The sequence below is a fragment of the Propithecus coquereli genome, unplaced genomic scaffold (genome assembly GCF_000956105.1).
Source record: "Propithecus coquereli isolate 6110/MARCELLA unplaced genomic scaffold, Pcoq_1.0 Scaffold268, whole genome shotgun sequence".
Classification (NCBI taxonomy): Eukaryota; Metazoa; Chordata; class Mammalia; order Primates; family Indriidae; genus Propithecus; species Propithecus coquereli.
The window spans coordinates 492,315-545,416 of NW_012148263.1; the positions used below are offsets into that span (position 1 = coordinate 492,315).

Below are 53,102 nucleotides of genomic sequence, written 5' to 3' on the forward strand. Positions count from 1 at the left end.
CGCGCCCGCCCAAAACCTTAAAATCTTAACTATTCACATCTGCTGATTCAATTTGCCATTCTGGATCCTTCTAAATCTGAAGGATATGGATACATAAAAGAATGTTAAAGGTAACAATTAAAATTCTGTATACTTTCATATTGGCTACTTTATCAGATTTCTCTGGAAATGTTTTATTGTATGTTTTTTCATAGTTGTCTTTGTAGGTGCTGAGAAGATTAATTATACAAATATGTTTGGCCATTTGAATGTGTTTATCATTGTGCAATAAACTGTGTTAGTAGCTCTTTGACCTTTTTAAAAGGTTGTGTCCATAAGACGTGAACCAAATATTTGACTTTGTAGTGAAGAAGGAAGTAGTAAGAGTGTCGGGTTACTGTCAGTATGAAGGCATGTAAATGCAGTGTGGAGAATGGTGGTGATAATTAGATTTTCCACACAGCAGAACAACAGCCCCACCACCTAACAAAGCTCTGTTTATGTTACACATCAGCATCTGAGGGTAGAAGAGGAGGAGGGACTGGGACAAAGCAGCACTGATCCTACTCATCGTGGGGTGATGGATAGCAACCCATCCGCATAGCCGTCTGAAAGTTCAGTACATACTGTTTCATCAGAAAGGACATACTGTGACATTTAATTATGGGTTCCAACACAAAAGTTAAGCATTGAAGAGGTTTTTCTTTCCATTTGATTAAATGATGTTTCTTTTACTAGTGTATTAAGAAACAAACAGTAATTATCTCTAGCTATTTAAATTTCCATCTATGCAAATTGCATTCCTGTATTACAGCTGCCATCTAATTCAGTAAATCTTACCCTATCAGTCCCATTTCTTCCTTTTTATAGAGAATATTGTGTCCTCTTTACAATGAAGTAAAATTCATAAATGTATTTCCTACACACATAATTAAAGTATACATAATTATATAAAATAGAAATGAAAGGAATTTATAATTCAATTGTATTTCACTATGTAAATACTTGGGCAGAAGACATAATGAAGTAGGCTGATGCTGTGTGTGTGTGTGTGTGTGTGTGTGTGTGTGTGTGTGTGTGCGCGCGCGCGTGCGCGCAAGCAATCGTGACGTGGACAGCAACAATGTAGACTGATGTAGTGACTCAGAAACATGAGGGGCATTTCCATTGATAGGACTTTTTTCCCCCAAAATGATGGATTGTGCTGAACAAAACAATGTACAATTTTCACTTGTACATTAATTGCATACTCTGAAATGTCAATGAATTTATAAAACCATGCAAAAAAATACTTCCTGTTTATATGTAAAAAGAAGTTAGGTTCTAGACTCAGATCATTGTAAACAGATTTTTCTACTACATGAATGGACTAAAAGAGTCATGCAGGATGTTCATCTATCTTTCATCAGGTGGGACTGTCCCATACTTGTCAAGACATCAAACTTCCATTCCTTCCACTCATTAAAAGCAAGTGTTGCCATCAATCTTTGTGCCATTTCAAAAAAGCTCACATTTCCAAAACATCCCCTTTAGAGGTAGTACTGGCTTTGGAGCACTGGCTAAGTGCTTGTACGAGCACTTACTGTGTATACTTTGATGCCACAGTCTCCCAAAAACATACTAAAATGACCCAGACATAAAATAACTTATTTAAAAGGCATAAGAGTTCAGATTTTTGAATGGCTGCTATCTTAAAAAGAGTACATAGAGCCAAATCTTGCTGATCAGTGTGTATTTACTCTAGAGGTGTGAACAATTCTTGAATTAGTGTTTAATACCTAAAACACACATGGGATTGGTGAATATTCACCTGACCAAGGCTTTTAGATCTAAAGAATAAGCTCAAAACTGTTCTAACCAGAGCTAGTGTAGAAGCCTTTAGGATCAGAAAAAAATTTATAAGTGTTCCTTTAAAGTCGAATAGACAAGAAAAGTAAGTAGGCCAGGCATGGTGGCTCACACCTGTAACCCTAGCACTTCGGGAGGATCGCTTGAGTTCAAGACCAGCCTGAGCAAGAGTGAGACCCTGTCTCTACTTTAAAAATAGAAAAATTTTCTGGGTGTGGTGGTGCACGGGAGGCTGAGGCAGGAGGATTGCTTGAGCCCAGGAGTTTTAAGTTGCAGTGAGCTATGATGATGCCACTGCACTCTAGCCTGGGTGACAGAATGAGACCTTGTCTCAAAAAAAAAAAAAAAACACCTCTTGTAACTTACCTCAACACAGGTGAAATGTTCTATGCTGTTTGCATTTTATCCTAGTCTCTAAGGAAATGCCTGCCAACTATGTACATTTATCGGGACTTAAACTCTTTAGTGGTGATTCTTACATTATTCCTTCATGGTAGATTAACCTCTGCCATACTAACTCTAGCTCTGCTTTTTCTACTCTTACAGAAATTATATATTTTTAATATTATATATTTATGTAATAGTAAAAATGTATTATTTATTACATGCCTACTGTATATGAGGCTTTGCCATAATACTAGAAAGAATTTTAATGAAAGTAACTCTTTTATCTTCAGAGACTGCAGGATCTGTTAGATGTTAGCTTTACAACAGAATTGCAGTGTGAAGTACTGAACCTTCTGCGAAGACAGTGCTCTGGGAAATACCACATTCACCTGCAGCATATGTAGTATTTTGACTACAAGGACCATTTCGTGTATGGATTATGAAAACCTGTTTCTATTTTATTTAACAATATGTAGTAAGTGGTACGTATATGCACTCTATATAGGACGAGTGGGAGTTGCAGGTGGGGTCTGCCCACTGACAAAAAGATCTTATTGAGGAAGAAAAAAACAATCATTTTTTTCTTAAAGGATACAGATCTGTGCTGTCCAGTAGTGTAGCCACTAGTCACATGTGGCCGTTTAAAAATACATCTTAATTAAAATTTAAAATTCAGTTACTTAGATATATTAGCCATATTTCAAATGCTCAATAGTCACGTGGTAGTGGCTTCCATATTGTATATTACAGAACAGAAGATTTCCATTATTGATCCAAAATTATATGAAGCACCTCAATATTGCTATAAAAAGAATTGTTGACATAGTTTCCTATTCCTTAAGTTTTATAAGAATTTCTTAAATTTTCAAAATGACTTAATATTGGAAACTATAAATTTACGTAGCTGCTTTTGTGTCTTTGATAGATTTATAGCAGTGGTTCTCAACCAGGGGTGACTTTGTTTCACTGAGGACATTTGGCAGTATCTGGAAACATTTGTGGTTGTCACACGTAGGAGTGGAGGTGCTACTAAGATCTAGTGGGTAGAGGCCAAGGATGCAGCTAAACATCTACTATGCACAGCACAGCCCCCACAACAAAGAATATCAGGCCCCAAAATGTCAATAATAGTGAGGTTGAAAAACCCTGATTAATAGTAATTTGTATACATATTTTTAAGAAGTTAGAATTCCCTAGTAGAAACTTGCTAAAATATGGTCAATAATAATCAAACTTGTGTACCACTTACTATGCGTCAAGTTCTCTTCAAAGGGTTTTTGTATATCGACTCATTTAATCCTCACAAAAACCGTTTTCTATTACTAATATTACCAACTTTTTACAGCTAAGGAATGTAGGCACTGAGATGTTAAGTAACCTGCTGCTATGGACTGAATTGTGTTTTCCAAGATTCACATGTTGAAGCCCTGACCTCCAATGCGATTATATTTGGAGGTAGTTGGCGGCTTTATAAAGGAGGGTGAGAGAGATCTTCTCATGTTCGCACCCAAGAAAGCCACATGAGGGCACAGTGAGAAGGCAGCCACCTGCAGCCCCAGGAGAGAGTCTTCGCCAGCCACGACCCTTCCGACACCTTGGTCTTAGACTTGCCAGCCTCCGAACTGTAAGGAAATAAATTTCTGATGTTAAAGCCACCCAGTGTACGGCATTTTGTTCTCAGCCTGAGCTGACTGACACGCGCCTACGGTTACAAACCCAGTGGAAGGAAAGCAAGCTGTGAACGCAGGCAGTCTGGCCTTGGAGTCTGTGTCCCTCACCACTGGCTTACACTGTGCAAACAGAACACCTTCTCTGAACATGTGTTCCTCCAAAATTGCTTTTCCAAAATTTGTTCACATTTTTAGCTTTTTGTTCTGTAAAGCTACACACAAACTTCTTCATTTATAGAGGTATTTTAGAGCTGTATAGTCCATATTTTCCACCATTGACCAAACCATTTCATTGTGCTCTATACCATTGTGCCCTAGTATACTACTGTCATATCTCATCTAAATGCAAACATTCATACACGGAAAGGGAGTTTTTGTGTTTGTTTTAAAACAATAAGAGCATATGAAAAGATCATTGGTAAAAAATAGCATATTAAAATGTTTGGTACATTTTTCATAAATGCTAAAACAATACTGAAGGAGGTTATTACCCTGCACTTATTAATGGTTTTTAATTTGGTTCCTGAAGTAGATAACGTAGCGAAAATGTTAAGCCCTTCTGCTAATGCAAAAATATAATTATGTCTCAATATTTGGGGTTCCTTGAAAATCAATTATATCTTTGATAAAGCCAAGCTCAATAAAGAGATAATGGCGCATCATATAAACAGTTAATTTTGTGATTGGCATGGTATCTTCTTTTAAACACTAGTGAATCAGCTGGCGATACACTTGGCAGCAATATCAGAAAGCCTGAACTGACTACACTGGTTTAAACAGATAGGGATCTTCTTGTCTCACACAATAAGAATTGCAAGGGTGGAGGCCAGGGCTGGTACAGCGGTCAGCGGTGCCATCAGGAACCAGGCTGCTTGCTGTCTCCTCTCTCCTGTCTGCTCTTGACTTCATCAATGTGAAGGCTCATCCTCGTGTCCTCTCCCTCATGGTCCCAAGATGACCACTGTCCTTTCAGACAGGCCTCAGATTCGTGTTCTTGGGGAAAAATGAAAGGCAAAAGGATCTTTTTTTCTTTAGCAAGACTTCAACTCGTACCTGGGGAGGGCTGCCTTCCCCAGTGTCTTCAGTCTATAGCTCACTGGCCAGAATTATTTCGTCGTGTGGCCACTTCTAGATACAAAGGAAAAGCAGAGATGAAGGTTTTGGCTCTTCAGTTCTCACAGAAGAGGAAGAAAAGGGGAAGAGTCATTGGGAATGAATGTTGAACTAATCAACCTATATTATCTGCCACAATTAGTATGAGCAATTAACACTTGCTAATACTTGGGTAGTTGCTGCTATGAGTACTTTTTCTTTTCGTAGACTCTTAGAATCAAAAAGCACCTTAGAAATTGTTTTATTTCTGAAATGACATCTTTGTGTTTATGTTTTTTAATATGCCAACTGATAAAACAAATTTTTTAAAGGAATCTTTAACACACGTCCATTATGACACAAATGTAGATATTCCTTGAATAAAAGTAAATGTCTCAAAAACATAACTGCATTAGAAAAAATATGATGTATAGTCTGTAACACCACTTTTAGATAGTTTCCCAAACTAATTTTATGCAGAGGTTCTAGAGTAACTATTCTTTGTATTTTGAAACTTTGAACTAAAGTAGCTTGTGGAGCTTTTTACAAATAAAATAGTTATTTCTATAATTGTCCTGAGACTTGTAAACTGTTTGGAAAGATCTAAATCTAATGCTTTACCTGGCAATCTTATTTCTACCTCCGCTCCCTCAATGCCTGCACGACAGTTAGCTTCTCTATTAAAGAACATGATCAGTCAACAGAATACTGCCTGCTAGGGCCATAGCCTCAGCAAACTATATTAAAGAGCTGGATAGTGGGCAAAAGAAAAGAAAAGATACTTCACAGAAAAAGACATACAAATAGCACATGAAAAGGTGCCCAACATTACTCAGCAGAAAATCAAGTTAAAATCACAATGAAATACCATTACCTACTACCCTAGAATAGCTCAAGTTAAAAAGACTGTTAACACTAAGTCTTGGGGAGGCTGTAGAGGCCCGGGAACTCTTCCATTTATTGCCAGCGGACACGGAAAATGGAATAGCCACTTTGGAAAATAGTAAGGCAATATTTTAAAAAGTTAAATATACACCTACCCTATGAGCCAGCAATTTTATTCCTAAATATTTGCCCATGAGAAGTGAAAACATATGTCTACAAAAAGACTTACAAAATAATACTCAAAGCTACTTTTTTCATCATATTTATAATAATAGCTCCAAACTGGAAACAACCCAATGTCCATCAGCGAAGAATAGTGTTAATAGTATATTCTTAGAATAGAACACTACGAAGCAGTAAAAAAAAAAAGAAAAAACACTAATACAGATGACAACATGGATGAATCTCAAAACTTTATGTTGTGCAAAAGAATCTGGGCACAAAAGAGTACTGAACAGTATGATTTTGTTTTTGCATGAAGTTCAAGAACAGGCAAACCTAATGTATAGGAACTGAATTCAGAAGAAGGGTTGCCTCTCAGTAGTGGTATTGACTGGGAATGGGCACAAAAAAGCTTTCAGTGGTGACGGAAATGTTCTCTATTTTGACTTGAGTGGTGGTTATGTGAGTGTATACATTTGTCGTCACTCATTGAACTGTATATTTAAGACCTGTACATTTTACTCTATGTAAATTGACCTGAATGTTTTTAAAAAGAGAGAGATGGCTATTATTCTTTAAGACCATAACCAACACCCTTTTACATTTGCTACTAAATGGAAAACATAAGAAAGTGCATTAATGGTGTTCCATTTGTCTTATTGTTCAACTCTTCAAGAAAGCACTCAAATCAAAATAATTGTGTTTCTCATCTTGTTCTGGTCCCCTGCGGAGGTAATCTGAGAAAGCTCCTTGGAGTTAACTTAGAAGCGCTACACTTTCAAGAAGTTTATCAAAATGCAGAAGAAATAAGTAATGGAAGAAGTGATTTTTTAAAGGAAAAATGTTTTATTCATTCCGTTCCTCTTTTAGAACATTTTTCAGGGTTTTAAATGTACAAAATCTTGGAGCTGCCCCCAATTATAAGATGGAAATTTTAATGTAGCCTGAAATCCTCTCTGAACTCAGAACTCTCTTCTAACAACAAGCTTAGATCTTCTTAAGGATAAAAATATGTGCTTGGACCCTTCCCATACCTTATGCTTCAAATAGCCCTTGATGGCCCCAAGGCTGCAGTGCTGGGTTTCCGTGGGACTGGTGGCACTGAGGCTTTGTGAGTGCACGCAGACACACTAAAAGAGCTTAGGAGTGTTGGAGTCCTCCCAACTCCACCACTCCCTGCTGTTAGGTCCTTAAGGTGGATGCAAAGTAAAAGGAGCTACTCCCAAAGTCCTTGCAGCTGCCTCCACCTCAGCTCTCAAACCCAGCAACTAACTAAGCAAACACACAGATCCTCAGATCAGCTCCACCTTCATGGCCTTCAGGGACCAAGGGAGAAGGGGGCCCAAGTGCTCCGCATGAGACCACCCTCAACTCCGACTGTGAGGAGTAGCCAGGTGGGAGCCCAGAGTCCTGCATGTGCGTGGCAAGGCCGCGCCCCTCCCTGCTCCAGCACTCAGGGTCTGGCCACCATCATCTGCTTTGAGGCCGGCAATCTCATCCGGCCCCTCATCCCTAGTTAAATCAATCAACACAAGAAACTAGGTTTCCCAGGTCACCTCCCATCCTCTTAGCTCTACTTCCAAGTTATTCTTTACTTCCCCTTTATTCCTCCGTCTCCCACTCCTCCCCAACTTCTGAAATTCTCCCTCTGTGTGCTCTGATTTTGACACCAACAATATTTCCTCCATCCTCATCCTTCTCTGAAAGTTCCCTTCACTTTCTTCTCACTATGACCTGGTTCTCCCCCTCGAGGACATCGCTTCTTCTGTAACCCTCCTACTCCCCTCCTCCAACTGGACCTGGCAACATGCAGGATGTCTTTACTTCTCCTCGCTGCTGCTCCCCCTCCTCCCTAAAAACACCCAGCTTTGAATCTCACGTCATTAGGTGTTACCACTCACTATGTCTTCTTGTGACTCCACAAGTCACTCCCCTTCCTTCTTTGAAGATGTTTCCCGGCTCTGCATCACTATTTTGATAACTCCTGGTGATTTCAATACCCACATGGATCATGCTTCCAATCCCCAGGCCTCGCAATCCCCTGACCTCCCCTCTGGCAGAGGCCGTGTGCTCTCCACGTTCACTGCCACTCACTCCCGTGGCGACCCATTGGTCAATTCTCAGTCCTTATCCTACTTGACCTCTTGGCACCATTTGCCACAGTTGATCACTCTCCTCCTTGCACTCTTTCTTCACCTGGCTTCAAGAGTCCACCCTCCTGGCTGTCCCAGTACCCACTGCCTCACCTCCTTGAACTCCAGGGCTCAGTCCTCAGACTCCTCTGCCCTCACCCTACGACAATCACACCCAGTGCCGCAGCTCTAAGTGCCATATCCTGGGTTGCTCCCAGTGGACATCTTCAGTCCGGGCCGCTCCCGTGGGCGCCATAGATCCAGTGGCTGTGTCGCAGGCTGTCTGGTTTTAACAGGCACAGGACTGAGTTCCTGACCTTCCCCACGGCCTGCTCCTCCACAGGATTTCCAGATAGTTTACGGGAAAGTCATCCCTCCAGTTTCTAAGGCCCGAAACCTTGGAATCACCCTTGCTCCTTTTCTGTCTGTCACACGCACGTTCAACCCCTACGCCCCTCCACTGACTTCTTACCAGGGTTACGACAGCAGCCTCCAAACTGGTTTGTCTGTTCTAACTCCCCGTTTTGGCCACGATCCCGTTGAAGTGTCCACCCGATTGTAGCCGTCTTCCGCGGAAGCCCTCCAGTGGCATGCGTCGCACTCAGAATGGAAGCTAAAGTCCTCACAACGGCTAACGATGCCTTCCTTACTCGTCTGCCCCATTTCCTCCCGGGAGCCTCTGCTGCTGCCGGCTCCTCACTCTGGTCCGGCCGCCCTGGCCTTCTTGCCGTTTCTCAAGCTCCCCAGACACCCACGGTCCCGAGGGCTTTGACACGGCTGTCCCTTCTCCCTGGAGCGCCCTACCCTCAGGTGGCCATGGCTCACCGCTTTACCTTTGCGGGGTCTTCACTCTCTCGTCACTTCCTCAATGCAGCCTTGCCTGGCCATCCCATTTAAAATGCCAGCCTCTCCCTGTGGCCCCAGCGCCTCCCTTGCGTTGCCTGCCTGACTTTTCTCCACAGCACTCTCCGCCGTCTGCGGGGCGTCGAAGAACATGGCCACGCTGCTTCGTAGCTGTGCCTGTCAATCTGGGCTGGCTTGTGACGCGTGACCAATAGGACGTGGCGGAAGTAATGATGTATCAGCTCCGCAGCCTAGACCTCAAGAGCCTTTGCAACTTCTGCCTTCACCGTTTTTTTTTGGAAAACTATCCTGAGGCCATCATGCTTTGAGGAAGCCTGGGAGGAGAGTCTACAGAGGCCCAGCCACCCTGCTCTCCCAGCTGAGCTCAGCCGCCAACGCACTCACCAGCTGCAGCCGTGTGATTGGGCCCTGCATAGACAAGTAAAAGGCATGCCCAGGGAGTTTCGTGTGGATTTTAGTTGACACGACTCGGTACTCAATTCTGCTTTATCAATTCCCTTTTATACATCAGAGTCGTTACTTGCAATGTGATGTCAGGTATGAGGTGGTGTTTAAGTGTCACCAGCTGAATCTGGTGTTGCATTTTCTTTAGCATAGCACCTATCAAGAGTCCAGCCTGCTGTTACGGTCCCTGCTGTATACAGAAATAAGGCTTCCATCTCATTTGCTATTACCAAATGACTCCAATGTTACTGTTACTTATTACACTTGGGGTGTTGATCTTTAAAATATCTTTAACATAACTCCCCCCAGTCATGCCCACCAGTGGACATTTAACTGGCGTCTATGTGCTTAACTTGTTAATTTTTTCTTATAATTCCCTTATTTGCACAACTCTCAATTATTTTTATTCTCCACTGAATGTGAAAAAAAAACTTTTTAGAAGTAGATTCACTGAAATTTGTAGCAAACACTTAATACTTCTTCATTCAAGAATACAAAGTCTCTTACATTCTACTAAAAATAACTTTGACTGTTGTCCCCTTGTTTCATTCTCATTATAACCACAAAACATTTTTCCAGACAATTCCCACATTTTCCCCACATATCAAATATATGGTTTGTGGAATTTACTTCACGCTTTTTTTTTAAGGCAAGTTCTTGCTCTGTTACCCTGGCTAGAGTGCTATGGCGTCATTATAGCTCACTGCAACCTCAAACTCCTGGGCTCAAGGACTACAGGCGCACACCACCACCCCCAGCTAATTTTTATATTTTTAGTAGAGACGGGGTCTCGCTCTTACTCAGGCAACCCTCCTGCCTCAGCTTCCCAGAGTGCTAGGATTATAGGCGTGAGCCACCGTGCCTGGCCTATTTTGCTTTTTGTTTGCTAACATTGTATTGTTTCGTCTTCTTTCTTAGTCTCCTCTAATAAAATCTCTTACTTTCCAGGCAATTGTTTAATAGATTTTTAAAATCTCATTCTGCAAACATATACAGTTCATTTTCTTCATTATATCTAACATAATTCATTTTCAAGTTGAATCTTTATCAGGAAGTATTTTCTATTTTCTTCAAATATACCAATTATTTAATTTTCTCTCTCAGCTGCTGTGGTTCTTTGTTCAAGAATATCCTCTGTTATGAGTATGTTGTCATCATTAAAATAATTAGAGTCTTGCTTAGAGAGGAAGCTGTTTGTGTTATGTCAGATTATGGATCTTAAGTTTCAATATTTATGCATTTAATTTATGATAGAAACAAGAAACTTTAAACAGGTCTAAAGATTCTTTCCCCCTTATTAAAGCATGTACAATTTCTTCTGTCATAAGTAACCTCAAAAGCAAAATTTCTCACCATCTGTTCTTAGTATGATGTGTAAGGAAGGTCAGGCTTCCTGTTGATACGTGGATTTTTCCTTCGGATGCACAGTAATTGTTTCACTATCAATCAGAATAGAGCTGAACTAGATGTTTGGTTTTATACCATGATACCATGCAAGCCTTATAACTAAAAATCTACTATTTTAATAGGAAACAGAGCACAAGAATCATTTGTAAACACAATCCTAGCTTTCTTCTTTGTGTGTCAGACTGCATTTTTTTGACCCTCGAGCTTTTCTGTGCCACAGGAATAGTGCAGAGTGAAAAGAGCCCTGGAATGGAATGTAAGACCGTGAGTTTCTTGTCCAAGTCAAGCACTTTTTTCCCCTCCTAGCCTCAGTCTTCTCCATGTCCAGTAAGAGCTTAGACCAGGTCAACACTAAGATTATATGGGTTATATTTAACTCTGTGATTGTTGGATAATGTTTGGAGGTAATAGGAAAATGATTGGCTTTAAACTGACATTTCCTGAACTCCAGAAAAGGAATTACTCCCTCCTCTATGGTCCCCTTGGATGTGCTGCCTACCTCTAGAATGGCCTTTAACCACACTCTACCATGGCTATTATGTTAAATCAAGCTGCCAAACATAAAGCCCTTGCACCAAGACCCGCTCTCCTTCTCTCTTGTTCTGACGGAGAGCTACTCCTCTCCCTGCGGCCAATCCTTCACCTGTGCTTTGAACACCCCTCCTCTGCCTTCTCAGGAAACTTACTTGAACATGAAGAAAAAAACTTCATGTTTTTTCTTATATTTTAAGCTTGCCCTCTATCCTGGATCCTTTCTGTCAGCTTTTAACGTGCATAAGACACTACCATGAACTTTCTCTCCCTCCAGCTCCCCATCGTGTATCTCTCCTCCTCTTCGCAGCCAAAGTTCTGCTGCTGCAACCTCCATTTTTTCATCCTCCTCCGCTCCCCAACCCACTGCAGTCAGGCTTACAACTTCACTGTGCCACCGAGCATTCTGCTGCAGGACCCCATGATTTCCATCTCACCCGATCAATTGTCATTTCTTTGTCCTCATCTTCTCAGCCTCTCAGCAGCATTCGATGCCGTTGGCCACTCTCTCCTTGGCTTTTGTGGCGCCACACTTCCCAGGCTCCCCCTTCTCTCCCTGACCGGTAAGGGTTGAAGATCCTCAAGGCTCAGTCCTAGTCCCTCTACAGGTCTCACTTAGCACTCTGTCTCCTGACAGGTTCTTCGATGCCTACATCAATTATCACCTACACCCGAAGACCTGCAAATGTGCCTCTCCTCTAGACCTCTCCTCTGAGCTCCAGACCCTAGAATCCAACTGTCCACCTAACATTTCCCCTGGATGTGTCACAGGTACCCCAAACTCTACATGTCCCAAACTGAACTCAAACCACACCTCTTCCAGGTTTTCCAAATCTTGGTGAATGAATAACCATCATTCAGATCTCCCAAGCCAAAACCCTGGAGTCATCCCTTCATCTCCTTCTTCATCGCCCTCCATAATCACCAACTCCTGTCCATCTTGCCTTCTGAATAGCTTACAACTCCTTCTGCTTGTTCCCTGTCTACTGCCACCATCATTGCTCACTTGGGCTGCTGCTCCCTCTCTATTCATCACACAGCAGCTGGCGGGATCTTTGAAACACAAATATAACCATGTTACACGTCTAAACACTCTAGTGGTCTCCCACTGTTCTTAGGAGGGAGAGCAAATCTTTAACAGGATGGCTTGACTGACAATGGCGTGGGAGTTGTGCTGGTGACCATCCTGTTTGTTCTCAGATACTTTCTCTGCTCTGTCCTTCTCTGATCTGTGTCGCTAGGGGAAGAGGCTCACCCCAGGCAAGCTCTGCAAGCCTCATTTTCCAGGCCCCCTTGCCCTCTGGCTTGTGGCCAGATTCTGCCAGTGCGGAGGGATGCCATGGCATCTCTCCCCCTCTCTCAGCCTCATGTAGGATCCCTTCTCTGGCAGTGGTTTCATCTCCTCCAATATTTTAGCTCCCGCTGGACACACTGTCTTTCTGTGGCCCTAGCTCCTACCAGACAGCCCCTGTAATACTTTTCTGTGGCTGCTGTAATGAATCACCACAAGGTATTTTTTAAAACCAACACGGTATTTTTGGTTACTTCAAATTATTAAAATATAAAGTGTGGCCAGCTATTGTTAGGAAGGTGAAGACCTCATTGCTTTACCTTCTAGTAGAGGGCTTCTACTGAGAGAAAATAGTGAAAAACGTTTACTATGGAAGGATTCAAGTCAGAAGTTGAAAAATAATCTGGAGTATCTTAATGCTAACGCATTAGAGTTCTGCTTCAGAACTTACACCGCTCAAAATAATCTATTTGTTTCTGAGACCATATAATATCACATAATTTTACTTCATAATTCTTGATCCTCAAATGGATATGCTATAGGACCATGCAGAGAACTGGTACTGGTCTGTGGAAAAATTGTCTTCTAAGAAACTGATCCCTGGTGCCAAAAAGGTTGGGGACCGCTGATTTAAATGAGACAAAAGGTAATGAAAGACCTGCAGAGAGCATTGTTGTTTTTCTCCAGGTTACAAAATTGTTCATAAAAATTGCTAAAATATTTTTAGTTGCTTTCTACTGTCATAAAAGTTATGATTTTTCATTCAAAATGAAATATCTCCTCTTTTCATATGACAGAATTTAGTCTTCTTTTTATGGTAGAATATAGTAAGTCATTGAGTTGCAATAATTTGTTGTTAGAAATCTTGCACGTCATTTAATGAATCTAATCTTCATGTCTTCCAGATCCGTAGAGCACCACAGCTTTCCAAGGTCACGTGCAAACCCAGAGGAGCTGCTCTATACTAGGTGCGTATTGGACACAGGAGCCCATCTTCTACATCGCATAGGTCTCTCCCTCCTCCAGTCTGCACATTAGAAAAGCATAATTTTGGACCAAATTTTGATGATTGATGGTCATAATTTAGAAGGTAATACTTTTTGATTACTTCTTTGTGCCAGGCCCTAATTGGCATTAGAGCTTACCCAAGGATCAGCATTTATTATCTCTGTTTTATAGATGATGAGACTGAGGCTCAGAGAAGTTAAGTAACTTGCTGAAGGTCACACAGGTGGGCCCTCCTAAAGCTGGGATTCATATCTCCCAAGTAGTGCCGGACTTAGTTCTCATAACTGTGGGGCCACACCTCCAATTCAAGATTTCTGGTACTTTTCCCCACTTGGCACAGGGGATCCTGACTGTGCCCAGCACTTGGCTCCACTTCTAAGGCAAAGATTCAGTGCTGTTCTTTAACTGGACCTACAATTACTATTTCCTTGAGAAAAGCTCCAGATCCTATTGTTAGCAATCATATAAAGTATCACGTTTTAAATAGACCTCTCTATATTATCAGGTGAGTAAAACTTTAAAAATAACAGTACTCTGTTTAAAATTACCAGTAGGCACCATATTGTCACTTTATAGCTTCTAAATTTTTTGACAAATATTATTTAAATTCTGCTCTCATAATTCTGTCAGATAATTTTTAGTTAATAAGAGAGTGACATTTTTACCCAGATGGTCTATGGTATTACTTATTAGAAAACCAATGATAAGAAAAACTTCTTCTTTTTTGTGAATGACAAAGTTACATAAATAAAGGCTAGTTCTGTGTTGTCTAATTAGTAGCTACATGTGACTACTTAGCATGTGAAATGTGGCTAGCTGGACTTGAGATGTTTTGTAAGTGTAAAATACAAACCAGAAGACTTGAGAAACCAAAAACCATGTAAAATATCCCATTAGCAACTTTTGTATCAATTACATGTTGAAATAATATTTTAGATATATTGAGCTAACCAAAATATAATTATTAATTTCCCCTGTTTCTTTTGTCATTTTAATGTGACTATTAGAAAAATTTTAATTACATATGGGGCTTCATATATTTCTATTTGACAGTAGTGAGTTAAGTGACAACTCAGAGATGAAAGAAAGTGTTAGTGTGAGTGGAAGCAAACAGTTCATAGCATGCCATTTATCAGTGAAAGCATTTTTCTCCAGTGATAAGGTGATGACAATTCTACCATTTTCTCAAAGTTCTACCCTGTTCGATTCCCACTGCATTCATAAGAAGCACAGGAAAAGGCATTTCCTCATCTGAAGAAATTCTTGGACTGATTTTTAACAATTCAGAAATGTGGACCCGGGATATCAAGAACAAGAAAGTACCATTTCCTGTTTCAGAGTGACGGCATGACTCCGAGCAGTGGTCACCCGTGCAGATCGCCCATCTCTGCGATAGAGGTGATCGCTCACAGCGCAGCAGTGCAAAGCCAAAGGGCACCCACGAGTTCATTACATAATTCTCGGTAGCGTGAGGCCACGTGTGTCTCTGTTCTGGGGGAATGGTGGGAGCTCTGACAGGCAGACCAAAGCGGTCCTGGCGATGTTTTGACAAAGTGTGCACTAGAGCTTGTTTGTTTGGAAAAAGACTAACTAGCTCTTCCCTCCTCCTTTCCCTTTTCTCTCTCTCCCCCCACCCCTCTCTCTCTCTCTCTTTTTTTTCTTTTAAACACTCTGGCATAATGCTGAATGACTTTGTTTTTAAGCTGCCTTAGCCTTGTTTTGTGAAGAAAAAGCCTGAGTATTCTTTCCCTGTAGGACACAAGTTGTTATTTTTGGAGCAGAGGTTCTTAGCCTGATCTCTGTCTAAATCAATTTCTGTCTTGGTGAGGTCGTGATCTGTGACAGCTCTGGGTGTCCTCCATGGAGGGAAGCTTCTTTGTTTTGTGAGGAGAGTGAGCAAAGACGTCAAGGGGCCACGCCTGCAACTTCACTGCTCTTGGTCTCAACATGAAGGCTCCTTGGCATTCGGGGACCACTCATTAGATTGTGCCTTGGAACAGTCCCAACCACATGCTGTGGGGTGGCGTGCTTTCTGTCTTCGGGGTCATGGAAAATTCTTGTCTCATTCAGAGCCCAGACTCCAGGCTGACTCCCTTCATCTCTCTGTTTCAGGCATATGGCTTTTTCTGCTTATTTCACTTCACTTATTTCACTATGTTTTGGGTTGAGATGGCCCCCTTCTCCCTTTTAAATCTGAGGTTCTTCAGGTCACAGATGACTCAACTAAGAAAGGCATAGCTGGAGGATTTCTGCAGGCCGGTGAGCACATCTCCCATGGCAGACCAGTCTCGGGAAGCAGAGTTCAGAGCACTCCCTCTGCAACCTGCTCTTTGCATCAGGCTACCAGACCCAAGGAGGAAACCTCTCCAACTTCTCACAGCCCCTTTTCCTGTCCTTTATTCCTAGGCGTTTACATAGCTTGAGCCTGGTAGGAAACATGTAAAATTAGACACAGTTTAAAATACTGCTGTCAGCCACAGATAAAATGACAACTGATTATTACTCCCGTTGAACACTGGCCTAGCCGAATGAATACTCAGGGAACGGGCGTGTGTGGAGAAAGGCCCACGATGACCGGCTGGTGGGGGAGGTGGACCGGGCAGGGGTCCCATTCCCCGGTGCGGGTGGGAGCGCGACCTGGCGGGTGCGGGTTCCTGGCCGGCTATACATAGCCAGCCAAAGCTTCTTACAAGAGAAACCTCTTTCCGCACCCTCCACCGGTCCCAGCCGCAGACTAGAAGTCTGGCTGTAAATCCTGTTAGTTATTCAACCTCAGACAGAAATCCGCCCGCCGGCCACCAGACCTGACAGGCGCCCACAGCCCTCCATCCTTCCTTCGCTCTCCCTGGGAGCGCGCCCTGAGCTCAGCCATGGTGGACATGGGGGCCCTGGACAACCTGATCGCCAACACGGCCTACCTGCAGGCCCGGAAGGCCTCGGACAGCGACAGCAAGGAGCTGCAGCGGCGGCGCCGCAGCCTGGCCCTGCCCGGGCCGCAGTGCTGCGCCGAGCTCCGCCGCGGGCCGTCCCCGCACTTCCACAGCCTGTGCGAGCAGCAGCCCATCGGCCGCCGCCTCTTCCGTGACTTCCTCGCCACGGTGCCCACGTACCAAGAGGCTGTGGCCTTCCTGGAGGAGGCGCAGAGCTGGGAGCTCGCTGAGGAGGGGCCCGCCAAGGACAGCGCGCTGCAGGGGCTGGTGGCCACCTGTGCGCACGGCCCTGCCCCGGAGCACCCGCACCCCTTCCTCAGCCCGGCTCTGGCCACCAGGGGCCAAGCAGCCGCCACCAAGGAAGAGCGAGTGGCCGTGGTGGAGCTGGCCAAGGCTGAAGCCATGGCCTTCTTGCAGGAGCAGCCCTTCAGGGATTTCCTGGCCAGCCCCTTCTATGACAAGTTTCTGCAGTGGAAACTCTTTGAGATGCAACCAGTGTCAGACAATTACTTCACTGAGTTCCGAGTGCTGGGGAAAGGTGGTTTTGGGGAGGTAAGTGTCTGAATAACCAGGCTGGAAGGTGAAATATAGAGCATAAAACGGGGTTATATTGCCGTTTTTTTAATCTCAAGGGAGCTTATTTAGAACTAATTCCAGTGCCACGTGTGGAGCATTCCTAGTCCACTCTCCCCTCCTCCTTTCCTCCTGGTCACTGTGTCAAATAAAACAAGTGGCCTAAGAGAGACAAGCAAAATGTGGACTTGGCCAAGAATCTTTCACGGGGTTTACATCAGGGACATGCCGACGTGCCCTGGCCGCCTTGGAGAACGACAACAACATGGGATGGAAGATCTCCTTTTCCCCCGAGTTGGGGTAATGGAGGTAATTTGAGAAAAACAGATATCTAAGAAAACACTCATCTTGAAGTAAAGTTGAGAACCTGTTTTGTACCACTGCTTTGCACAGTTCTTTAAATAATAAAAAAAATTTTAGATAAAATTCACATAACATAAAACTAACCATTAACCACTTAAAAATATATAACTCGGTGGCGTTTTGCACATTTGCAATGTTGTGTAACCATCACCTCTGTCTAAATCCAAGACATTTCATCACCCCTGTGCCCTTAACAGTCCCTCCTTATCTCCCTCCTCCAGCTCTGGCAATCACGGGTCTGTTTTTTGTCTCTATGGATTTGCCTATTCTGAATGTTTCCTACAATATGACCTTTTGTGTCTAGCTTCTTCCACTCAGCATATTGCTATGGAGGTTCACTTATATTATAGCATGTATCAGTACTTCCTTCCTTTTTATGGCTGCATAATATTCTATTGTGTGGCTGTACTACATTTTGTTTATCTACTCATCTATTGATGGACACAGGTTGTTTCCACCTTTTGGCTATTATACATAGTACTGCTATGAACATTTATGTACAAGTATTTGTTTGAATAATTGTTTTCATTTCTCTTGGGTGCATGCCTAGGAGTAGAATTGCTGGGTCATATGGCAATTCTATGTTTAACTTTTTGAGAAGCCGCCAAACTCTTTTCCACATTTTACATTCCCACCAACAATGCAGGAGGGTTCCAATTTCTCCACATCCTTGCCAACCTTTGTTATTTTCCTGTATTTTTTAATTATGGCCAACCTAGGGGGCTGAAGTGGTATCTCATCGTAGTCCCTGCTCTTTCTTGAGACCCCTCCTTACTTACAGCTTCTCCTTTCTCAGAAGCCTGCCATTTTTTCACCTTGGCTGATTTCCACCCCCTCCTCCTTTATCCTCCCCTCTCCCACCCCTCTACAGGGCCATCTACTTCTCTCTCTTTCTCTTCTTCAAGGTATGCGCCGTCCAGGTGAAAAACACTGGTAAGATGTATGCCTGTAAGAAACTAGACAAGAAGCGACTGAAGAAAAAAAATGGCGAGAAGATGGCTCTCTTGGAAAAAGAAATCTTGGAGAAGGTGAGCAGCCCTTTCATCGTCTCTCTGGCCTACGCCTTTGAGAGCAAGTACCATCTCTGCCTGGTCATGAGCCTGATGAATGGCGGAGACCTCAAGTTCCACATCTACAGCGTGGGCACGCGGGGCCTGGCCATGAGCCGGGTGGTCTTCTACGCAGCCCAGATGGCCTGCGGAGTGCTGCACCTCCATGCCCTCGGCATTGTCTACCGGGACATGAAGCCTGAGAACGTGCTTCTGGACGACCTCGGCAACTGCAGGCTTTCCGACCTGGGGCTGGCTGTGCAGATCCAGGACGGCAAGCCCGTCACCCAGAGGGTGAGTGGCTCTCCACCTGCCCCAAGTGCAGGGCACAGAGTCAGAAAGGAGGGGAGAGGGCTGTTCTGTTCCTGGGGCAAACAGAGCCTTGGACTTAATTCTCCTGATTTTCCTTTTCCTAAAGCCCTTATGTTGTCATCTTGTCGTAAGTGGAATAGTGCAAGAGGATTAGCCTAAATGGCTGTTTGGGGACTACCTTGGTCTCTTCTCATGGCAGACAGGATAGGGGAGCCTTCTTTGTGAGATGGGGCTGGTCTGTGCCTTGATGGTGAGATGGAGAGAGCTGAATCCATAGTCAGGGTCTAAGCGTGTTCCACCAATAACCACCTCCATGGTGCTTTGTTCCTGAGCCAACAGAGCCTTGCTTTCCTCTTCTTGAAAATGAGGGAGCTGGACCCTAAAATCCTGTGATCCTAGGAGGTAGATTTTAATAGGATAAGAAAAAGAAGGATCCCCTAACACCTAGCACATTAAAAGTAAAATATCTCCTTTCCTGTTGAGTGTAGAATGAGGGATGTTTTACGTTGGATGAAGATGAAATTTTAAATGAAAATATATAGAAGAAAATAAAAGCAACTGGTGTTTATTTGGATCCATTTGGCTCAAAGTGACTTGTTGAAAATTCTTTGGTTAAAAGGGGGATGATAATTGAGCAATTATGTTAAATGAACAGTACAAAAATCTTTGGAATTCTAATATGTCTTTACCACTGAGTTTCTCTGCACAAAGATGGAAGATTCCCCAGGAAGATAAGGGCCCAGACCATCTTAAATGTTCTCTTAAAACTTTATTTTTGTACAGTTTTCAGCTTACAAGGGACAAAGAATGAGGCAAAGAAATGAGAAAAATAATGGCAAGTTTGGGAAACCACTGGTGATTTTATGAAGCTATAATGGAAGGGACATGGACAAGCTATGTAGGACTCAGCTCATGCACAGGTGGAGTTCTGGAATGCCTTCTAGTGGGGGACTGGGAGCTCTTGAAGGGAAATGGCATGATTAGATTTGCATCTTAAAAAGACCAGTCCAGCAACAATTTGGAAGGTAAATAGGAGGCTGGGAAGCTAGTTAGGAGGCAAGTGTAGTGGCCCAGGTAAGAGATGGTGGGAGTCTGTACAGGACAGTGGGATCGAAGAAGTGGGAGCAAACTGGAGCTCCTGGAAAGAAATCTGATGGGATTTGGGGGACAGCTAGGTATGGGGGTGAGGGAAGGTAAGGAAGGCGAGGGTCTCTAGCTCTAGGGACCAGAGGAGGAGCAGAGTGGTAGGAGAGCTGGCAGTCGTAACTGTGATCATATTGGCTATGAGGCTCCCATGGAAGAGGCAGGCAGAGATGTTCACTGGGCAGACAGAGGGATTGGAGTCATTATGGCCTGGGAAGCAGAAGACATGGCTGAGTCACTTGGGAAAGAGTGGGGGAAGAGGACCAGGGACAGAAACTGAAAAATACCAACACGTGGGGGATATAGAAGAAGAGGGGCCTTGAAGAGGTTTAAGAAGTAGGAGGAGAGGCAGGAATGGTATAGTCATGGGAACTGTATCAGTTGGGGATGGGTTTCAGTTGCACATCATAGAAAACCCAGATAACGATGTATTAAACAAGACAGGGATTTATTTTTCTTAGTAACAAGGTATAGAAATAAGCAGTTGTTGGCATTAGTTCAGCAACTGCCAGATGGTGGGATCCACATCTCTATAATTTTATCCTTTTCCTTATGTTGCAAGATGGCTGCTCTAGCCCCAGCCATCAGGACCATGTTCCAGGCAGGAAAAAGAAGGAAGGGTCAGGAGTAAATGGGCATGCATGCGGTACCTAAGTGTGCTCCCCTTTAAGGAGCTTTCCTTGATGCCCCAACCAACAGCTTCCACTTAGATCTCATCGGCTAGGACTGTTATCCGGCCTGACGTGGCCCATTTCTAGGGGCCGAGGAATGAACACAGAGACAAAGAGACACAGACACACACAAAGACGGTACAGGACTGCAGCCACTACAAAGAGACACAGACACACAAAGACGGTATAACACTGCAGCAAACTTTCTTGCTGTAGTTTCTTTATTTATAACACAGCCTGTTTGGCAACTGTCCCACCGCAATTTCTTCGTTCCCACACTGTCCCGACTCAACACGTCCCTGTTCCTTGTTGTTTCGTCTCCAGTGAGCAGATGTTTGCATCTAAACTCTCTAGCCCTTACTGTTTTCAGATAAGGGCGCCCTGGACTTGCATTCAAGCCCCCAGGCATATTCTGAGAAAAACAACAAGAAACCGTTCCCAGACAAAGTGTCCTCTACACGGCCACCACCTAGCTGCAGAGGAAGCTGATAAATGACATGCTTTAGGGGTGAAGAAGATGGGGGGGTTCTAATTAGTAAAGAGGAAGAAAGTCTGGATATTGAGCAGGTAACTAGCAGCCTCTGCCACAGGAGCCCAGGAGAAGAGGATTTTCTGGAGGAGAGAGTGGGCAGCAGCGTGAGTGCTGCGAAGAGGTTATGCAGCAGTGGGATGCGGCAATTAGGAAAGCACGGTGTCCTCAGTAAGAGCAACTCTCAAGGGCTGGTGAGGTCTAAACTCAGACTGCGGCGGTTGGCTTCATCTGGAAGTAGAGAGTGAGACTGGGGAAGGAGGGAAGGAGGGAAGCTGGTCCTTAGAGGAGACGCAGGGAGGAGAACGGAGTTTCTCTTCAATGTGGGGAGGAATGAGCAAGTTTAGATGCTGACGCAAGAGCCAGCATAGAAGGTGCTGATTCTACAGGAAGGAAAGAGGTGAACCCTGGAGGAGGATCTGAGGACGAACTTAAGCAACACTGGCTCCTAAGTGGGCGGGAAGGAGGGACAGCTGGTGGGGGGTGGGCAGAGCGTTTGCCTCCTTGGGACCTTTCTATGGAAACAGAATGTCGTGAATTCGTATCTGCCTATGTTCGAAAACACTGAAACGCATTACTCCATGGTTTTGCACTTGCAGAGCAGAAATATTCCTTCCGTGTCCCCCGTATACATGGATTATGTGAATTGTTGGTGTATCTCCACCTCTCTGGAGGCTTAGGGGATACAAACAGCTTTGTCACTGTCCAGTCTCCCTTCCCAGCCTTCCTCTGGCTCTGTTCCTGGGCCAAGAGAATCTTCTCCAACAGTTCCTCCAGAAGCTTCTGCATGCAGCTCTCCAGCTCTTTGGAACCTGCAGGAAAATTTCTGTGCCTCCCTGATATTGTCCACTGTAACAAATGCACTTAGTAGAGATGTTTACAGCTTAGAGACCTTTGGCTCTGTTACCTCTGTGTTCCTCTCTGCCCATGAGACCAACCTTCAGGGTTTGGACCACTTGCCCCATCCAAGGAGTTTCATGTCCCCATCCCGAGGCCTGCCTGAAGCCCAGGGGACCAGCAGGAAGGGGGAGGAGGAGGAGATAGAGAATGAGATTGGAAGCCATTAAGCAAGAGAAAAGAAAGGAAAGCTACCTTTTTCACTGCTTACCCCTCTACATAGCTAAGTAAACCCCCTTAGGTTCCTATTTCTTGCAGCTTCCACGCATATAATTGGGGCCCCAAGTGGAATTTAAGGTCATTGTATTCACATTTCACAGAAGAAATGAAAAATGACATGTTTACAGGCTTCTGTAACCACAAACATTCAGTTATGATGTCAAGATACTATATTAAAAGATTACTGTGAACATTAGAGAGAAGGTGCTATGGTTTGAATGTGAACCCCAAATTTCATGTGTTGGGAATGGGTTAGTAGATTATTGGGCTAATGGGTTATCACGGGAGCGGAACTGGTGGCTTTATTTATTTATTTTTTGTATTTATTTATTTTTTTGAGACAGAATCTCACTGTGTTGCCTGGGCTAGAGTGCTGTGGCATCATCCTAGCTCACAGCAACCTCGAACTCCTGGGCTCAAGCAATCCTTCTGCCTCAGCCTCCTGAGTAGCTGGGACTACAGGCATGTGCCACCATGCCCAGCTAATTTTTTCTATATATTTTTAGTTGTCTGATTAATTTCTTTCTATTTTTTCAGTAGAGACAGGGTCTCGCTCTTGCTCAGGCTGATTTTGAACTCCTGAGCTCAAACAATCCGCCCGCCTCGGCCTCCCAGAGTGCTAGGATTACAGGCATGAGCCACCGCGCCCGACCTATTTTTTTTTAATTATGTGTGTGTGTGTGTGTGTGAGTGTGTGTGTGTTCGTGCACGCTACTATAATACTTGAAGGAGAGGCATTAGATAGAGATAAATATTCCAATGCATAACATATTTTTGCCTGTATCTCAATAAAATAGAAGGGATCATGATCTAGTAGAAATGGGCTCCAGAATCAGACCTGAGCTCAAATCCCAGATAAACTACTTAAGAGCCCTGTCACCTCGGGCAATCTGTACAACTTCTTTGAACATCTATTTCTTCAATAGTAAAATGGAGATTTTTTTTTTAAATTTCAGAGTATTACAGAGGTACAAACACTTTGGTTACATATTGCCTTTGCACCACTGGAGTCAAAGCTACAAGCGTGCCCATCCCACACACAGTGCACACAGCACCTGTTAGGTATGAATTTATCCATCCCCTCCTCCCCCCTCCCACCTGCCGATACCCAGTGAATGTTACTTCCATTTGTGTATGTAAGTGTTGATCAATGAGCACCAATTTAATGGTGAGTACATGTGGTACTTGTTTTTCCATTCTTGTGATACTTCACTTAGAAGAATGGGCTCCAGCTCTATCCAGGAGAATACAAGAGGTATTAGTTCACCGTTTTTTATGGCTGAGTAGTACTCCATGGTATACGTATACTACATTTTATTAATCCACACATGGATTGATGGGCACTTGGGTTGTTTCCACACCTTTGCAATTGTGAATTGTGCTGCCATAAACATTCTAGTGCAGATGTCTTTTTTATAGAATGTGTTTTTTCCTTTGAGTAATCTAGTAATAGGATTGCTGGATCAAATGGTAGTTCTACTTTTAGTTCTTTGAGGTATCTCCATATTACTTTCCATAGAGGTTGTACTAGTTTGCAGTCCCACCAGCAGTGCCTGAGTGTTCCTATCTCTCCACATCCATGCCAACGTTTGTTGTTTTGCAGCTTTTTGATAAAAGCCATTCTCACTGGAGTTAAATGATACCTCATTGTGGTTCTGATTTGCATTTCCCTGATGATCAGAAATGTTGAGCATTTTTTCATATTTTGTTGTCCATTAGTCTATCTTCTTTCGAAGTTTCCTAAACAAAAAGAACAAATTGGGAAGCATCAATTTACCGGACTTCAAGTTATACTACAAGGCTATAGTAACCAAAACAGCATGGTACTGGCATAAGAACAGGGACATAGACCAATGGAACAGGACTGAGAACCCAGATATAAAACCATCCTCATATAGCCATCTGATCTTTGAGAAAGCAGACAAAAGCATACACTGGGGAAAAGAATCCCTATTCAATAAATGGTGCTGGGAAAATTAGATAGCCACATGTAGAAGACTGAAACAGGATCTGCACCTCTCACCACTCACAAAAATCAACTCACAATGGATAACAGACTTAAACCTAAGGCATGAAACCATAATATAATAATTCTAGAAGAAAATGAGGGAAAAACTCGTATAGACATTGGCCTAAGGAAAGAATTTATGAAGAAGACCCCAAAAGCAATCACAGCAACAACAAAAATAAATAAATGGAATCTGATCAAATTAAAAAGCTTCTGCACAGCCAAGGAAACTATCATTAGAGCAAAAAGACAGCCTACAGAATGAGAGAAAATATTCTCATGCTACACATCCGATAAAGGGCTGATAACTACAATCTATATAGAACTCAGGAAAATCAGCAAGAAAAAATCAAACAACCCCATCAAAAAGTGGGCAAAGGAACTGGTGGCTTTATAAGAAGAAGAGAGAGACCTGAGCTAGCATGGTAGCACACTCAGCCCCCTCACCATGTGATACCATGTGCGGCCTTGGGACTCTTCAGAGAGTCCTCACCAGCAAGAAGGTCCTCACAAGATGAAACCCCTCAGCCTGGGGTTTCTCAGCCTCCATAACTGTAAGACAAAAAATTCCTTTTCTTATAAAACTCCCAGTTTCAGGTATCCTGTTATAAACAACAGAAAATAGACTAGAAAAGAAGGTGAGAAGGAAAAAAATCACCCTGATTATGGAGGTTGATAATTGCATTGACTCTGTGCTGTTCTTCCAGAAAAGTTAAGGCATCGTGACTTTGGAAATCTGGCTAGTTTCTTCTCATTCAGCAACTCATTGTCTTGTATAAATTTGGATTGCTTTCTGCTACATATAATAGATACCAGATTCTGGTATGGATTTGGCAGTTGAACAATTTCTTTGTAAGAACAAGATCTCTGTAAAAAATCTCTTGGCCTTTTCCTCCTTGTCACAGGATGGCTGTTGCAACTCCAGACATTAAGCCTGCATTCCAGGACAGAGAAAGGCAGAGAAAGGAAAAATATCCACAGACTTCTGCTTACAGCCCATTAACCAGGACCATGTCACATGTTCACCTCTAGCAGCAAAGGAACAGAAAAATAGAGTATTTCATTTTCCAGGCTCTGTTTTAGGGGATGTTAAGGGAGAAGAGGAGTGAGATTAGGCGTTGGGTGAGCTGACAGCACCTGGCATACCAGCCCCCAGGAAAAAAAATATTGATGAGGATTGGGAAATCTGATTCAGTTTCCTTACTCACACAAGAGAATAATTGTTACAATGGTGTAGTAGGCAGAATTCTAAGATGACTCCCTCTCAGGACCCTTGCCTTTGTATAATCCCCCTCCTTGAGACTGCAGATATTATGAAATATCACTCCCATGATTATGTTACATTGTAGGGCAGAAGGGATTTTTGAAGATGTAAATAAGGTTACTAGTCAGTTGACTTTGAGTTAAACAAAAGAGAAATTATCTAGGTGGGCCTGACCTAATCACGCAAGCCCTTTCAACATGGCTGTAGAGGTCAGCAGAAATCAGAAACTTACCACACAAGAGTGCGCATTACTGGCTTTAAAGATGGAGGGGACCGTGGAGCAAGGAATGTAGGTGGTCTCTAGGAGCTGAGATCTACATCTGACTGACAGCCAGCGAAGAAGCAGGGACCTCCTGTGAATTCTGCCATCACCACAAGAGTTTGGAAGAGGATCTTGAGCTGCAGATCAGCTCAGCCTCTTGATTTTAGCCTTGTGAGACCCTGACCAAAGAGCCCTGCCTTGCTGTGCCCAAGCTTCTGACCTACAGAACCGTGAGCTAATAAGTGGGATAAGTGTGTATTGTCTTACACTACTAAGTTGGGGGGTAATTTGTTACACAGCAGTTGAAAAACTCATACAAATAATTAAAGGAAGGTAGCCAGAAGAAAGATTGTTTGTACGATAGCATCAAAATTAATGGAGAAGATATCAAGGTGCTAGACATTGTTAGAGGGATAATATGGTATTTTCCTTTCCCACCAGGATCAGAATAATAGGCCAGTGGCTGTAATTGAATTTATAATTCTGGATGTGATTCTTCCAAGTGGGTAGGTCTTTCCTAGGTATGAGCTGGGCCTCCCTGGAGGGATATAGGCCTTTGATGCTGTTCAGGGACTCTGGGTGAAGCACTTTGGATGTTGCCGTATAGGCAGTAGGGAGCCATTGAAGGTGTTTGAACAGGAAAGTGCCATGACCACAGTGGTGCTTTAGGAAGATGATTCTGACACTGTTTAAGATGGCTTGAAGGGGAAAGAGACTGGGGTTGGGGAGAAAGGGGGACCAGCAAAGAGCTACTGTAATGAAGCACATGAGATAATAGGGCCTGAGGTTGGGCCCTGGGCTCTGAACAGTCTGTGTCCAGAGCTCAGCCCCCTGGCCTTGTACCTGGGCACCATCAAGGCCCAGATCTTTACTTCCTTCTCTTAAAATGTGGCTATCCTCAGTGGAGGGTTAGGGGGCACAGAACCCCTGCTAGGACATGGTGACTTCTGCCCCATGGGGTCCCCTGCCTGCTGGTAGCTGGGCAGTGAATCAGAGAGGCACTTCAGGGGAAGAAAGGAGCAAGGTGGCTCTGCCTCGGTTTGAAAAAGACTGGAGCACACGGGCACGGAGGGCTTAAGGCCACCAGCCTGGGAGGCCAAGAACCTGAGTTCTTGTCCCAGCTTAATCACTGATTCCCTGGGTCTGCCAGGGGGCAGGCCTCAAGGTGTCTTTTAATCTCTACCATTTTATGAGTCTATGAGATAGTCTTTGAATTATTTAGAGGTAAAGATTTTTAAACTCAAAAGATTAACATAGGCAATAAGTTACTGTGATTTACTGGACTATCAGAGTTCTCACGGGACAAAGGTATTAGTTACTTAAGGACTGACCCAGGCCTCTGAGCAGTGTCCCCAGGGTCCCTAGCTCTGTTTCCCAGCTGCACTGCTCTCGGTGCTGCCCTCACCCTCAGCATGTGCTCCCCGCACGGGGGCCGCCAGTACTAGCCCCACACATCCTACCGACAGCGCGACCTCCGCGGAGAGAAAACCCGTCTTTGCAAACAGTTTCTTCACAATTCCCAGGAAAGGCTCTCAATGGATAGCTCAGGCCACACGCCCAGCCGCAGCCAATCCCCCTGGCTAGGACGAGATCACAGCCTGCCCCAGGAGCCAGAGGGAGGGTCTGTCCCACCTAAATCTCACAGATGAGAACAGAGCGATGTGCTCTCCAAAGGAAAAATCAAGATGCAAAAGACAGAGAAGGGATGCCGAATAGGCAAAAACCAGTGGGTGTCCCTAACAACTGCTGTTACCTCAATGGTTTGAAAAGTTTAGCAACTTTCTGATCCCTTCATCAAGGGATGATGGAATCTAGACCCTTCAAAAAAGATTCTGTGAGTTAGGTACTATTTTTAGCCCCATTTTACTAATAGGGAAATTGAGACCCAGGTTAAGTTGCCTACCCAAAGTTACACTCCTAGGATGTGATACGAACCCAGGTCCTTCAGATTCAAAAGCACTTACAGTTTCGACTCCACCTTGTTGAGCTCATGCACGAGGCAGCACACGGCCTATGGTTTTTAATGCTCTAAAAGGCTCTCCACTCAGTAACACTCAGAATGAGTGCATGTGATGACATTAGCATATCTGCGCAGTCTAGTCTGGTATGGACACCAACCACAAGCCTAGTTGAACCTCTGACAGAGGAAGACTTCAGAAAATGCTCACTCCACCTACACAGGGAATGACAGTGACTAATGTTTCAGAGCCAGCCTCCCACACATAGGCACAATATAATTAAATGTGGTCCCAGCCACTGTCTACATTACTTAAAATGTAATAAGTACTTCTGCTTGTGCTCAGCTGACATCTATAATACATGCACACAATGAAACTAATTTATATCATTTTTTAGGGACTCCAGGTAAATATAATAGAAATATTGGGCGGTGGGGTTCATGTCGGGACTTTTCAAATTCAACGTTCTATTTGGAGACCAATTACCTTCAGATTTTACACAACATGAGTCTTTAAAACTTGCTATTTTGTCAGGAACAGGAATGAAGTTAGAACAGTGACCCAAAGCTTGTTGCATGTTTAGTTACCTCACCCTGCCTTGAAGCCTCTGACTTGATGTTAATGATGGCTGGCAGCCCCGAGGTAGTGTCAGGATGGGGGCGGGTCACTGGAGAAACCAAGGCAGGATTAGAGAGTTGGGACTTTCAACTCACCCCCCAAGCTCAAGGAGGGGAGAAGGGCTGAAGGTTAAGTTGATCAACAGTAGCCAATGATTTAATCAATCATGCCTAATCAATCAGGCCTAATCAATCAGGCTTAATGAAGCCTCAATAAAAACCCGAAGGGCAGGGTTCAAACACCTTCCAGATAGCCAAGCACGTGGAGGCTTTCTGGAAGGTGAACAAGAACACATCCACATGCAGGGAGGGTGGTGCTTCCCACACCACGGGGAAGGAAGCTCCTGCTAAGACCCTTCTACCTGGCCCTAAATATCCCTTCGTCTGACTGTATCCTTTAAAATAAATAGGTAAACATATGTAAGCGTTTCCCTGGGTTCTGTGAGCTGCTCTAGCAAATAAACTGAACCAAGGAGGGGGTTGTGGGAACCCCGCCTCATGGCTGGCCAGTCAGAAGCTCCAGAGGCTTGGACTTGCGACTGGCGTCTGAAGTGGGGGGCAGTCTTGGGGACTGAGCCCTCAACCTGCGGTACCTGAGGTGTCTCCAGGTAGATAGTGTCATAACTGATTTGAATTAGAAGACGCCCAGCTGGTATCTGCTGCAGAACCTATTGCTTGCTTGCTGTGTGGAGAAAAAGCCCCACACATCTGGTGTTAGAAGCGTGTTGCAGGAGTGTCGCGGGAGAAACCGAGTTTGTTTTCTACTCAGGAGCGTTCTCGCAAGATCCTGCCATGGGGAAGGCAGGACTGGGCAGGGGAGAAGCTGACCCTCGAAAAGGTGGGACTAAGACCTCCGCCAGTCCTTCGGGGAGCTCTGGAGTTGGGATGGCCCTTCTGAGTTGTCCCACATGGAGGCGGGGGCCAGGCTTGCGTATCCCTACGGGAGCCAGTCCGCCGCTGCAGAGGGCAGTTCCCAGGCAGGGTGCCGCTGGGAGCCATCGTGGTCACGGCCCCAGCCCGGCCTGGTTACATAATTTGCAAGGCTCAGTGCGAAATGAAAATGTTAGCCCCCTATTCAAAGGAAAAAGCTTCCTCCTTCCATGCTCTATTTTTCACCCAGCCACGGTAGTTTTTATTTGTGAATGTCACACTCCCTCAGCCTCTGGGATACTCAGAGGAGCGAGTGGGGACCCTCCCAGGCACCCAGGGCACCACCCCATGACTGGACCTGAGGAAGCACTTGCTTACCCCACCCCTCCCTGCACCCAAGTCCAGGCTCCCACCAGCCCAGGTGGCAGCAGTCAATGGGCAGGGGTGGGGCTGGGGGTGGGGAAGCAGACAGCCAAGAGCCCACCCCTGGGAGGCAAGGGGGTGGCCAGAGGCGGGACTATGAGCTCAGGCTCTAAGGCTCCATGGGCTCATTGGCTTTCACTTAAAAAACACGAATTCAAAGATAAATTATTACAAATGTCAAGACAGTCACCGCGTAGCATTTAAACCCAGCATAGAGATGCTCCTGAGCACAGGGCCCTGTTTGAGGGCACTGCACTGGAAGCTGGTCTGGTCCCAGCAGCAGGGGAATGGGGGCCAAGAACCACAGTATCCACTGCAGCTGGGAAGAGCATTTCGGGCGATGGGAAAAGCCAGGGCAAGTGGCTTTAGGGGAAATGAAAAGAAGCCAGAAAGTGGAAAGCACATAGCAAGAGGGAACATGGTTCAAATGAAGACAGAGAGGTGGCCGGGGCCAGAGGTGGCAGTCCTGGCATTAAGGACTTTGGGTTATTGCCTAAGAGCCCTGAAAGCCTTTGAAAGGATTTAACCAAGGGGACAACATTTTTAGAATTTTGTTTTGAAAAGATTACCCCAGCTGAAGTGAGAACGGATTAGAGGGGATTCAGGTGGATTGTGGTCATTCGTAATCAAGGTGAGATGCGATGGGGCTTGGACCACAGAGTGGGTTTTGGAGACAGAGCAAGCACAGTGGGTGAATTTGGGAGAGATTTCAGAATGAATAGGCTTCAGTAATGGTTTGGATACAGGATTAAGGGAGAGGGGGATGTGAAGGATGATTTATTAGGTAAGATTGTGTCACAGGCACAGACTTAGGCCCTAAGTACACAACAGGGAGCCAGAAAGACAAATGCCTACCTTCATGAAGCCCCAGGAGAGGAAGAGATTGACAAGGAAATGGGCAGTGACGATACAGTGTGATCAGGGTTGATGGACACCCAGTCCAACATGGGGCCTGGGGTCACAGGGTCAGGAAGGGCTTCCAAGAGGAACTGACAACCAAGTCAAGACTTGAAAGGCAAGTAGAAGCTGGACAGGTGAAGAGGAAGGAGAGTGGGCTAGGCAGACGGGTCATATAGCTAGCTCAGTGGGCCTTAACTGAGGGCAACTTTGCCAAGTCTCCAGGGGATACTTGGCAATGTCTGGAGACATTTTTAGTTGTCATAAATAGGGAAGTGCTACTGGCATCTAGTGGGTAGAGGCCAGGGATGCTGCTAAACATGTTACAAAGCCCCCAGCAACAAAGTTACACAATGTCCATAGTGCCACAGTGGAAAAACTCTGGCATACATAAGGGCTTGGAGCTCTGTCACAGAACTGAGTGGCTCTACAGTGCCTAGAGGGTGGGGTCACAAGTTGGCAGGGGTGATAAAGGATGCAAATGGGAAGTCTAGCAGCTGCCAGGCCCTAGCGGGCTGGAGCAGTTAGACAAATGCATTTGAACCCATCGCCAAGGTTGCTGGGGAGCCAATGAAGGCTTCTAAACAGGGAAGTGACAAAATCGGCCTTGGAAGGACAATCAGAAAGAGGGTATTGGGGTAAGGGTAAAAATAGGGAGTGTGTCAGATGAGGTGGCACATACCTGTAATCCCAGCTACTGGGGAGCCTGAGGCAGGAGGATCACTTGAGCCCAGAAGTTCAAGGCCAGCCTGAGCAACATAGCAAGACCCCATCTCTAAAAAAGTTTTTTTTTTTTTTTTTTTTTTTAATAAAGGAGTGAAGCAGAGGGTCAGGGACCTGGGTGGATAGGCACATTGTCTAGTGGAGTTGTGGGAGTAGGAAGAGATTGAGCCAGGGGGCCTACAGGGTATAGCAGGAGTGGGCCGTCATGTGAAATGACACGGTCCAGGGACCAAAAGGTTGCTGCATCACCTGATTTGTTATAGACACATGTTGGAAGTTCATAGCATCCATTTAGATCACATGCAGCTAATGAAGTACAGTCTTCGGGTCAATGAGATAGAAGGATCTTGAGCTTTCAAATCCTGGTTCTGCCATTTACTGTGGCTGCTGTGTACAGATGCACAGGCCGACCCTCACGTGGGGCACCAGACTACAGGACACAGGGCTGACATTCCTGTGGGGGGCTGGCTGGCTCCACATACCAAGCCATTCTGAGTGTCTTCTTCTACCTAATTGGCACAGACATGCCACCTAGGCTGGCCTTAGATCTGCACATGACCCCAGACAAGTCAGGCCTCTTCTCTGAGCCTGGTTAATACCGCCTGCTTTAGGGTTGATGAGAGGATTAAGAAACAAGGTAGATAAATGCCTAGCAGAGAGTCAGCCACTTGTTAGGCACTCAGCAAATGATTGCACTAGAAGCCCAGCACCAGACCCTCAGTCACAATCCCCACTGTTGCTATTGTTTCTGCTTCACCTGACAGGTATCCTAGCCACTCAGGTGACCTCTGCTGCTGTGCTTTGTTCTCTGCAAGGCACAGGGAACCAGCAGGACCCCAGGGCAGTGGGCAAGGAAGCAGCCTGCCTGGGGGCTGAGCCGAGCAGGCAGGCACAGTTGTCTTGCTTCATCACAGCCATGTGGGGTTTCATCTGTGGTTTATTCTGCGCACCTTAGAGGCATGGTGGAAAGTATGCGTCAGCCTGCTGCTGGATAGATTCACAGAACATGAGATCACTGAAGAACACACTCAAGTGAAAGAACCATAGTCACTGATCTCTGACAATGTGCCGGGCTCTTTCAATTTTTCTTCAGTTTTTCTTCTCGTGTTGCTGTCCTGCCTGAGACAACCAGAACCCAGACATGGTGACAATAGTCACTAACACCCATTGTGCTAGCAAGCCTGCCATATACCAGGCCGCTTTAATCTTCATCACAGTCCTATGAGGTAAGAACTGCTGAGGCTCAGAGAGGTTGAGTAACCGGCTGGGGGTGACCAGCTAATGGTTAGCAGAGCTGGGATTGAAACCACAGCAAACTGACGTCATGCCGGAGCATTTCGCCCCAGACTGTATCCCAGCAAAAAGCATTCTAGGAGGAATCCTTCTTTTGGAGCCCCTGTGGGGGCTCTCTGAAACGGGTGTCCTTCCGGGGGTGTCAGGGAGAGTAGGACGCCACCTCTGCCGAGGCGCGCAGGAGGTGGCGGCAGATCGCGGCGGCGCGAGGCCGGCCAGCGGTGCGCACTCGCCCTCGCACTCGCACTCCTGAGGCTGGGCCCCCGCCGAGCACGCGGGCGGGCGGAGCCTCGGAGCTGAGTCCCCTGGGGTCCCAGGGCCGCATTCCGCCGAGGTCTGCAAAGGCCACTGCTTAAAGGCGCAGAGGAGCAGCTGGGAACGAGAACAAAGCGGCCAGGCCCCCCTCGGAGGAAGGAAGGAGCGAGCCCCAGGAAACAGCTGATAGCGCTAAGCTCAGCTTGTTTTTTTCCTCTGCTCAACAGTTCTCCTGCCACGGCAAACAAAAGATGTACATTCTGATTCCCTCTTCTGTTTGGATTGTGCTGTCGACTGGATCTGGTTTGCGATGCGCTGAGGGGAAGCGGCATCCGCGGGCGGTTTCTTGCTCCGCTTGCTAGTTTGCTGGGCCGCCGCCGGGACTCACAGAGCTTCCCTTTCTGTTTCCTTCTCCCCGCCGGCCTCTGGCCTGGCCACACCAGGGGCCCGACTGGGGCATTTCTTTTCGTGGTGGAATTTAAGTTTGCCAATTTAGTAGGAGCTGGAGGTTTACTCGTGACCTTGACAGCCCTGCACTACACAGGCGCGTGCACACACATATGCTTTTTCCTGAACATATAAAACGATTAAGATGGGAATGTGCCCTCTGGGCCCCACTAAAAGACCCCTCCCCGCTTTTTTCACTGCGCCCATCACAGTCTACTGTTGTCCGGAGCCACACTGGTACTGCTCAGAGGGCAGAATCATCCAGCCTGGGCCCTGGCGCTTAGCTCCCGCGGCCCAGGGCTGAGAGTGACAACTGCAGGGTCCAGCATCCAACAGCAAGAGCGCTGCAGGGCGTATCTGACAGGTGCTGACAGGCTTGGGATCTTAATTCCACCTTAGGGTGTCCACCTTCCCAAAGTCTGGACACCTGTAGGCAACAGGTGGCCCTGATGGGACTAAGCAATCCTCTTGAGATTACTGTACTAGATGAACTTGCTGGCCCGTGGGGGTGTTGGGGGAGGGGCACCGGCTCTGCCAGGCTTCCTAAACCCTGTGCTGGCTGATTCTTGATGTCCTGCAATGCTGGGTCCACTTTGTTTTGCCTGACCAGGTGTTGACTATGTGGCTCTGCCAAAGAGCACTATAAAACCAAAAGCAAAATAAAACAAACCCAAAAAAAAAAAAAAAGATAAACCACGTGAAAAGAAAACCTGCACTAAGAGATCTGTTACTGCTGACATTTGGGTGATCCCTACAGCCCTGGTAATGGCAGTTCTGATCACATGGGCTGAAAGAGACTCTTCAGATGCCATCGAGCCGGAGGCGCAGGGCCCTCTGTGACTGCAGGAGTTAAACTGAGCCGTGAGAGGTCAGCGTGGCTGGACCCTGCCCCATGCTGCTTGGCGCGGTCTCCTCCCACCCCACTCTGAGGAGGCAGTTCACATGCAGAAGACAAATGGCATAAAGGGCAGGCAATTAATTTTTTCAGCTGGAGGCTGCGATGGAATGTGGGTGCTTAGAATCTGGCGTGCGCCTCTAATTCCATTCTCCTCAGTGAAATACCTCCGCTGTTCAAGGAGGTGGTGCCCTTCAGAAGTCCATGGCAGACATTTTCTGTCTTTAGGACCACGAGGTGAATTTAGTCCCGAAAATTATTCGGAAGGAATCTAAGGCTATCCTGCACGCTGTCTCGCGTGTTTTCCACTACACCAAGGGGCTCTAGAGCTGTGACGATGGTGGGGCAATTCTTCACTTATTTTTGGAGGACAGGAGAAAGGTGGTCCCAGAGCATGGCTTAGGGTCTGGTCCCCACCCCGCAGAACCTCTGTTGTGCGGAGCCGCCCAGCTGGTCTGATGGACGGAGACACAGGCAAAGAATGGAGAATTCACTGGGATAAGGGGAAGGGAAGCATCTTAAGCAAGAATGGACCAAGAGCAAGGACTTAGTATTGGCACATGGGGAGAGGAAGTAAGAGGACTCTAAGAGGGAGAGAAGAAATCCTGAAGGGTACGTGGGGGGAGGGGTGGTAAGGAAAAGCCACTTCACCTCTTTCCACAGAGGCAATATAATGTAGTGGCTAAAAGTGCAGACCTGTGTGTGAATCTTAGGTGGGTGACCCTGGGCAAGATTTATCCTCTCTGTGGTTCAGTTTTCTAATCTGCAAAATGGGGATTAAAATAGTTGCTATCTCCTAGGTTATTATGAGATATTCACATACAGCACTTAAGAAAATATTTAGCATGTAATAAACACTCAATAATGTTCTCCATTATGATTTCCAATTTTGTTCCCAGCATATGTTTCACGATCCTTTGGTTTTTTTTTTTTTTCCTTTGGAAACAGAGTCTTGCTCTGTTGCCCGGGCTAGAGTGCCATGGTGTCAGCCTAGCTCACAGCGACCTCAAACTCCTGGACTCAAGTGATCCTCCTGCCTCAGCCTCCTGAGTAGCTGGGACTACTGGCATGTGCCACTGTGCCCAGCTGATTTTTTTCTATATATTTTTTTTAGTTGTCCAGCTAATTTCTTTATATTTTTAGCAGAGACGGAGTCTTGCTCTTGTTCAGGCTGGTCTCGAACTCCTGACCTCGAGCAATCCTCCCGCCTCGACCTCCCGGAGTGCTAGGATTACAGGTGTGAGCCAACTTGCCTGGCCCACAATCCTTTGTTCATCACAAGGTATGTTGTCCACTTTCACCCTACACCTTCTACTGAGCAACTTAGGTTTATCCAGTGTCCACATTAGTGATTTTAATCCTTAATGCCATTCACCTTTGAAATGTGCTTATTGGAAGAGTCCACACAAGAGCAAGTTCACAATAAATGTTGCTGCGTAGAACTTAACTAATTGCCACTGTCTTAACTTCATGCAGATGTTCTTTATGGCCTTTCTTCATGCCTCTCCCACCCCAGAAGAAGAGGTTGAATCAGAGGAGAAGCAGGACCCAAGAACTTGAGGCCCAACTGAGAGCTGTGGGGACTGAAATAGTATGTCCAGGGAGAACCTCAGCTCCTTCCCAGTCTCAATTCCCTGAATGAAGGCACATAGGCTGATACCTCTCAGGTGGGGTGTTGGAGGGTCCCTCACTGGGGGAACTGACCAGACTAACAGAAAAGGTGGACAGATAATCACAGGTGGGGTCCCCCAGTGAAACAACTTGGCAGGCTCACCCTAGGGTGAAGCCCATCAGTTGACAAGGCAGGTTCCCACCTGATTTCTAGTCAGATTATGCTGTTTCACTCTTAAATATGAACAAATAGCCAAAGATCATTTGTCATTTGAGAAAACCTTCAAAATGAAACAGTACCAAAATAAACAGAAGAAAGGGACTTGTAGAAAACAAGGATGATGCAGGGAGTAGAAGAAAACATTTTTCAAAACCTCTAATTATATCTTTTGAGATTTAAGAAAATATATGGCATCTATGAAACAAGAACAAATGCTATAAAACAAGGAACATTCAGAGAACAACAAGGACATTTAGAAATAAAAAATACGTAAATACATTTGCAGAACAACATGGCCAAATCTCAAAAATATGTTAAAATAAATCAGACACAAAATATTCCCTACCACACAATTCCATTTATGTGAAATGCAAGAACAGACAAAACTAATCTATGGTACCAGAAGTCAGAAAGTGACTGCCTGAGAAGTGGGGAGGAGAATTGATTGGAAAGAAACACAGGGGATTCTCTGGGTGGGTGGAAATGTTTCATATCTTGTTTGAGTGGTATTTATGTGGGTGAATTCAATGATCAAAATTTGTTGAACTGAATATCTAACACCTTAATACATCATAGTATATTAATTATATATTAATGAAACCATATTGGCAAAAATGAAAAGTTCAGTGGAAAGATTAAGCCTCTAGGTCTAGCCATCAATTTACGGAAAATGCAAAGAACAGAAGAACATGTCAAATGACACCACAGGGAGGCAATCAGCAAAATCTGACTGTGGGAAATACCACAGTTTGACCTTTTTTTTTTTTTTCAACAACAAGTTGCCAGGGTAGAGAAACAAACGGAAGGGAGGAACCTGTAAAAGAGATTTATGAAACATACCAATTAGTCACTTTGTATGAACCATATTTGACCCAAATTTTAAAAAAACTGATTTAAAAGTCTATAGGACAACTGGAGAAGTATAAACATCCAGATATTTGATGATATTAAAGAATTATTATTTTTTAAATGAAATAATGGTATTGTAGTGCTTTGCTCTGTTTCATTTTGTTTTTAAGAGGCCTTTTAGAGATTCATAGTGAAAAACAAGTGGTGGATGGGCAGGGGAATGGTAGGGACATGGATGAGACAAGATTGGCCCTGTATTGGTGAGGTTGAAGCCGGGTGCAGGGTACAACGGGTTTATTACTCTAGTCTCTCTTCTTTTGTATATGTTTGACATTTCCCATAATAAAATACTTTTTTAAAAAATAGACAAGTCAGAGAAAAAACAGAGGAAATCTTCCTCCATCCACCCATCCCAAAAAAGAAAAAAAAGACAGAGGTAGAAAAGAGGGGCCAAAGATAAGAAAAATAAAGGATAAGTTTGGGATTTCAAAAAAATGAGATGAGACAAAATGGAAGGGAGAAAATGATCAAAGAAATAATATGAGAAAATTTCCAGTACAGACAGCCATTGGTTTCTGGGTAGAGGGGCCAGCCAGTAGCCAGCACAGTGGGTGAAAAAAGCCCCACACAGAAGTACGCCATTGAGAATTTCATAGCGTTGGACTGGGCCACAGACCTCACACACCTTCCTATGCTCCTCTACTGCTTGCTTTCTCTCTGGGACAGCTCCCTGACGGCAGCACGTCTGGGCCGAGCTGCAGAATTGGATGAAAGATCATGCAGCGGAGTGTGGAACCTTATTCCCTGGGCAGCTGCTCGTGGTCTGGAGGACATACCTGGCAACATAGACAAATTAGCCCTTTGGGTCGTCTTCAACCAGTGGAAACGGCAGGTGGGAGGGACCGGGCAGCTGGATTCCCCTCCCCCACTCTCTCCTGCGGCTCCTCCTTGGGACCCTTCCAGAAAAGCCCCCGTGCCTGATGAGCCAGCAGCCAGTCTGGCATCACATCCCCCTTCCTGCACTCCTTTTTTCCCTCCACATTCTATTATAAGCAAAGTCGAAAGAATTTCACAGCGAGCACCTGTGAAATACCCACTACCTAGAGTTTATCATAGACATTTTAAACAGCTTTATTGAGGTATAATTTAAATACCATAAAATCCACCCGTTTACAGTGTACTGGGTTTTAGTATATTTACAGAGGTATGAAAACATTACCCCAATCAATTTTAGAACATTTTATTCTCCCCCCTGAAGAAACCCCGTACCCTTTAGCAGTCACTCCCATTCCCCTGCTCTCCCAGCCCTAAGCAACGACTAATCTATTTTCTGTCTTATGGAATTGCCTACTTTGGACATTTTGTATAAATGGAATCATATGATATATGGTCATTTGTGACTGGCTTTTTCTATTTAGCATAATGTTTTCAAGGTCCATATCGTAGAATGTATCAGTGCTTCATTCCTTTTAGTGGCAGAACAATATTCCCTTGTATACAATTAATATCTTACAGATTTGCTTTATCACATCTATCCACCTGCCCACCCTCTATCCATCCATTGAATCCATCTTGTATCTTTTATGTATTTCCAAATAAGCTCACTCCCTTCTTCCCAACCTTGAGCACCTTCGGCTCTCAAATAAAGAGCTCACCTCTCAAATGAAGCTCGTATCGCTGCCCTACACACAAAGGAGGCTGGAGATGGTGCCTTTAGTCAAGTGGCCTCTACAGTAGAAAAAGGCAGGGAAAGCGGAGAGAGGGAGTAGATTTTGCTGCCTTGGCATACAGAGTTTGTCAATCGCATTTACATCTCTCCCTCCACCCCCCTCCCACCATAGTATCCTGCAGATCCTATATTCCAGAAATGCGAAATTCCTTACAGTTCTATGAACACCCCACATTTTTCCTGTCTCCATCCCCTGCACATGCTCATTGCCTACATAGCCTTCTAGGTATGACAGATTCTTCCCTCGTGATTCAGCTCAGCCGTGCCTCTCCTGTGAATATGCCCAGCAAGCGCACACCCGGGTCTCCTTGCTTCACACTCCCATTATGACATTTACTCTACTTTATTGAATTAACCTTCTGACCTCTCTGTCTCTACCAGTCTCCAAATCCTCAAGGGCAGGAGCCAGGCCTTATATGTCTTGGTATTCCTGGAACTCGTTGCAGGGCATGACTCAGTAAATGTTTGCTGCATAATGAATGGAAAACATCTAGTCACCATCTTTACTTTACTGTTGTTTATTTAATGAAAGTTTTGTTGGGCATGCACCAAATGAGACTCTGTGATGAATGCCTGAATTTGGATACAAAGATGAGTAAGACTATACCCTGGGCCTCAGAGGCGCCTACAGGATCCTTTTGTCTGGACAAATGCAAAACTGGACAAGATGCCAGGATGACAGATGTAAACAAGGACTGTCCCGGGCACTCCGGAACATATGGTCACCCAAATTACATACCAGCTTCTCTGAAAGCAGCAGTGCCATGCTGACTCATGCCCAGCCCGTTAGACCCTAGTCACTTCCAGAATGTCCTTGTACAGGCCAATTTTCTTCCTTCATTAGTACTGGAATCATGTATTTTTTTTCATTGTTGTCATCCATGTAGAAATCATCTACAAAATTTCATATTCCTAAAGCATTACATATACAATGCACCTAAAGAACACCTCATGAACAGCTAAACACTTTCCAAACTTTTCTTTAAAGAGGAGGCCTTGCTATGTCACCCAGGCTAGAGTGCAGTGGCTGTTCTATTGCACCACAGCCTCGCACTCCTGGGCTCAAGCAATCCTCCCGCCTCAACCTCCTGAGTAGCTGGGACGACAGGCACACACCGCCTTGCCTGGCTTTTCCAAACTTTTTTGATGTGCTGAAATGCATAGCTGTGATCAGTGCGTGATGCACATTACATATATAGATTTCTTTGTATTAACAATAAACCCTAGTGTGTTGTCTTTATGGATGGGTCTTTGGGTGTTTCCAGCTTGTGACGATTATGAATAGTGGAACTATGAACATCTCAATATAGATTCCTTTTTCTTTCTTCTGAATTATTTCATTGCGGTACATACTCCAAAGTCAAACAATCTGGTTAAAGGACAGGAACCATTTGATACCTTTTATTTTCCATCATTCTCTGTCATATTGCTCTCCTAAAAGTCTGAATCCATTTACAGAGCACATTTATCTGTTTTCCAATCTGCCAATAATTTAAATTATCATTTTTATGTAATAATAGAAGCTATGGTCATTTTAGGGTGTTCTTTACTTGTATTTTTAACTGCTACAGAGGTTATTCTTTGTATTATACTTTAACCAAAAGGAACCATATAGTTTTTGTGAAAATATATTCTAATGTAAATATATACTTTATAATTACAAGGTATGTTGTAGGTGTTCATTAAATATTTGTTGAATAAATAAATGTATTAAAATCACAGGCAGTTATAAAAAGACAAATACTTCATGATTCCACTTATATGAGGTACCCAGAGTAGTCAAATATATAGAGACAGAAAGTAGGATGGTGGTTGTCAAGGGTTGGGGGGAGGGGAATTGAGAAGATGTTGTTTAATGAGTATAGCATTTCAGTTTTGCAAGATGAAGAGCTCTGGAGATTGGATGTACAACAGTGTGAATGTACTTAACACTATCGAACTTACACTAACAAATGGTTAAGATGGTAAATTTTGTGTGTGTTTTACCATTCGCACCACAAGTATACTACCATAAGTATACATATACATGCACATATATATTTAACCCAATGATCATTTGGCATATATAGTCAGTGGAAGTGTGCTTACAATATATAGTCATGCATGTTAAATGAAATTTCGTATGTGGAATTTTCTCACTTAAAATGACAATGTTAATTTTTCAATGCAGAGCCAGACAGGCAGAGATGTGTGATGTTAATATAATTACATAGCAAATAGAGTAAGAAATGTCATAGACTAGATAATACTATATGAACATTCAATATTAGTAATAAAGTGCTCAATCTTAAAAAATTCATATTATCTATGAATTTAAAAAAAGAAGCAGAGCTCAGGGGATGTTAGAGATATCCACTTGAACCTTTCATCTTAAGGACGAGGGGAGGAGACCAAGAGGCTAAGTGATTTTCCCACTTCAAGGGCAGCCACATCTGTTCCTTTTATAATGACCTCAGCCAACAGCTCTTTGTCTCATTGGCCAGAATGGATCACATGGCCTCCCCAGCTGCGCCAGAGGCTGCTGGGAAAGCAGGGAAAGAATAGGACAGATACATTGCCACCCCAAACAAATTCGGGTTCCCTGAACAAGGAAAAAAAAGGGAATGAGTATTGAGTAGGCAACCAGCGTGTCTGCTACACTCACCTTAGTGTTTTTGTTTTGTTTTGCCTTGTTTTTTTCTTTGGGATGTTATAGGCTGGAACCAATGGTTACATGGCTCCTGAAATCCTAATGGAAAAGGTGAGTTATTCCTATCCTGTGGACTGGTTCGCGATGGGATGCAGTATTTATGAAATGATTGCTGGACGAACACCATTCAAAGATTACAAGGAAAAAGTCAATAAAGAGGATCTAAAGCAAAGAACTCTGAAAGAGGAGGTCAGATTCCAACATGATAACTTCACAGAGGAAGCTAAGGATATTTGCAGACTCTTCCTGGCTAAGAAACCAGAGCAACGCTTAGGAAGCAGGTAAACTACCATATAACAGAGACGGTTGCTAATGTCAGCATTGTCCACAGTGATCTGGAGAATATTTTAGATTTGTGGCAAAGTCTTGGAATTTCCTTTTATTATTTGCATATTATATGACTAAATATTTCAAACACTATGAGCACTTGACATGGAACAATTTCCAAGATATATTTTAAAGTGAAAAAAGGAGGTGCAAAACAGCTTGCATTTAAAGAAGGAGAAAAAGAATACATAATTCAAATAGTTGTATAGAATATCTAAGGGGAGTATACAAGGAATTTATAAGACTGGTTACTTCTGATGGAGGGAAATTGGGGGCTGGTGACGGGGATGCAAGTAAGGATTTTCCATGTATATCCCTATTGTCTTTTGAATTTTGAACCATGTGAATGCATCATCTATTCAAAAATGATTAAAATGAAAACTTTAAAACAGCACTGATAGTCATAGGTCTGGAAAATTCTGCCCCTTCCAAATGTCTCCCATAAAATATCATCAATCATTCAACAGATATTTATTGAGTACATATGATGTTGCCAGCTGTTAAGTACAATGAAAATTTGTTTTGGGGAAAACCAAATCTTATTGCTTATGATGGAATAACAAGATCAATATATTCTATTGTCAAGAAAAAATAAGTTAAAGCTGACCTGTGAAAAGACCCTTGGCAGTGGGTGACAGTGTTATATAGGGAGAAAACTGAGAGCTTTAGATTTACAAACATAAATTCATGTCCCAGCTCTGCTATATATTGAACATTTTACCTCAAGCAATTGAATTACTTTCCCTGAGTCTCAATATCCTTGTATATAAAATGGGGGGGTGGTATGGGTGTAATGGTTAATTTTATATGTCAACTTGGCTAGTCCACAGTACCCAAATATTTGGGCAAACATTATTCTAGATGCTTCTGTGTAGATTTTTAGATGAGATTAACATTTAAATCAGTAGACTTTGAGTAAAGTAGATTACCCTCTATAACATTGGTAAGCTTTATCCTATCAGTTGAAAGCCTTAATAGAAAAAGACTGATCTCCCCAGAGGAAATGGGAATTCTGCCAGCAGACTACCCTTGGGTTCAAATTACAACTCTTCCCTGGGTTTCCAGCCTGCTGGGCTACCCTGCAGACTGGACTTGCCAAGCCTCAGCAATTATGTGAGCCAGTTTCTTAAAATAAATTTCCTCTCTCTCTCTGTCTCTCTCTCTCACCTCTCACACATTGTCAGGGACGAAACACTTTCTCTCCTTCTTATGTTCAGATCTTGGGGACATGCAAATTAAACTGACAAAAGACAGATTAGCAAGAGAAAAAATAGATTTGTCTGCACCTCCCTAGGTGGGAGTTCACAGAAAAATGTGACTAGAAGACAGAATATATGCCATCTTAATAGAGGAAGGGGAGGGGGAGAAGGGCACTGAAGGGAAAACAAATGACTTCTTGGGGACAGGGGAGAGAGAAAGGACACTTAATTTTTGCTATTAATTTTTGACCTGATTTTTTAAAAATAGCCAAACAAAATTCATTTGTTAGTAACTTTCAGATCACTTCAGCTCAAAATAATTTTTTTTCACAGTGGTGCACCTGGATCCCTTCAACACCATGTTGGTTCTGTTTCTCACTACCGCCCTAACAAATACAGTGGGATGTTTTGAGGTTTAGATATATATGTAAAGGTAGATAAAATGTGTGTTGGGAATTATTCAATAAGTGATTGCAACAATTATTAATTTGTTCTAATGGAAATATCAGATAATATTTTGACTAAACTATGAGCTTGAATGTCTTAAGTTACTTGGATTGAATTGTTAAAATCTAAAACATATATATTTAATACAAATATAAAATCTATAACCAGAAAGTACTATTACTGATTTTGAACATAACTCTAGGACATAGTCAAATGACTCTAAATCTTTCAAGTAATTGCCATTGTAGGTTTTGGAAGAAGACTATAGAAGAGCCTTAGCTCAAAATATTCAAGCATGCAAGCAAGCTATTAATTTTTGATCTGGTTTTTTAAAGATAGCCAAACAAAATTCATTTGTTAATAACTTTCAAAACATGACAGATAACCAAACTAACTAGTGAGTATTTTGAAATTAGACAGAACTCTACATCTATATTATGTGGAAGCAAAATATGAAACTAATTTTCCTGCATGGATTCCAACATGGTATTAGTAAGGTCAGAACAGACTATGTTGTGATAACAAGCAAACCCCAAAGTCTCAGCAGCTTAAAATTTTTTTTTTAATTGCTTTTCATTCATACGAAGTCCACTGTGGGCCCAGTGGCTCTCTGGGCCATCTCTCTTCCAAGCAGAGACTCAGGGATCCAGGCTGTTTCCATCTACACTACACTGTGACTTCTGGCCACAAGTGGTGGTGGCAGAAGAGAGAACACAGAGAACTTATGGAGCTTTTTACTGCCTCAGCCAGGAAGTGACACACTTTACACGTCACTTCACACACGCTTCTATCGACTAGAACTAGTCCTCAGGTTTGCCTAAGAGCAAAGGAGCTGGCAAGTGTTGTCTTCTGTGTGCCCAGGAAGGAGAGGCAAACAGAATACGGTGACCGCAATGATCACTGCCATCTCCGTCCTCTTGGGCCTCAAGTTCAGGGAGTATCAGCAGGCACACGTGCAGTGGCAGAGTCAGCAGGGACGCGAACGGTCTCTTTAGATGACGCCCCTGAAAGGAACATCGCCCACTCGGATGCTGTAATTCACATGTTTGAAAATCCATCTCAATACTCTATAAGCACACCTTGGGTTTATAAAATGAAACATTGACAAACTTCTTCAGGAAAATGCCACCTTAAAGCACTGGATCTTTGCCTGAATCTGCTTCATCAACCAAAGCCTTTTTAATAAAGCATCTGGTGCGACTATTTCGAATAAGACTGTTTACATTAGAGAAAAGGCATATAAAAAACAGCTGTTGGCCAGGCACACTGACTCACACTTATAATCCTAGCACTTTGGGAGGCCAAAGTGGGAGGATTGCTTGAGGCCAGGAGTTCGACACCAGCCTGAGCGCCATATCAAGACCTTGTCTCCACAAAAAATAGAAAAATTAGCTGGAAGTGGTGGCACATGCCTATAGTCCCAGCTACCCAGGAGGCTGAGGTGGGAAGATCCCTTGAGCCCAGGAATTTGAGGTTGTAGTGAGCTGTGATCACACCATTGCAGTCTAGCACTGCTGTGAGTAAGACCTCATCTCAAAAACAAACAAACACAAAAACACAAAAAAAGCCCAACTGTTCAGTGAAAGAGAAAAGCTCCCAAAATTTTTATTCTAACTCTTCGTATTTTTTAAGAATTTATTCAACTGAGATAGTGTTGGATTAAGGTAGTGGGTATCCTCAAAAGCCAAGGCCTCGACAGCATGTTACACAGCATTTGAAATGAATTAAAAACCATTCTCCTTCTTTAGACAGCACTGGAAAGGATTACTGTCTTTGCCTTTATGGGTCTGGGAGTTAATTTTGCAGAGAAGCCAAAAGCTTTTCTGAGCATTTTACAGGGGCTCTAGACGGGGTCAACTATAATGTGTTCCAAAATAAATACATATTTTTTTAAAATAAAAGATGAAGACCACTTAAGTTTTTTATAGAGTTGACTCTGGTCGGTCAACGCAGCAGAGCAAGAGCAAATAACCATGCAAGTCCGTGACTTAAATGCTTCTCTGACACACGATTTCATGCCAATACCCGTTGTTCTTGACAGACCAAATCGTAGAGTGTGGTCTTCATGTATGAACAGGTGGCATCTTGGCTTCAGTGGCTATTATGAGAAAATCCATCGTAATCTCTGTGTGGGGTTTGATAACAGAAGAGCCTCTGTTAATGCTTGGAAATATATTCCTCTCTAGCAAACAGAAGTCTTCCTTGCAGCTGCCAGTTTGGCTATTCCAATAGATGCTGCCTCCCTCAACAGCCTCTCTTATTTGTCTAACGTGCACTGCACAGCAATGGGCCAAAAGAGCCCTGTGCAAAACTGCTGGGAGAAGATTCAAGAGTAAAATAATCCTAGTGCTATTTCAACGACAGAACTGTGATGAGAGTTGCTAGTGCCAAAGATCAAAGTGATAAGCTTCGTGGTAGTCCAGACACAAGAGTGAGGAATAGAGATCAGAAAGCCTGGTCTTCATTGGTAGCACCCGCAACCACAGACATTTCTTGGGAAAAGGTAGAAGATATGGGTCCTGCGCTCCAGGCGCATCTACTGGGGTTGCTGAAGAACATAAAGAAAACCTCGAAGTGGTCCATGGTTCCCTGGTCATCCATGATTAGTTGCAAAAGGGCTGCAGTCAGCCATCTCTGATGGACAAACCAAGACCACCTGCACCTGGCGTGCTTGAGATGCTATTTGAGAACTGCCCATCCTGATGACTCCCAAGGTTGCCAAGCTCCTGGGCACTCTCCATGTTAAAGCTGTTGAGAGTGACTTTTAAGGGCCCCTTTGACACTTGGGTCTGTGTGTGTGTTCCTGCCAGCGGTCATGGAAGTGATACAAGATCCTTCCCTGTGGCACCTAGTCCCATTCCAGTTCCTTCATTCACTTTGAGACATACGGGTGTAGGGCTCATTCCTGATCCACCGGGATGGAATTCTAGCTCTATCCTTCTTCTGCAACATTTGAAATCCATCTGACACCTTAGAAAGGTGAATGTTTCTGTGCAAATTATACCTCAATAAACCTGACTTTTAAAAAATCTATCTTTGAAACTTCAATTTATCTTAGTAACCCTCCCTCTAGGCTCTTAAATCTATAAGATGTAGACCACACAGAAATGGGGCAGGAGGTTCTGGTAGCTGGCAAGCCTGCACTTTCCTTTCATTCAGTGGATGGAACTTGGTGGCTTTTGGAAGAAAGGAGATACTTAGTAGCACCTCTTGATGCAGCTCTCCATACACAGTGGGGACAGTCCAAGAAGTTCTAGTCGGACCTTTCTGGATGGGGCTAGCCTAAGTCACAGAACAACGACCTGACGGGTGGCTGGACATCAGACGCCTCCAACTCTTCCTCTTTTCCATAATAAAATTTGATTACAATTCTTCCTTTGAAACAGTCATCTATTTTCTCTGGCTTCCTCAGATGCCCAGCTATTTATAAATGCAGAAACAAGTAAAGAAGTTAAAAATATTTCGTCACCACTCACTCTCCAGGCTTCTTCGCTGCTGGCATAAACAAGCTACTGTTAAGATGGCAAAACTGTGTCGATAGTTTAGGCGCATACTGTGATGAATTGTACTGCTTCTCATTTGAGATGTAATAAACTACACTTTTGATTTGAAATCGGACATTTCATACTGAATGACCTAATACAGGCATGAGAGACAGAGAGGGTTGCTGTGCTAGTTAAATGTAATAATGTAAGTGAAGAGCTGACCGTTCTGCTACCTGAGAATAGGCCCTGAACAAATGTTAGTTGTCCTTATTTCTGTCATCAGTTGTGTCATTATTGTGTTTAGCCATAGTCATCCTCCTGGGCAGAGTCTGTTGTAGTTATCACCCAGCACGGGGGAGTCTCTGAAGAGGATATGTGGGGGAAGCTCTCAATCCTTTTCCAAAAAGCTTTCTGGCATCTGGAATGACAAACATCAAGGAGAGACTATGAATGTGATTAATTTCTATTAAGGTTGATTTATGACAGAAATTGACTTCTTTCAAAAGGAAGACATTTCTTAATCAGAACAGGAAATCTATTCACATTTTTAAAAAAGAAAAATTCATCTTGAATCTGATACCCCTTTTTATTTTGCAGACCCCTTTTTATTTTGTTAAAGCCTGGCATTAAAAGGAACCAAGAGAAGCATGTTAGGCAGCCTCTAAAATGGTTCCCGGTGATCCAGGTCTCCGGGCATTCACGCCCATGTGGAACCCCTCTGCCTTTCATGTGGGCTACACTTACTGACTTGCTTCTGGCAAACAGAATGTGGCAGAAATAATAAGATGTCACTTCCAAGATTAGGTTATAAAAAGACTGTGGCTTCTGTCTTGGGTGCATGCAAGCTTCATCTCTTTCTTTCTCTCTCTCTCTCTCTCTCTCTCATTCACTCATCATTTGCCTTGGGAAAGTCACATGCAATGTTATAAAGCAGTCCTGTGGAGAGGCTCATGTGATGAGGTATGGAGGCTTGACGATAACCACATGAATAAGCTTGGAAACAGATCCCCCGACCTCAGTTGAACCTTCAGACGAGACCACAACCCTGGCCAACAGCTTTACTGCAACTCCACAAGAGACTTTGAGCCAGAGATACTCAGTTAGGCCATGTCCAGATTCTTGACCCACAGAAGCCATGAGATAATAAATGCTTGTTGTTTAAAGCCACTAAATTTGGGTGCGATTTGTTACATGGCAATAGATGACTAACATGAGAGGTTACACAGGAACATACTTTTTTCTGTTATTCTGAGGCAGATACGGGAATAATTTCTAGCATAGGGGAGGAGGGCTTGATAATAATAACCATAGTCTTGAGCACCAAATGTATGCTCATTTGTACTACTGCAAACTACTAATGGATTTTTTCAAAGTCTTTAAAGAAATACCACCCAGATTACTGTGGCAGCTGGGGAGGTGGGTTTGGCTTCTAGAAATCATATCATGCTATGAATGAGGAATATGAATGCTGTCTTTTAAAATGTGAGTGGTGGGGAGGGAGGAGAAGGTGAGGCTGGAAAAAAAAATTAAAAAATAAGAAAAAAATGAGAGTAGTGGTTGTTTAGAACAAAGATATACTTAACTTGTTCTGTGAAGAGGCAATAACTAGAAGCTGCAGCAAGCAGGTTTGGCTCCATGGAACTTTCCTGGTATTTCCATGAAACACCAAGGTAAAAGTCATGTCAAGTGTTTGACTTTTAAAATTACTTGTATATGTGAAAGCTGTCTGCAAACAAAGAAAATGCTACTATTTATGTATAATGGAATTTGAGGTGATTTTAAAAGTTATTATTTTTCAAAGTTATCCTTTATGTCATTGTATTGTCTTTGTCATTAAAATGTAATGTATTCTAAGAAAAGAATGCCGCACACTTTGTATTGTTAGAACATTTCCTACTTTGGTTTGCTAACTATGTCTCAGGCTGATCATCTCCTTTCTTCACAGAGACAAGTCTGACGATCCCAGGAAACACCCTTTCTTTAATACCATCAACTTTGCTCGCCTCGAAGCCGGCCTAATCGAACCCCCATTTGTGCCAGACCCGTCGGTGGTGTATGCCAAAGACATCGCTGAAATTGACGATTTCTCCGAGGTTCGGGGGGTGGAATTTGATGAGAAAGATCAGAAGTTCTTCCAAAGATTTGCAACAGGTGCTGTCCCCATAGCGTGGCAGGAAGAAATTATAGAAACAGGACTTTTTGAGGAATTGAATGACCCCAACAGGCCCACAGGTCGTGGGGAGGGTAATTCCTCCAAGTCTGGTGTGTGTTTGTTATTATAAATAGGCAGGCAGCAGAAGTAACCAAGCAGGCAGCAGAAGTCTCACTGACATAATCCTCAAATGTTCCTAACCCACGGAAATCTGTTGAAGGAGGGACATCGCAACCACAGAACAGTTCAGAGAGCAGGAAAGCTGACTGCTAGGACATGTTTTCTTTTCTTTTTCTTTCTTTCTTTTTTTTTTCATAAAGATGAATAAAATCTCAGTTTTCACCGAAGGCTGGCAAAAGGAACACTCAGGTTTATTTTGATAAATTAAAAGCATGAGCCCTCCACCATCACGTCCCTGGGAATTACGCAAAGTCCTGGGAACAGAGAATGGAACTTTGTGGTGTACCCAGAAAATGAGCATTTGCAATCCTTAGTAAATAATCATTTTAGTTTTTCTTTGTTTATATCCTTTCTTCCCTTCATCTTTTGGTATTTCTTTTACTTCTGTACTTATAAAAAGGATTTTGAAGCTGGAAATAAACATTCCTGATGTCCCCTTAAAAAGGAGTGGATTGCAATATTTTAGATTACAGAATAATTTTCAATTTCACTCATAGTTTCTTTTTCATGTTTTTGAAATGGTTTGCTATCATAATGTTGAAGGATTTTAGATGTAAATATCCATGAAGTCTGTGAATTAAAGCATTCTGTAAGCTTAGTTGAGTCCTTTAAGTATTATAACATGCTACAAATTGCTTACTTGTGCAAATACCATATGCCGTTGGTTCCTAAACTTTGCTGAACTTTGGGATCACCTAGGGATCTTTTAAAATACTAATGCGTGGCTCCCAATCCTGGACATTCTGATCCCCACCCTCAGGTATAGGGTATAGCATGGGCATTTTGATTTTCAGAAGCTCCCCAGGTGATTCTAATGTGCAGCAAAATTTGATAGACACTGCCATGTATTAAAGACGTTTAAAAGTTACTACACGTGGGTCCTTATTTTGATTGCTCAAAACTTCAATCATACATTTTGATGGTAACTATTCAAATATCCCCAAAGCATGTAATTTTAGCAACTGCAGTGTAAATGAAACTGAAGACAATCTGTATTCATCTTGTAGATTCCTCTTGTCCTTGCATACTTTAGTTCCTCACACATATCTTGGGAGCTGGATCTCTTGGCTACTTCAAGGCCTGAAGGAGACATTTGGGCTTAGAAATTGAGTTCAACAAATAGTAGGCCCCATTTCAAGAGGCTGCCCAGCTGGCACTGTATTGTAGAATATTTCTCAAAAGCACAGCCACAGTGAGAATCCTAAGTCTGCAAAAAATATTTGGGACACAAACATAAATCTGGGTGATATATTTAAAAAGAAAAGATATATGTGTGCATAATGAAATCTCATTTGTCCCATTGGTGAAAAACCTGGCTGAAGTCATTTTAAAAGTCTCGTTCCTTGGAGTAAGGGATGACAGAGTTGCAAATATACTGGCCAAGAAACTTTTGGTTAACTAGAATCCAACTAACAGAAATACTCATCTACAAGACAGCATTAATCATATCTGGCCGAGTGAGATGAGCCCCTCCGGGAGTTGAGGTCTGGCCTGGTGTACATGCCGCCCACTCTCTCACTCCTGCTCCATCCTCAGCGTGCTTCCTGGTGCTCCAAATCCTGACCTGGAGAGCTGCACAGTCCTCACCAAAGCGGGATACAGTTATTTTGTGCCCAGTAGATTCTTTTTCCTAAGGCAAGAAAGTAAATTAAAAGTTGGTAAAATCTTGGTAAAATTTCTAACAAGTCTATTTTAAGAAAAAACTGATTAACAGTGAACAAAACTCCAGTTAACCAGAGCATTTCAATAGTAGAGTTCTCAGGATTTGGCTTCATAGACATTAGAAATAAAAATAACATCTTGCCAGGATCAGTGGCTCATGCCTGTAATCTCAGCACTTTGGGAGTCCGAGGCAGGAGGATCACTTGAGGCTGGGAGTTCAAGAATAGCCTGGGCAACATAGCAAGATCCCATCTCTACAAAAAAATAAATAAATAAAATAAAAACTACATCTTGTTTGTCAATTATGCCTTAACAAAGTTGGGGGTGGGGAACTAATATAAACTAATAATTAAAGACAAATAGCCCAATTTAAAATGGACAATAAACTTGGAGAGACACATACACACAATTTCTTTTTAATAAAAATAATGTCTTCTTGCACTGGTTCCTTAAGGAGAATTTCTACTGCTTTCAATAAATTTTAAATCTGCTTCATTTCTTAGAACTAACTCAGGAAAATAATTGAATAAATAGTAAATAACTGTGTAAGTAGTGAAGAAGTGGTAAGTAACTATATAAGTAGTCAATAACAATCCCCAAGTAAGTATGTATTGAGGTCTAATTATACAATGAGCCTCCCACTAGGTGGTGTTGGGGACACCACAAAGAAATAAGACAACCATGTAAGAAAGGTAACTGGTATAAAATGTGAATGCAGACTCCTGCTGGTGTTACTATTCACATTTTAAAAGAGCAAACCAAGGCTCATAGAAGTTTTGTATCTTGTGCAAGCCCCACAGCTTTGCAGTGTTGTGAAGACTGGAAAGAATGTATATGAAGCACATAGCAAGTGACATGCACGTAGAGAGGCATTAACTAACTGAAGACTCTAACCAGCAAGTAACTACAGGTTGAGAGGAAATGATTCAAGGTCAGGGAACAAAACGAGTAAGGGCTGAACCAGGCCACCTTAACAAAAAGTTTCAGAGGAAGTAAGAGAAGGAAGAGAGCTGGATCCCAGGAAGTGGTTGAAAGGGAAAATTTTCACGCACAATTAAAGGAAAATCTAATTAGAATAAGTGGGGACATCAGGGCCAGAGGTGACTCCCAGGCCTCTTTGTCATATGCCAGGTGGGGAACCACGTGGGCCAAGTCAAAGTGAAGGAGGCTCATCTGGAACTTGGGCAGGGACAGGCCGGATCGGGGAGATTAAACACTGAAGATGGAGAGAATGCAAAGGACAGATGCAGGTCATGGGTGGGATTTAAGGAAAGACGTGAATAAGATGCAGCCGGATGTCTCATCCAAAGAAGGAAGTGATTTTTGAAAAGATGATGCTCGCTTATTTTTAAAAAGTTAAAATGAGCGTATGTTTTTATAGAAAAGTCCAATAAACATAATGAAATGTCAGGGGAAATGAAGACATATAGGAGTTAAACGTTTAGACAAAGAAGAACCGGGGACAAGTCATTTTTATTCTTTCAGTTTGTCAGTGATTATTTTGAATGTTTATTTCTCAAAGGAGTAGATAGATCCGAGAAACTACTGGCAGGGGCTTAGAATGGCCCTGCAAAGCAGAAGTTATAGATGATGCTTTTGTAGGAAATAGTGATGATGAGTTATTGACTTTAAGATTGCAAGCCACAAAGCGTTAAAAAATTATTCTCGATTTTTGTTTTGAATATAAATTTTATTTATTATTATTTTTTTTGAGGCAGGGTCTCACTATGTTGCTCAGGCTGGTCTCGAGCTCCTGGCTGCAACCTATCCTCCCGTCTCAGCTTCTCCAAGTGCTAGGGTTACAGGCGTGAGCCACCATGCCCAGCCCCTGAATATGAATATTAATATTTCTCATTTAGGTGACCAGACATGAATGTGAAATAATTCAATAATTTAAACCTTGCTTCTTAGAAATTGCTAGAGCCATGTCTTTTGAAATCATGACAATCTACCAGAACAATTTTTAAAGATCATTATATTGTATATATCATTAGGGCAGTTTAGTAATAAAACTTACGTAAATTGTTTAGACAGTAAAATGTGATGAAAATTAATTAGTGAAAATAAATAATCCTTGCTTCTTTTTTTTTTTTGAGACAAAGTCTCACTGTGTTGTCTGGGGTAGAGTGCCGTGGCATCATGCTAGCTCACGGCAACCTCAAACTCCTGGGCTCAAGCGATCCTCCTGCCTCAGTCTCCCGAGTAGCTGGGACTACAGGCATGAGCCACCATGCCCGGCTAATTTTTTTTCTAT

General features: G+C 43.5%; 1 protein-coding gene across 1 annotated transcript; it reads left to right on the forward strand.

Moving 5' to 3' along the window:
• Nucleotides 1–16,517: 16,517 nt before the first annotated feature.
• GRK7 (G protein-coupled receptor kinase 7) lies at nt 16,518–49,136 on the forward strand. The gene is made up of 4 exons (XM_012647430.1): nt 16,518–17,182; nt 18,472–18,909; nt 41,403–41,677; nt 48,800–49,136. The coding sequence occupies exons 1-4, from the start codon at nt 16,571–16,573 to the stop codon at nt 49,134–49,136; spliced, it is 1,662 nt and encodes a 553-aa protein (XP_012502884.1). The 5' UTR covers nt 16,518–16,570.
• The last annotated feature ends 3,966 nt before the right edge of the window (nt 49,137–53,102 follow it).

Coding starts and splice junctions, on each gene's coding strand:
- GRK7 (XM_012647430.1), top strand. CDS start 16,571: ATGGTGGACATGGGGGCCCTGGACAACCTGATCGCCAACACGGCCTAC. Junction 17,183..18,471: donor GGAAAGGTGGTTTTGGGGAG/GTAAGTGTCTGA, acceptor CTCTTCTTCAAG/GTATGCGCCGTCCAGGTGAA. Junction 41,678..48,799: donor GAGCAACGCTTAGGAAGCAG/GTAAACTACCAT, acceptor CTTTCTTCACAG/AGACAAGTCTGACGATCCCA.